The following is a 72,089-nucleotide window of genomic DNA, read 5'->3' as shown; positions in this document are numbered from 1 at the left end:
AGGACCCATGCGGCCTGGATGGGGCTTTGGAGTGCAGGGAGCGGGGGGGGGGCAACTGGCTTGGGAGCTCAGCAGGCTCCCCGGCCGTAGTGGGCCAGGTGATCGCCACCTGCTCCTCTCCCTCTCTTCCCAGAGTCCCTCCCGCCTGCCTCTCCTGATCTCCCCAGCCTCAGGGGCATAGATCCTGTCTGGTTTCCACTTCTCCTCCCCCCTCAGTCCCCCTACATCTTACCGGTTCACTCTGGGGTTCCTCCCATCTCCTTGGGTGTCAGAGTCCCCCACCAGCAGCCAGCAGGTGCCCTAGTTGTGGGGAGACTGTACCGTCTTCCCACACCACCATCTTGACTCCACCTCCCCTGTTTAATGTTTTTAAAGAAACTTTTTAAAGCTAGGAAATATATGCGAGACAGACAAAGCATATTTAAAACAAACATTACTTCTAGATGTGAAATTTTAAAACAAAGTGGAGAGGTTTAAAAACAAATAAATAAGGAGAGAATTTGTGAACTGGAAAATAGATACAGGAAAATGAAGAAATGATCCAGATTGTCGACAGCATAGACAAAGAGACGAAAAATAGGAAAGAAGGTTAAGAGATAGAAACAAAGTGAAAAAAATTACATAAGCAAAGAAATTAGACTGATTATTTAATATGTTGAGATAAAATTATCCAGTTATGTACCTAGCAAAAATATCTATCAAGAACAAATACAAAAGAGGACATTTTCAGAAAAACAGGATCTAAGAGTATTTATACTCAGCTGTTTTTCACTAAAAGAAAGTTGGTAGGATGCATTTCAGAAAGAAGGCAAGTGATCCCAGAAGGACAGCCTGAGCTCTAAGAAGAAATGAATAGCACATAAATTGATTAGCACAGTTAAATAAATATTAACTATTCAAACCTATAATAACAATGTATTATAGAACAAATAAGACAATTAAAATATACAACCACCAAAAATAAATTAACTGAAAGAAAGGGTGAATATAGTTAAGGAGTCTAAGACCATTTATGTCATCTGAGAGAGCAAAAGGTATTTATTAAATGTAGCCTTTGAAAGGTTAAACATGCATATTATCACTATAAAAAATAGAAATGGAGTATAATTTCTAAAAAGATAGATGAAAAAAATGAGAAAATTAATCTAAGAAAAAAAAAGAACAAGAAACATAAAAGGAGTAACAAGCTGAAAGCCCATAACAAGACAGTTCAGTACATATAGTTGTATCAAGAATTATATTAAATGTAAAAGGACTGAATGCTCCATTTAGAAGACAGATATTTTTAGAATGGATTTTTGAAAAAGAAAAGCTAAATGCTTTTCAGAAACACATTTAAGTGTGTTAAGAAAATTACACATTGGAGAAGGACACACTGGAGACTTCCTCTTCCAGGAATATGGAGGAAATTAACTTTTCCCTACTCCTCCCTCTAAGTACAACTAATAATTGGAACTTCATATATAAAACAAACATAAGACAACCCTGAAAAGTAGAGGGAAGAAGGCAGACCAGCTAGGAACGTTGAAACCTAAGAAACAACACAGTGGTGTATCTCCAGGTTTTCTTTTTGCTTTACAGACCTCAGAGTTGTTGCTGAAGAAGCCGGCAACCTAGAAACACCAACAGGGAAAAACAAAAAAGCCCCAGAAAAACCCTGCTCTTTCTAGCCAAAGGACCAAAAATAAGATCGAGCAAGAAAAAAAACTTTCAGACAAAAAAAAAAACTTTCAGACAAAAAAACTTTCAGACATGCCACGGAAAAAACTGGGGCCCGACCCATGGCAGCAAAATCAGAATGGGGAGCCTGGACTTGCACTCTTACCATTGTAAAATACCTAATAATACAGCCTCAAAACTTACAAACAAGCATCATTAGAACCACCAGAAGAAATGGAAAACGGGGGTTATTTGTTACCACAGCCTACTACTCTAACTGAAATCCCTGCACAGCAGATTTCATTCAGCAAGAAGCCTTGTTTAATTCTGGAGAAAATGAGGTATTGAGTATAGAAGAAGATTTTCCAGAAAGAAATATAGTATATTGTCACACCAGCCACATGTACCTCTCATCTACTCCGTTGGCCTTCCTAGGAGGTGTCAAACTGATGGCAACATTTCTCCTACGGATGCAGGTGTGGGTGGATTGTGACTGAGGAGAAGTAGCATGGAAGTCAGCTGTGCCCGATGCTTACTGCAGATTTCATTGCTACGAAGTATGAGGCTTTAGTGAAAGTCAAAAAAAGCATTAGACATTTCCACAAATATGAATAACATCTGTTAAGATAATGGCATTTTCTACAGCAAACACAACAGTAATGGTTATGGAATGTTCCCATTATAATACCCCATGAGTCCCTCACTCAGAAGCAAACACCCACGATTAATCTAAAGTAGATTACTTATTACTGCTTCTTGGCATTATGCTTTCCTAGGGTTACCTAGACTCTCCTGTGAGCACTAACAAAAGTATCCTAGTGGGCATCATAACTTTTTCTTTCCCTGGGCGAAGTTCAAATGACACAGTGTTAGAGAAAGGAAGGAAAGGTTCTCCTGACCAACCCCCAGTTACTAAACAAAGTGCAGGGCGAACAAACAGTCTCCCATCAGCTGTTCTTAAATAGTCTCAGGGGCAAAAGCTGAGTGGAACAGTCCTTTAACTAGCCAGTAGTGTAATAAGAGTATCTCTAGGCAGGAAATCAGAAAAATCCACAGATTTTTCTCTCTGCTCTCACGGCCCTCCTTGAGAATGTACCTTTCATAGGAAAGTATGAATGGACGCCACTGCATGCTGCAGCTCTCAAATGTACCACCAACAGGGGGCACCAAAGGAAAAGTCAGGACCCTAAATAAGACTCTCAGGGCTAAATTGATCTCTCAAGGGCAGTCTTCCACAATCTACCTTTTCCCAACCACCAAGACTGCAATTCATAAAGGAAACCCCAGATTATAAATGAAGAACAAAGGGGGTCTACCCTTGGCGGGCAAAGTTGAAAGCAAGCCTGCTAGATATGTTTCTCTCTCCCAGCATCAGTACCAGGAAACCACAGGAGAAACAGCTATATTGTTAAAGGATTTTAAGTCTAAATGTATCAATCGCATGAATTGTACATAGTCTTCCTTACCAGAAGACCTTTTATCCCAGCCTATAATCTAAAAGACCTGAAACTTCACTGCTGGCACTGCTGGAAGCTTTTCCATTGAACCACATGCTTTTAAAAAAAACCTCTGCATTTTGGTTTTCATCTCCTCAGCAGAGCAAATTATCCCATCAGCCTGTGGTGAAGTGGGAGGTTATTGTTCATGAAACTATGAAAGAACATAATACCACAATGCAAATGAGAAGCTTGAAGTCTCTTTTACCCATTAAAGTTATTCTGGAAAATACTCATTCTCAGAGAAAAGAGGAGAAAAAAAAATACACTGTAGCCTTTATACAGGAAGTTTTGAGAAGAATATTAGGACTGCATTTAAGGGAAGCAAGAAATAGCTATTCAACTCCACGCCTCCCTCCATCACTCCAAGGCCACCTTTTAAGGAGGTTTTGTTCTTATGAAACAGAATGAATGCTTTCTGCCTGTTTGACCTAGAGAAGCATGTTAATTCACAGTTCTGTAGCTTCTGCCTAAAATGCACTGACTGAACGCTATCAAAATGGCTGAAGGACATTAGCTGTCCACCGTGCAGGCAAACACATCTCCTCCCCCAGCGTGCTCCCACACAGCATTTACTTGAGGCAGCAGTGGCCTCCCTCCTCTTAAGAAGCTGGGAGCCAGCTAGAAGCAAAGTGCCAGGAAGAGAGTGGAGGAAAATCCATTCCAGTTTCCAGGGTAACCCTTGCGTAGTCTCCCTGTTTTTCAAAAACAATGAGCAATTTATTTGGTTTTAGACCATCCACATCCTGGGGCAGGTCTTACCTGTTCTATTTCATGCTTTCTGGAGAATAATCAGTGCAAGTCACAAGATATGAGTACATGAAGGGAGAGTCTTCACCTCTTAAGACAAACTGTACTTAGAAGAGCTTTGTGTGTTTTGGCTGATCAAGGAACAGCCAGAAACTAGAAGCCCACTTGGAATGCCTCTGTTGTTGCAGGACAGAAGAAAAAGTCATATAAGACACACAGAGTTACAGCAGAGCCAGAAATAATGGAGTCTTGGAATGCTTTCAAGGCCTACTTTAAATAAGCACCTGTTTGAGATCTTTCCCTACTTCCCAGATAGCTTCCTCCACTGCAGTGTTGTTCATCATATTTCTTAAATCCCAATAATATAATTCTGCTTTTAGATGCCTCCATTGGCAGTGTACTCACAAAAGGCAGACCTTGACTTATTCGTGCATATGCCCCAGCATTTAGCACAGGTTCTGGTGCTCAATAAATGTCTAATGAATGGATTGGGGGTGTTTCCTTGTGGATCCTTAACCTGAAGGAGCTCAAACATCTATTCTTGCTCCCAGGTCACTTGATAAGGCTGATGAACAATCATACACATATGCTAATTAGATCTATTCTAAACAAGGTTTTCAACCTCAGGGGCTTATGGTGATACCCAGCAATTCTATCACTTTTTCCACTCCCTGGCCTATCTCCATCTCTTATGCAGCTATTTCAAATTTTTAATCTTCTCCTAATCCCCCTAAAACCAATTCCAGAATCTGACTGCCATCACACGTCATAATACCCCACTGAAAAATAGAGACCATCATGTACAAATTTCTTCCATTTCTTTCTTCTTTACCTCCTTGCTACCTCTTTAACTCTATACTCATCCTTTTCTCTTTTCTTCTTTCCTTTCTCAGAGGAAAATGTCATATTCCATTTAATGTGAACCACCTATGAATGGATTTTCTCCTTTTCAATATGCTCCACGGTTTCTTTCCAACAGTTAAGCACCTCATTCTTCATTTTATGTCTCAACTGAGAGGTTTGAAGACAACAGATCTGTGTCATCAGTTTCAAGCTATGTAACCATGGACCAGCTCTCTAACCTCAGTTTTCTCATCTACAAAATGGAAGTAATAATCCATGTCTCAAAAGAGCTTGGAGGAGGATTAATGAGATACTGCACATAAAGCACTCAGCCCAATGCTTGACACATATGCTCACTCAGTAAATATACTTCCTTTCCTTTTTTTCTTCCCCATCCAAAACAGACTCAGTTCTAAGGACTCTGCTTCCCAGTCTTAATTACAACATCTTTTTTTTCCTTCCCTTCCTTCCAGACCCTGAATTCTGTGCCCACAGCTCCTCTCCTCTCATTTACTCCTCAGCCCACTGCAATCTGGCTTCTCCCCCATCACTTCACTGAAACATCTCTCACACATGAAACCAAGATTCCTAAATGCTCTGAGTTTCACAGATTTAAATATTTTCTGAAAAAGCCAAGGAATGAATCACGGAATAAAAGACAGGATGAATGCATGAATAGATAATATTCTCCCTAATTGATCTTATCTACTTTCATGGCTTTAACTTTTACCCATATTTCACAATTTCCAAAAGTATCTCCTGAACTCTCTCGCTCCTAAACCCAACCACTTATTTTCCCAAGTGCTTTCGAATACTTTCTACCTAGATACATCTTGAGACCACAATAAAGAATTAGGCAAGAATCCATCCAGCTACCCAAGCTGGGAATTCCAGCACAGTCAGGCCCCAGGGAAGCATCTCTTTTCCTACATGTCAGAGTTAGTCAGTCACAAAATCTAGTCAATTCTACATTCAAAATATCTCTCAATATTTTTCAAATTTCTGGAGAGTGGAAGGTTTTCTAAACGTTAACTATATATTCTAAGACTCAAGCAAGCACCTGTAGGTATAATCACACTTACTTAAATAATCCATGTTCCTTTTTTCCCTTTACAACCTGTAAATGTGGGCCTCTGATATCCCCAGTCTGCAAAGAGAGAGCCTTACATGTGCTCACAAACCACCTGCAGTTTTTGTTCTCTCTGCATTAGCTTCCCTTAATAAGTACAAGGCCTGCCCACAATGCCACCCTTAGGTGCTTCATAATTGCCACTAATGGTGCCCAAAGTTACAAAATAAATGAGGCCGCCTAGAAGGTTCTCCCACAAGTTTCCCTTTGGGACATCAGGGAGTGTCATATTTTATGTACAAATGAAAACATGGCCCTTCGCCCCACTCAGGCTGCATATTGTCTCCTTGTCTGGGAGCAGAATTACTGCTCTTACAGCATCTCTCAGAAATCCACCCCATCATTTTTCTCATGCTTCATTTCCTAGAACTACCACCCAGTTCAAAGAGTCAAGGAGGAAACCTGTGGTGTTCAGTTCTCTCTGCCAGACTAGTCAGTGAGCCAGCATCTCTGGCAAAAACGACCTTCTCATTTTCTGTCTAGCCATTTCCTTGAATTATAATAAATATCATCTCTAATAATTACATTCTCTGTAAATGAGGTGGCTCCACCCACAAGTTTCGCGAACAGGCAAACTCAGAATCTTAGCTTAGGTTACCTAGGAGACCCTACTGCATTTATTTAAGACATGGATACATTAAAAAGAAGAAATAGAAAAATGAAAAAAAATTCTGAAAATCATTAGCTCCTTTGCATTTAAAAAAAGAATTAAAGGAAATTATGTATGTGAGCACTAACATTTTAAATTTATAATAAATTCAAATTGATAAGAAAAACACTAAAAACCCAATGCATAAATAGGTAAAGAATGTGAACAAATTATTTAAAAAGATGAAATATGAATGTCTAAATAAGATACGGGGAAATATTCAGACTCACTATCAATGAAAGAATTGTAATTTAAAACAGCAATGATATAATGGGTTTTTTTCCTATCAAATTACTAAGACTTTTTAAATGAAAGCCTCCAAGTGATGTTAGATGAGATAACCTCCTTCATATACTGCTTGTAGGAGTACAAATTGGTGCAACTATCCCAGAAAGCAATAAGTAGCAATATGTATCAAGAGTCTTATAATTGCTCATTTCCTTTTTACCCAGTAATTGTTCTTCTGTGAAAATATCCCAAGGAGATAATCAGAAATGTAGAAACATTCTGAAAGCAAAAGAGTATTTATTTCAGTGTGTTTTTACTAATAACAACAAGAACAACAAAAACCAACACAAAGGTCCACCATTAAGGAACTGATTAAATATGTCATGGTACATCTGCTGATAGGATACTACAATGTATTATGGAATATCAAGTTTCTGAGGTTTCCAATGACATGAGAAAGTAAATATATTGTAATGTTTCCTTTCAATAGTAGAACTCAAAAATTTTTATATAATATGAACTCAACTGGAAAAAATTTGTAGGAAACTGAAAGGAAATCTTTTAAAATACTGAGAGTGACACAAAAGTGCGGGATTATGAGTGACTGGCATAGGAAAAGGGATCTTTATCTCCTGTAATACTTCAAAATCTTCTACACAAGGGGCTCAATGGGAAAAGGACACAAATTATTTTTACCTATAAAATTAGCAAAGTAATGATGATCGATGCTAGACAGAATGTGGTGAGTCAGGCCCTGTCATTTACTCCTGGGAGAAGCGTTAAAAAGATTTGAAGAAAATGTACCAAAATGCTAATAGCAATTACTTCAAGGAGTTGGTATTAAGTTTCTTCTTTCCCAAAGTCTTCATAGTATTCTAGGACTGCCATAACAAAGTACCAAAAACTGGGTGGCTTAAAACAACTGAAATTTGTCTCAGTTCAGGAAAATAGAAGTCTAAGATCAAGGTGTCTATCCTCCTTCTTTAATCATACCTGTCATGACCTCCTGTATATAACGCTCTGTTTTCCCCAACCCAAGCGGCCTATAAATTAGACTTGCTGCACTGCACAGTTTCATAAATGTGCCAATTTCACATATTGGATTTTAGACCCCCACTCCTTTGACCTCATTTATTAATTTATCCAAGAAATACATATTAGGTACTCACCACATGGCAGGCATTGTATTGATAGTAGGGATTTGCCATTTAAAATTAAATCACACCCCCCAACTTTCAGGAGCTCAATTTAGTAGAACTCATCAGACATATGTAAATAGTATGTTCTAAAATATGGTATAAGTACTGTTATAAAATCTTACAAAGGGTACAAATGGGGCAGAAAAGTAGAAGGAGTCAATTTTACTAAAAGTAGGGAAAGATTTTGTAGCAGAGGTATCCTGGAGCCTTAAAAACATAAGTGACTGTTCCACTGTGCTGCCCCTTCTTGCCTCCTTTAGCTGCCTGATAAAAATTCTATTTATTCTTCAAGGACCAATATTCCCAGACCTTAGCAAACCATTCACCTGTTATTCCATGATCAGTGAATCATTCAAAGCATGTTGCTGTTTGCGCCTCTTTGCCTTTGCTCTAACCCTAAAAGAGATGTCTGTTCTCCTATTGCCCCACCCCATCCTAGAGTGTCACGTGCAAGGTAACTTTCATGCTACTGTCTTACTCAAGGGTCCCTGTTGTTTATAAAAGGCTTTATAAACTTTTCAAAAGCTTTTCCTCATGTTATCTTATTTGTAATGCATACACAAGTTGAGTATATGTGATTATTCCCATTCTACAGATGCGTAAATCAACACAAATGGTGGAATGACCTGCCCCAAGTTCCACCATGGGAGAGTGAATTGCAGTGCATGGGCAAGAACAAAACCAGATACGTTCCTCTTGGAGGATACATTCTCCTGTGGCATTGCTCTTCCCAACAGCATGTGTGGTATGTCATCATTTTGCCATCTTTCTCAAGCTATGCTTCAGCTTCTAGATTCTCTTTTATTCACAGTACCTGCAGTGCAGATTCCTGTACAGGATGTAAATAAATGTCTTCACACCTCTGTGTGAAAACACTACATTTGTGTAAAAAAAAGTCATACAATAAGGAAGGTTCAACAGAAAAGATCAAGATGATCCCAAACCTCCACAGTGCCCCATCTGGGGTCACTCTTAGCTCTTCACATGATTGTTTTGTATGGGCTACTGTTGATGTTTGGGGATAATCACTAATTTATTATTATAGTACCCTTAAGCTATAATGACGTTTCCAATACTAGTTTTTTGTCCCCATCAATATTTATTGCATTTTACTGCAGCTATTTTCCATTAGGAAACACAAACAGAAATCAGTATTAAGATCATTCTCTAGGAATACTACGTCCTCTGCACTGTCACTCCTTATAAGTGATTTTTAGTAAATCCAATATAATCTGCTATTTCCTAAGACCTCAGTGATAAACTCAGTCCTTGAAAAATGCTTAAATTTTAAAAGTAAGCCAATGTACTTCTCAGGGCTGTGTTTATACTGTGAAACCTCACTTCATGCATCCCAACCATGCCTATCGAACTTGTTAAAAAAAGATAGTCACTTCTCCCTTTCCGAAAGAGGCAGACGCACTGAATTATTTTCCCATGAGTTGCTTCCCTAGTGCGACTGAGGCCAAAAAAGCTTTCTGGGACAAACACAAAGCACATCTTTTCCATAGCACCTGTAATTCAGGACATATTATACCTTAAAATCTACCAAACTGTGTCAAATCTGAATATCTCACCAGGATCCCCATTTGGAAGTGACAGAGTACACCTGTGCAGAAAGCTCTGCCCTCCCCCACCCCCAGACATCCACAGAAGGTTCAGGACAGCTCCTGCGAGGTGGACCTGCATACAGCACACAGCAGGGCTGAGTGCAGAGCATTTGATAACACACCAGGTGAGCCCGTGCAGCTGTAGCAGTAAGGTGGGGTCTGTAGTGTATTTCGTAAAGCCGTGAAAAAAATGAGATGGGGCCACCAGTTGTCAAAGCTTATTAATCTGCCCGGGATCTTTCAGACTCATGACTAAGCAGCCATCAGTAGGTTGTAAAGTCCCCACAGGGTTGCTGCTTCCAGGGATTTCTCCTGGTTTAGTGTGTAGCTTCTCTCCCTTGTTCTCTGTCTTTCCATTCTCTTTTCTACCCCCTCCCCACCACCATTTTATTTTTCTTCAGTTTCAAACTAGTGTGAAATCTCTGCACTGTGGAAAGGTTTCTCTGCAAACAAACAAGGAAAATCTGTGCTCCGAGTCTTAGCTCGCCTGCGAGGAGTAAGGCTCAGAACCTGGAGGGTTGGGAAGACGAGGGGAGCAGCCTGGGTGAGAAGAGTGGAGCGGGGTCACGAGCAGGGGAGTAGCACCCTGCAGGCACAAATATTGAGACAGGTTTTCCCTCTGCACTAATTTAGTGTCACCTGCCACCCACACATTCCCCATGGGATCCAGTTGGCCACATAGTGTTAGCAATGGGGCAGAATGGAGGCGTCACGGTCGTCCCTCTTCATGCTGGGCTGGAATCCACCCCATCCCTGAACATACAGTGCTAGGCTATTGGAACTGGGCTTTCAGGCTGGAGAAAGCTTCCAGCTGACCTCACCCTACTGGCCAATGAAGCCCAACGGGACACATTACACAAATGTACCGATCAGCTCCCCAAACAGCAGCTGAAATGGATGCTGACGAGATGTTCCCTGACTCCTTCCCCAGACAGGCCCCTCCTGCAACAATCACGTGCATGGCATCGACTTCCCAGCTGCTGCCCTCCACCAGCCTGTTACAGGATCAGAATCTAGTCATACTGCACGAAACCATCCTATTCCTCTGACAGGAAATGAGTACATTTTATTTTTTTTTCCTGTTTTTAAATCTGTGCAATAGAATCAGAGCAAGCCTGAGGAATAATGATTCATAACGTTCCCAAGTGCCTGTCCAGAATGCGAAGCCACTCCCAAAACCCCGAAAAGCAATTTGGGATAGGAAAAAGAAAAGGATAGCCTAGAGAAATGACTATGTTGTTATTATGCTGCCTGACTTCCTGACTAAAACAGAAGCCATGCCTAATGCAGTGCTGGCAGGTGAGGTAGACGCTTTATGTCCTTTGCATCTGAGAACCTGAATTTAAGCAGACTTTGGAGTCACAGTAAAAGCTATTTCCCAAACACAATTGATGCACATCGCAAGCTCCTCGCCCTCCTGAGGTCATTGTGGCTCCATGTTTATTGATTAGTGTGCTTTATCCTAATCAGTATTCAAATCAGAGTGTTTGGCTAATTTTAAACCCAATTTTACATATACTGTGGTTTTAGAAGTTGTTTCAAAAATGAAACTTTTACTAACAGCACAAAGATAACAAACATGAAGCAACAGAAGGTTTTGTAAAGACTATAGAAAAGGGGGGGGGAATGCCAGTGATTACTCAGGAAAAATCCTTGAAAAACATTCTGTGCGGAAGCAATTTCTGCTGATGTGTCACATCTTGCAGGTTTTCCATGAGGTATCAGTGTCTCTTTAAAGAAACATTTGTCAGGAAGGGTGAGCTCGAAATGTGTCATCTTAATTATTACATGAGTAACCTTCAGATTCAAAATGATTTTTTGATTCACCTACTGAGTAAAATACTTGAAAGCTAACCAAACTTTTTTTAACATTACCAACAAGTTCTTTTCCTGTGACTTCCAATCCAAATAGCCTAGCAACACTAGGACAGAGATAAGTCTAATAGTTAAACTCTATTCTCTGAACCATGATAAATATCAATAAAAAATTGTTGCTGGTATGATGAGAGTAAGGATAAGACTGTCACTTGTGTGGGTGTCACAGATGGCAGGTTAAGTCTCTTGCAGGTATCTGTAATCATGAACAAGTTCTAATGCCCTTCAAGTCCTCTGTAAGCTGAGCAATCTACAGAGAGGGAAACATCCAGAGAAATACTGCAGCTTCTTCTATTGGTTTCTCCTCTGCTGTGACCCTAACTTTCCAAGTTGATCTTTAGCATCCATGAAACAAGGATTAGGAAACAATGTGAATTGGGGGCCTGTGTTTACATTAGTTTATTTGAACTACAGAAATTAATAGGGCTGGAGGACACCAGCCATGCAGGAAATGTCTGCCCTTAGGACCTCGTAGAGCCAAAAGCGGTATGCGGACAAGCTTCAGGTGGGGAATCAGCACCACTGTGAACAGGTCTGACAGGTGAATTCTAAGGACGCTCTGTGGCTGCAGGAAGGTGTCAGGGATTAAGTCTATACATGCCTGAGTGTCATCTAGGGAGGGTAGACCAAGTATAAGAAAAAGGAACCCAACTGCAAACTACATTGCACCGTATCATCCTAGAAAGCAGAAATCAAGTCTCTGACCCAGTACTTTTCTAAAACTTCCATAAAACAAAACCCTAAGTGGCAGAAAAGAATGACAATGCGAACCGACCATAGTCTAGGTGGGGTTATGGAGACTGGGAGTTAAGAAAGAGCCCTAAATCTATCAGCAACAAGTTCAAAATATCTTTGAACTCTCCTGGTTTAACTTAAAAATCAATACAAATTAGTAACATACCCTGGAATGAATCTTTATTGGTTGTAATATGAAGTCATTCGAAAATCGTTTTCCACAAAATAAACTTTGCCTGTTTATTCTGTGTGCACTAAGGGTAACCCACTGCCAATCTGAGAAGCAGGGTTCTAACCTCTGGACTCGGTCTTTAAGAAAAAGTGTGAGGTAGGTGACATATCAGTGGTTTGATTTTCTCCTTAATAACATGTTTTGGGGGAAAAAAAATTGACATAATGTAGAAAAAGTCTGCTCAAGTGATCTAGAGAGCACTTTTCCTTGAGTGTCAGGCTGAGATGCATGGGAACTAAATAAAATATGATCAGTCTTAGAGAAATACAACACACAGTGTGACCTCAGTTTAGAATCTAAAATACTTAAAAGAAAAAGGTACTAGCCTAACTGAAGCCTGTAAAATATGATTAACTTTCAAGGAGTCCTGGCCTAACAAAGAAGGCAAAACATGGTAAACTTTATATTTGCAAAATTGGATCTAGAGAGTGTTGGATAAATTAGTCAATAACACTAATAATCTCCATAAGCTCTTCCTCCCCCAAACCACCCTAAATAAGCAAACAATCTACGAAAAACTGGAGTGTTCTCTCAAGTCCTTACCACTCAACTTCCAACTATTGCTGTTCTCACCTTCCCTATGCAAAAGTTCTACAACCAGCACTAGATTTTACCTGCAGCTGTTAATAACCAGAAGCAAGCTCTACTTCATTACAATAAAGGTATCTGTTATAATGTGAGTTATCTGTTGTAATGGCTCTTTGGTATCTATGTGCCCTATGAACTGGCATTTAAGTTTATCCCAATTTTTGTCCTATTAAAACACAACCCCATTGAGTTCACATTTGTATATAAATATCTCTTTAAAGTGAAAAAATTTTAATAAGATGGAATTGTTTAATCTAAAATCATGAACATTTTGCATTTTGAAACCCTCTGGAAGAGTTTTTCCAATTTACTCTCCCATTAATGGTCCATAAATCTGAAGTTTTTCACATACCTTTACTGACTTAAAGTTTTGATATTATTTTTATCTTCACTAATCTGACAGAAGAAATTTTATCTCTATTTTTTCATGCAATTCAACTTTTTTTCATAAATTCATTGGTTATTCATATTTCTACTTTTTTGAATTGCCTGTTCAGGTCTTCTATCCATTTTCTTTTGGGGTGATGGCACGTTCTGATTGATTTCAAAGAGCTCTTTCTAAATCAGCAATATCAACCCTTTGTCACATCAAATACAATATTTTCCCAGTTAATCATTTTTTAAATTGTAGGTACATTTAACATATTTATGCTATAAAATGCATTGTTCTTTTCTTGCTTAGAAAAGCTGGACGTTCTCCAACATTTGGAGTAGTCATGTTTTCTTTTAAAGATTTTACATTTAAATCTTCAATCTACTTAAATTTATTTTGGTGTTAGAAGGATACAACTTTATTTTCTTACAAATGGATAATAATTACCAACAGTCCTTTATTAAAGCCACAGTCCAAAATCAAGGTTTCTCAACATAATCATAGGAGTCAACTGAGGGATTAGTTAAAAATAATCATGTCCAGGTCCCAATCCAGACCTGCAGAATTAGAGTCTCCAGGAAAGCAGTCTGCATCTATATCTCTTAAGAAACATTGCAAATGATACTTACAATCAGGAAAGTTTGGGAAATCATCAGAAGAAACATGTGAAAGTTATTTGTATCTATAAGAGACCAAATGGAATTTTATTTTTAAATTATTATTTTTCTTCTTTTTTGCAAAACCCAGGTTATGGAAACTTCTAGACATAAATATTTGAGGTTACCGCAATGTAGCAACTAACAGGAACCTTAAATACTATCTGGAATTTAAGGTGAACTGTGATGAGCTAGAATTGACTCCTACTGGCTCAAGAAAGTTGACTGTTGAATACTTAGGAATTTTTGCAAGCTGAGTGTTAAGATAGCCATTATTAAAAATTATATTATATAAATTTACAAGTAAATAAATTATATTAGAACTAAGGTAATAATATTCAAAAGTCATCAATTCCCAGTGTTCCCAATTACAACACTTTACCATCATGTGTTTTTAAGGTTATAAATTACATCTATTGTGTCTGTGATGGAAATCTATTATTGCACATCTCTTCCCAGCTCTGTGTTCAGTGATGTCACATCGGCATCTTGAAATCAGCCATGGTGTGAACATTTACACCAAGGAAATCAGCAAATGTCACAAGTCTTGACTTATTGTTTGTAGGTTGGCTACACCAGGGTCGGCAAGTGTTCTCTGTAAAGCACCACATAAGAAATATTTTAGGCTTTGTATGTCATATAATCTCTGTCACAGCTACTCAGTTCTACCATTGTTGCCTGCAAGCAGCCATAGACAACATGTAAATGAATAGACACGGCCAGATTTCACCCACGGCCAACCAGGTTTGGCCTGAGGGTCATAATTTGCTGAACCCTGGAGTAGACTTAAAGTGTATAAGTCTGGCATAAAAAAGTACCATAGCATGGGTGACTTAAACAACAGAAATTTATTTTCTCACAATTCTGGAGGCTGGAAGGTCCAATATCAAGTCTGTCAGTGTTTAGTTTCCAGTGGGAGCTTTCCTCCTTTGCAGATAACAACCTTCTTTCCATGTCCTCACACAGTGGAAAGAGAGAGAGAACAAGCGCCCTAGTGTCTCTTATTATAAGACTCTAATCCTATAAGTGTTGGGGCCCCACCCTTATGAACTCATTTAACCTTAGTTACCTCCTTATAGATACTATTTCCAAATACAATCATACTGGGGACTAAGGCTCCAACATACCAACTTTCTGGGGACACAATTCAGTCCACAGCAAAAAATGATAGAGAAAACATTACTAAAGCAGATTAAACTTAAAAGTGTGTTATGTCTGTAGCCAGTATGTTGTGAGAAAATATTCTTCCACTATTCGTTTGTTTGTTTGTTTTGCGGTACGCGGGCCTCTCACTGCTGTGGCCTCTCCTGTTGCGGAGCACAGGCTCTGGACACGCAGGCTCAGCGACCATGGCTCATAGGCCCAGCCGCTCCGTGGCATGTGGGATCCTCCCGGACCGGGGCACGAACCCGTGTCCCTTGCTTCGGCAGGCGGACTCTCAACCACTGCGCCACCAGGGAAGCCCCTCTTCCACTATTTGAAAGCTATTACCTAGTTCAGCAAAGAACTCATTCATGTCACTTAAGGACAAGTGAAGTTCCAGCATATATTTTCATTGTTTCTCTTTCATCCTAGTTATTAACATAAACATTCCTGTTGGAACTATGCTTACCCAGCAATTGCAATCATAGGTTGGCTACAGATATAAAAGTATGACAAAAATCAATGAAAACATTTTATGATGATCAATTGGCTATATTAGATTCCCAACAAAGAGTATTGTAAGTTATACTATTAGAAAAGTTTGTGCTACATATTCTTTATATTATAAAATTATAGTTACTTGTGTGTGTGTATGTATGTATGTGTATTTAGGAGGGGGGGAAGGGGAGCCAGTTATTAAACAGTTGCCAGCACTCCACTTTCATAACTCTCTTATGTTATAAATAAGGAAAATGTATCGAAGAGATGCATACTGTCAACTCCTTGATGGACATCTCTTGGTTTTGTCTGCACAGTATCTTTCCACAATTCTACTGGTAAGACACCTTAATTTTCCTTTGGGAACTGTCCTCTCTTACATTTCAAATGGTGTTGGTGAACAAATGTGTACTGCATTACACACTTTTAACTTTAAGACCATCACCATGACTAAAAAGCAAAGATGCCAAAACCCTCTTTGGACAGACAAGGAAATTGTGGCTTATAACGCACAAGTGACTTACTAGATTCCACGTGGAAAGTGAATGGTGGAGCTGAGCCTTGGACTCAGGTCATCTGACCCTTTCCTTCTTACCTGACTTAGTTGCTATGTCCTCTTAGGTCTACTGTGACACATCTGATTGTCCTGACTGCCTTTGACCCACCTCTTTGTGCTTTCTGTGTCTACACAAAATTCTCACCTTGCTCCTGCCCAACTCCCAGCTGTAGTCTTGGCCCTCTTAGTCTGCACACTCATCTCTTTCTCCCCACCCTCCTGCTCCACATGGAGAACCAAGCTGCCGCATCCCTTTTCCCAGGCCCTAAGCTGAGACTGGACTTCTTTTCAATGCATACACAGCAGCAGAAGCAGCAGCCGCAGCAGCAAGCCTCTCTCTTCCTGGCTCCACAGCACAGTGAAGCACATGGCAGAGTGAAGCAAACGGTCAAATAAAAAATGACCAAGTTCTGATTGTACAGATCTTGCTCTAATTTTCATGACTCCTTACAACCAAAATATGAAAAAGCCTCAGTTCTAAATTAGAAGCTTTGTTTGCGAAAACTGTCTTTGAGTAAATAACTCATTAAGGACAAAGTAAAGGGGATCCTTGCTAGACGGTGACTAGACCTGTATTAATAGAGAGGGAAGGCCAGAAAGTCTTTCAGATACTCACACAATTACTTCTCTTGGGCTGGCAAACCCTCAACTTGCCCAGATTTCTCTACTGCTCTAATTCGTTGATTTACTCATTCATTCACTATGCATTCCCTCAACTAATATTTGTTGTTTAAGGGTTATACGTATTTGTTTCACACATACCTTTACTCAACAAGTTATTATTAAAATTTATTTATGATATTAATGATATTTCATATTTATGTGATTTATTTCCATGAGGAGAAATTGGTGAGTTGACAGATTCAAAGAAGAGAGGGAACAATGAATGAGGGCAGGTGGGCAGAGAGCAAGTGAAGAAATGAGAAAGAAAATCAATATTTATCTAGCTAACCATGTCCCAAGAATTGCAGGAAGCAGTGACATGGGTTCAAGCCCTCGCTTTGCAGTTTAATAGCCAGATGACTTGAGACTGGCTCCAATCCTCTCTAAAACTTAGTGTCTTTAGCTGTAAAACAGATATAATGAAAATGCCTACTTTTTAGAAATGTGGTGAAAATTAAATGAGATAATGCAGGTAAAAAGCATTTTGCAAACTGTGACACAGTAAACTAAAGTTAATTGTGGTTTTTATTATCTGTACTTCCTTTCTCTCCCATGAGCTGAAATTAAAAGACATGAGTCATTGCCATAATCTCCTTTGTATACACTGGACATTTGAATGTGGTTGACTGACTGATTGATCAAGGAAGAGAGAATCTCAGACTTAGCTCAATCTGAAAAAAGATAACATTAGCTAAAGAGACAGGACCAGCTTTGCATACAGACAAATACTGCTGTACCTTCTAGAGAGTTTACAAAGTTCCCAGGAGCTTAAATAACTACCTCTATTTCCTGGTTCCTGCCTAAAATTTTGTTATGTATTTATCTCCTCAGGTAAAATCTCTGATACCTCTAAAATGGAAATATCTATGGAAGGGTATCCATTTCAATCATTTGCAAGTCAGATCTAATGAAAGATCAGGAAGACAATCTTGGTGGATATGGGACCCTAGTACACTTGCTATCCTAGGACGAAAAGGAGAGATGATCATTGGGAAGGCTGGTAACCGAGAGCACAACCTGTCTTCTTTACAATTTTGCTTGCAGTCCATTTCTATCCCTAATTTCACTGCATTTTAGTGACGTTCTCCACTATATGAGTTTGTATATTTCTGGACATTTCTTGAATTAAGATATATTTCTCATTTGTAAAGCTGTAACTAAAGTTTTTGAATAAAAATGGGTATTTGCAAGTCCCCCAATCAGGAGATACCCACTTTTTAAAAAAAAAATTTATTCAATACCAACTGAAGTGAGAAAAATGCTTGAGGTTTTTAATAGAGCTGTGGTTATAAGTTGAAAACTTCAGACCTCTTACTGTTAAAAGGTTCTCTCTTAGTTGAATGCACATTTTAGAACTCTTTTCTGCCCAAACTCTATAAAAGTTAAAACTTGAATCTATGTTCTTAAGACAGACCCTACCTGTTTGTCATGTGTATACTCATTTGTTACTATTTTCAGCTACCAGAGGTTTTGCTTAAGCAAATCAATGATTCTTTAAAATTAGACACTTAGCAAGAAACACAAGAAACAAAGTCCAACATGAAATTCTCTAATTTCCAGTCTTGACAATGTTCCTTTTGAAGTTTTATAGATATATTACATATACATATATATTTAAGGAAGAATATAAAGGGTCTTCTGCTATAGTAAAGTGATTACCTCCGACAGACTGGTTTCAAATCCCAGTTCTGTTTGTTCAAGCTACTTAGCATTAAAGAAGTTTCCTAAACTTTCAATGCCTCAGTTCACTCATTTGCAAAATGGATATAATAACATTGATTCATAGACTTATTGTGAAGTATAAATGAGATAATTCATATAAAGCAATTTATATAGTGTCAGCACATACCTGTATTTCAACAATTGTTAGGTATTATAATTGTTAGCTATTATAATTGCTGTTATTATTATTATTATTTTACTACCATTATTACTAAAGGAATGGAAAAGAAATGAATGTCCTGGGTGGAATGCCTCACAAAATGGGAACAAAAATATCTTCCAAAATAGCTACTTAATTCCTTCAGTCATAAGAAAAGAAGAGTAAAAAAAAATCTCTACAATATCTTGAAATCTAAAAACCATATTTCAAATTGACAGGCTCAATCATGTACTCCTCCAACTATTCAGAATGGAACAAAAGGAGAATGTTAAACACAAGTTAAAAACAGGAGTCATGCCAACTACAACATTTTCTCCACAAAAAAAACTTTTAAAACTGCCAAAAATTTCATATGTTGATAATTATGGGAATCTAATAGCTCTAATTATGTCAGATCAGAATATCTAAAAATTAACCAATATATATCTCCAACCCTGTCAGAGGTAACATACATCTTTATAGTACACTGTAAAGACCATGGTGATTCCTGATAGTGATTGCTTTGATGAATCAGGCATTTTTATACACTTATGAATAAGACGACCTCAACCTAGCTTAAGAGCACTAGGTAGAAGCTACCCGCGTGAAGGTCAAAACTTGTTTTAAAAAAACAAGTCATCTCAGAGAAGTCTACTAGGAATATAGACCTACAAAGTATTCCAGAGAAATCTCTCATTCAAAAATTAAAATCTCAGACAGGCAGGAATTTAGTAGAGGTCTAACTCTATAATTTGATGGTAGGCCCCAAAATGGAGCTTTTTCAACTAATGCTGATAGACTTTTCTGACCAATAGATTACCGGAGAGCATATGAAATAGCAAAGTTCAATGTCTATCACAGACACAGAAAACAAACTTATGGTTACCAAAGGGGAAAGTGGTGGTGGGGGAGGGATAAATTGGGAATTTGGGATGAACAGATGCACACTACTATATACAAAACAGGTAAAAAAACAATATATACTATATAGCACAGGGAACTATGTTTAATATCTTGAAATAACCTATAATGAAAAAGAATTTGAAAAAGAATATATATATATGTATAATTTAATCGCTTTGATGTACAACTGAAACATTGTAAATCAACTATACTTCAATAAAAATAATAATAAAAGTTCAGTGTGTAAAATGTTACAATTCAAATGAGAAATATACAAGGAGTGCAGTAAGAGCTAGAAGACTATAGAGTCTCTCTTACTGTCTCCCTTATCCAATCACTAGGTTAATTTTATCTATGTAATTCTTTAATTTTCCCTTGCTTTCCAATGTCATTGCCACTACCCTTTTTCAGTTTCTCAGCATCGCTCACCTGGAGTGAGATAATAAAGACATGTAAGGACACAAGGAGGAAGGCCACCTTTCCTTTCTGGTTCCCTTCCTCCAGTCTTGCCTTGCATCCATCTAAAATGCAAGTTAGAGCTTGTCATTCTCTGCTCAAAATCCTCCAATGGCTCTTAGAGCCTTTGGGATAAAGGACAAACTGCCTGGTATGGCAGCCAAGATCATTGTCTCCCATCATCCTATCCCCAACTCTTCCTACACACTTGCCTTGTAGGCAATATCCAATGTCTCTAATGCTCTGAACATGTCCTGTTGAGTCACACCTCTCTTCTGTCTTAGCATATATAATTCCCTCTGCCTGAAATGTCTGTATAAAAACTCCTACTCACTCATCCTTCAAATTTTGACTCAAATGTTATCCCTTTTTCTTACCTGCTCTTTTCTTTCTACTCTCATTTTGCTTTGAATATATTAATGAGAGCTGCTGTTCTTGCTTTGTAAAATGGCTTCTTTGCCAATCTGTGGCACTACCATAGTGTAAAGTCCTCTAATCTTTGTTATCATGGGTTGTATGTATTTCCCTTATATACAATGCCTGGCCTAAAGTAGGATCTCAAGGAAGGAAAGATGGAATGAAAGAGGGAAGAGAGACAAGGAAAGAGGGAACATGGGAGAGAAGGAGGAAAAATATGCTTGTAAAATTAGAGGACTGTTTGTTTATCAAAGGCAGATTTGGACTAAGAAAGAGGGTAGATAAATGGGTGGATGGATAGATGAGAGATAAAATAAATGATAGTTAGATAGAGATTAAAAAAGAAAATAAATAGATAATAAGCAAGGGAAAAGCCCTGATACAATCTTGATTATCAGGATCTCTGGGCAAAATGTCACTTTACTGACCTTTCAGAATTTATCAGTGAAAATCTCTAAAACATCATACTTTGATCTTTATGGAGAGACAGAAAAAGGATATAATTCAAAAAGGCAAATAGTAGGAAAAATGGCTTTGTAGCTCCAAAGGGCTTTGGAATGGCAATATAACTGATCATCTTTAGTGAATCAAATAAATAACATTTAGAAGTTTAACAACAGATACAATCTGATAAAGCCATTATCTCTCTTTGATTGAAATGTATTATTTATCCTATATATCTTTATCCTCTTAGGGACATTTGGGACAGAAATGAAAACTGAATCTTTCACAAACCTACAACGGTCCTAGGAGCACTGTCCTCTGTTGAGAAACTAGCCTGGCTTTATGAAGAGAGATTGTCTGTCAATAGAAAAAGGATTATGCCTTTTCTTTCTATTTCACAGAATTTCTCCTACTGTTAAGATCTGACTTGGCCAAATGGTAAGGACATGTTGTATATCTTGATAATCCTCTTTACTAACATTTTCTTTTCTACAAAGAAATAATCCTAAGCATTCTAACCAACTTTGAATTCTGAATTCAAGTCATTATTGTGAACTTTAAATTTTAGATGTTTCACAGATATATGGTAGGAGAATATCAGAAAGATTTAAGCTATGTTTCTAAGCATTTAAATATTCAGTTTGAGTCTATAAATATGGTCTATGACCTTAAGAAGTTTACAGTCTAGGAGGAGAGATAAGGCACATACATAAATCACAGTAATGCAAGAAAAAAGTAGGATCCATATTATAATAGAGATATAAATAAATGTGGTCTAGGACCACAGAAGAGAGAACAATTAATTCTACCTGGAAAGCTCACAATTATGCCTTAAAATTTATGTGGAAGAAGACCGTGATGCATTCCCTAAAATTTTACAACCTGATTTATAGGTCAGGACAACAAGCTCCTATCGTTGCTCTTTCTGTCTAGGACTCAACTAAGATGTCTCCTCCATAAATCTGGTTTGGGTGTAAGATGGCATGTTGTCTGGCTGAAATGGATGCAGACAGCTCCATACATCATTCTCCATTCCCCATCTGGGTCTGTATACTTAGATAGGCATGGGGGGCTTAAGTTTGCTAACTAGAGAAAGAGGGAATGTGTTTGTCTTAGGGGAGAGGGACAGAGGAGAGGAAGATGACAATCATAGTGTATGTACAGCCTGCCTGGCCTGAGGATTGATTTTTAAATTATGTTTAACAAAAAGAGTCAGAACCCTCAGAACTGTTTTCTCTAAGAAACTTACTGAGATTCTGAGCAACTATTACATAAAACCCAACAGAACCTTTCAAGAGTAGCTATGGCACAAGCAGACATGCTTTAGGCCTGAAGTTTGAAAAAAGAAAAAAAAAAAGTAGCGTGGAGTCTGTAAGAATGCCATTCTGCACCTCTCAATATATTAGGTTGGTCAAAAAGTGCCTTCAGTTTTTAAGTAAAAATAAAAGACACATTTTTCATTTTCACCAAGAACTTTATTGAACAATGTATTCATCCTTTTGTTCCACTACCTCCTGCCATTTTTCAGGTAACTTCATAATTCCAACTTCCAAAACTTTTTTAATCTTTTTGAGAAAAGAGCTGTTCCAGATGCATTTTACAGTCTTCCAGGGAATTGAAATTTTTTCTATGAAGAGAATTTTGTAAAGACCTAAATAAATGGAAATCCAAAGGTACAATGTCTGGTGAATACGGCAGATGAATCGGATCTTCCCAGACAAGCTGTACCAGTTTTTGCCTGGTCATCAAAGAAACATGCCATCTTGTGTTATCCTCATGGAAGATTATGCGTTTTCTATTGACTAATTCTGGATACTTTTCGTTGAGTGCTACTTTCAGTTGGTCTAACTGGGAGCAGTACTTGGGATAAATCATTTGGTTTTCCAGAAGGAGCTCATAATAGAGGACTCTATTCCAATCCCACGATATACACAACATCACCTTCTCTGGATGAAGACCGGCCTTTGGTGTGGTTGGTGGTGGTTCATTTCGCTTGCCCCATGATCTCTTCCATTCCACATTATTGTACAGTATCCATTTTTCATCACCTATCACAATTTGTTTCAAAAATGGAACGTTTGCATTAGGCTTAAGTATGTCACATGCGGACACATGGTCAAGAAGGTTTTTTTTGCTTAATTTATGTGGAACCCAAACATCAAAGTGATTCACATAACCAAGCTGGTGCAAATGAGTTTCAACGCTTGATTTGGATATTTGGAGTATGCCGGCTATCTCCCACGTGGTATAACATTGATCGTTCTCAATTAATGTCTTGATTTGATCGCTATCAACTTCAATTGGTCTACCCAACCATGGAGCATCATCCAGTGAGAAATTTACAGCACGAAACTTCCAAAACCACTTTTGACACGTTCGATGAGTCACAGCACCTTCTCCATACATTGCACAAGTCTTTTTTTGAGTTTCAGTTGCATTTTTACCTTTCTTGAAATAATAAAGCATAATATGCTGCAAATGTTGCTTTTTTTCTTCCATTTTCAATATTAAAATGGCTACAAAAATTTCACCAGTTTTGATAAGTCTTTTTTTAAATGCACTCAGATAGGACAACTGTCACATACAATCTAACAAAATTGTTTCAAATGAAGTTAAAGACAACTAAGTGCTACTAGAGCCATCTTATGGAAAAAACAGAACGAACCTTTTGGCCAACCCAACAGGACCCATCCATTGGTTCCACCCTGCACAGAACAAGCTGTAGGTTCACCTTGAATATGGATAGTGGTATTTCTAGGGAGAGAAGAAAACAGCAGCAATTCTTCACCTAGTGAATGCTACAAAGCTAGTGAAAAAGATTAGCTGCGATGGCACACTGGGGTGCTAGCTGACTGGATGATGACAGCTCACTGTCAAGCCTTGCTCTGGGGATGCTGGAAATTGCTGTGATACCTTCTGGGAGTTGCTGGTTCTGATACTCAGGCCAGGGGGCTCAAGCCTTCTTTTGTAGACATACTTCCTGACACCATCCTGACCTCAGAGTCAGGTAGACCTGGGTTCAGAACTCATTTCTAGCATCAATTAGCTGCAAGCTTGAGGTCTCAGCTAATTTAAACTTTCTGAGTCTCAGTTTCCTCACCTATAAAATGGGGATAATAATACCCACCTTAAAGGATTATTGTCAAAATTAAATAAGACATAGTTAGATAATATACAGATAATTCCTGACATAGAGAAAAAGATTCATTAAGGGACAGCTAGTCTTATTGTTGGCATTATTGTTTATAAATGTATTAATAGTCATTAATAATAAAATAACTCCATTTGCTCATGCTGACATTTAACTAATAAAACACAGATTTTCAGAGGCAAAAGCTAACGTTTCAATTACATCACCTGGCCCTTTATTTTGCAAATTAAGAAAATGTGGCCCAGAACAGTTAAAAATTCCCCCAAATCCTCCAGGTAGTTGGTGGAAGAGCAGAGTAAGAACTCAAGGACTCTATTGTTCTTTCTATGCCTGGTCTTGTGCCTCTTATTATAAAAGATAAATCAGCTTTTAATGTACCTTTTCACACTTAGAAACCATGGAATTTTGTGAACAAAATAAATCTGGGACCCCATGTGGCTCAGGCTCAACTCAAAGTCACATTCAAAGCAGCACAACTGAGCAACTAAGAGGAATTTAAAAGGAATTACAGTCTTTACTTGCATATAATACAACTTTAGTGATTTAATTTATAAACAACAGCAATATTATAAAACTCATGTTTTTCTTCTCTTCCATTCTTTGGCATTACAACTATTCTCTATTGTCTCACCCGTCAATCCAGAAAAACTTTTAATGCTATTACTAGGCACTCTGCTTTTCTGTTTTACCTCTCTATTTCACTTTCTGAATTCCCCTGTCTCACTTAACATTACTTCCAGAACTGGAAGAGACCAAAAGGACTTCAGCTCCCACCCATACTTGCCCACTAGCAGCCTAGGGGTGGTCAGAATTGCCCCTTACGCTGGGCTCTCCTGGTACATCCTCACTACGCGCTTCCCTTCAATATGACTGTCTTTCTCATAAGATATTCCTTATAAGGACTTTCTGGTGAATGGTTCACCTCATCACAATTTCAAATTTTAACTGTTATATAAAACTAGAATTTTCACCTATGATCCTAAAACAATATGCTTCAAATTTAGTAACTAGAAAACTAAACATTTTGCGCTCGTTGAGCCTCTAGCAATAGAGTGCAATTACCACAAACCACTGATGAAAGAAAAGCTCTGAAAGGGTAGTCCTCTTCATTTGAATTTACTTCTTTGGAAGGAATCCAGGGGAACTAGTGAGGGAGGAAGGCAGCCACTTAGGTAAATCGATCAAATTGTCAGTGGGTTTACCACCGCTGCAGCTATATCATCCTTGTATCTTGGTCTTTATGTCACTTACAATAATTTAAAAATAATGCTTATAAATCATATGTATGTATGTATGTGTATATATATATATATATATATCAATAAAAACGAGTAATACAAACTAATAGAGAAATTGAAAGAAACAGAATATTATACTCATAAGAATAAAATGATCTGAGGAAACTCTCTCTTTCAATTAAAATCTAACTTAAGCTTGTCCATTGCCAGGCAACTAGAGAATAAGATACAGAGAGCCAGGTGGAGGATCTAGCTAGCCTCTTTGGTGGTGCTCTTCTTATTTGGTTGCATAGATGCTCATACCACTTATTAGGTCTATGATTTTAGTTTTTGATAAGACTTTTATCTTCTGCTTACACTCTCAAAACTCATAGCTTAAAGCTCTCAGCCAGGTCCATGTGACTAGTATGCACAATAACATCTAGCCTTCTTTTAGACCGACAAAGTTTTCAAAGTCCTATTTACATTTGTTGAAAATGGGAAATATTAGAACACTTAGTATGGAGACTGATAAAGGATTTGCTTTATAACATTTACAAACAATTAAATGCAATTAGGGACATTTCAATATTCTTCAGTTTTCAAGTGGATAAAAATACTACCCTTGAGTATTGAACTTCATAAGCTACAATGCACAGTCTTACATTCCTTAACTTTTCACAAGCCTAATGAAAATTACAGCAACCCTGATGGATGGGCAGTTGCTTGAAAATTTGCATTTCTTCCACCTAAAATATTTACATTTACATTATACTAGTAAATTACTTAGAAAATCCATATGTTAGTTATTAACAATGTTCCTTTTATTTTATAAACATCCATTCTGCTAAATAACCATGTCTTTACTAAGTATCATATGCACGTAATGACCAATGGAGAAAAAAAAATTTATTACTTACATATTTTTATAGCTTCTAAAAGGAGAAGGAAAAATAGAGTCTAAGCAGGGGGTGGGGGGAAGCCATGAGAGGAAAAAGAATAGAGGAGAATGAAACTGATGCTAAGCCCTCTGACCTACTAATGGATTCTTAAAGAAAGACTTTGAGGAGATTAATTCAAAAGGAAAATGAAGTGGAGCCCTGAGCTGTTATTTGCTGAACACTCTCATTGTAGAGCAATGGGAGTTATTTTCTCAGTAAATGTGTTGCCAAAAGTCAAGATCACTAATATATATTCAACCATTCCCCGTGAACAATTTATAATTATTCAAGTATAGACTTTCTCCTCCTCCATGGCCTCTTCATTTACCTCCTCATTCGTCCACCATTGTTCTGCTTCTTTATGAACACAGCTCACTGAAGCTTGAAGACAAAAATATTCTAACCAGGAGTAGTCATGGGATTATGAAGCCAAAGCAAGAAGGAAAACAAAGTGAAAACCCCATTTCAACTATCACGCTGACATCTTCAAGTCCAGTGCTGCTTAACCACAGCGCTCAAAGAATGCATAGTGATAATTGTAAGATGTTATGTAAGTACTGCTATTGATAATCATCAAGTTACTGATATGCATTCACAGACATAGGAATTAAATGCCTGTGAGTTCTGAGACTTTTGTTTTTGATGGTTTCTTTTTAAACTCACCTATGGATAAACTTTTGGTAATAAAAAAATGGATGGATAAACTATCCATAATAAATTTACACCCATTTTGTCCACAAGTAAGAATGATGCCAAAACACTTCTAGTAATAAAAGCACAATTACATTTACTAAATCAAAGCCAAAGTAATAATGAAGGAGAAACAGAGGTGAAATTGGTAATAATAAATGTTCATAATAAGATAAAAACATGCAAATTCTCTTAGTGTAATATTAACAATAAAAATGAGGTTTATTGTGTTCCAAGGGTAATGATGGAGTAACTTGTTATCAGTGTCATTCTCCTGCCCAAACGATTACAAACTGTAAATGAAGTATAAAATGCAACTGTGGAAAGGCACTGGAGAGCCACCGAAAGCAGATTGAAACTGGAGGGGATTCAACTCTTGAGAGAAAGGAACCAAACTAGGTGAGATCACATTTTTTGGCTTTTCCCTAAGGCTTTCCCCAACCCAAGTACGTAAATGGAGATCAAGGAGAAAGCTGCATTTTTATTTCCCTGAGAAGTCAGAGGACACATTTAGAACATATTTAGAGCCCCTGGAAATTGAGGGACCCACAGTGGAGAACACCAAAATCTGTGTAGAAACTCCCCTCAAATCCTTGGTTGACTGCAAAACAGCTCATGATGTAGCAAGACTCCAAAGACCCAAGGGGGGTTATCAACAGCCGAAAGTCTAAAAAAGCTGAGCAAAAATTTCCTCAGCTTCCCACAGCAAGAGGTATGGAGTTCAGGTCTTGCCAAGTTACAGTGACTTTCCATTGAAACAAAAATGAACCATGACTTGAGAGTCAAGAGCAAAATAAAAGTAAAGACCTACCTAACAAAGGCGAAAGCCAAGCCTTCACCATCCTAAAGTAATTTCCTGCCTGCTAGAACAAAACTCAACCTTGTTCAGAGAAAAATAATGGTGTCTAGGGTCTACAACATATCATTTGAAAAAAAATAGAATGAAGGTATCGGTAAAATGAGACAAAATCAATAAAATAGAAAAGGAAAACAGAAATTCAACAGGGCCATAATTAGTTCTTTGAAATATATAATAAAATTAAATTATTAATTAATTTAATTCATAAATTCCTAGCTAATCTTCTAAAGAAAAAGAAAACAAAACACAAAGATTATCAATTTCAGGAATGAAAGAGAAGACATCATTGAAGACCCTGGAGATATAAAAAGATCATAAGGAAAAATTATGAAAATTAAATTCAACAACCTAGTCAAACAGACAGATTTCTTGGAAAACTTAAATTACCAAAACTAAGAACAAGAAGAAATAGTAAACCTAAATAGTCTTATGCAAACTAAAGCAATTGTATTCATACTCCAAAATCTTCCCATAAAGAAATTCCACTCTAGATAACATTCTTGGTGAACTGTGTTGAACTTTTAAGAAAGAAACAATAACAACCTTACATATTTTCAGAAAAGAGAAGGGGAGGGAAGAAATTTTGCCATTTGTAACAACATGGATGGATCTGGAGGGTATTATGCTTAGTGAAATAAGTCAGAGGTAGAAAGACAAATATTGTGTGTTATCACTTATATGTGAAATCTAAAAAATAAAGCAAATGAATGAATATAACAAAACAGAAACAGACTCACAAACATAGAGAAGAAACTAGTGGTTACCAGTGGGGAGAGGGAAGGGGGAAGGCGCAAGATAAGGATAGGTGATTAAGAGGTACAAACTACTATGTATAAAATAAATAATCTACAAGGATATATTGTACAGCACAGGGAATATGGCCAATATTTTATAATAACTTTAAATGGAGTATAATCTATAAAAATACTGGATCACTATGTTGTGTACCTAAAACTAATATAATACTGTAAATCAACTCTACTCCAATTATAAATAAGTAAATAAATAAATGGGGAGGGAAGACTTACCAAATCATTTTACGAAACTAGCACAATCCTGATACCAAAAAAAATCTTTAATTACAAAAAAAAAAGCGTGAGATTTAGTTTAAGGGTTTTTTGTTTGTTTGTGACTATGGATGTCCAGTTACTGCAGCACCGTTTGCTGAAAAGTCTGTCCTTCCTCTATTGAATTCCTTTTGCACTTTCATCAAAAATCAGTTGGGCATATTTGTGTGGATCTATTTCTGGATTCTCATTCTGTTTCAATGATCTATGTGTCTATCCCCCGACCAAAACCAGATAGTCTTGATTGTGGTAGCTATATAATAGACCTTAGTATCAGTAGAATGACTTCTTCCACCTTGTTCTATTTCAAGATTGTTTTAGCTACACTGGAGACTGTGTCTCTCCATATAACTTTTAGAAAATCTTGTCTATGTGTACAAAAAACTTTCCTTGGATTTTGATAAGAATCTCATTAACCCAATGATCAATTTGGGGAAGAGTAATACCTTTACTATGTTGAGTCTTCCAATCCATGGACATAATACATCTCTCCATTTATTTAGGTTGTCTTCAATTTTTTTCATGAACATCTTGTAAGTTTTAGCATATAGATCCTACACGTTTATTAAGTTTATATCTAATATTACATTTTCTTTGTGGTGATTGTAAATGGTATTGTATTTTAAATTTTGGTTTCCACACAGCCATTATTATTATAGTATATAAAAATGTGATTGATTTATTGTATCCTGTGAAATTGATGAGCTAACTAATTAATTATAGAAGATTTTATGTTGATTCATTGGGATTTTCTACATAGGCAATCATGTCATCTACAAGTATCGACAAATTTATTTCCTTCTTTCTAATCTGTATGCCTTGGATTTCTTCTTGTCTTATCACATTGGCTAGAATTACTGATACTATGTTGAATAAAAGTGATAAAGGCAGACATCTTTGCCTTCCTCCTGATCTTAGAGGGAAAACATTCAGTGTTTCTTCACTAAATATGATGCTAGCTATAGGTTTTCTTGTAGATACCTCTATCAGTTTAAGGAAGTTCTCCTCTGTTCCTAGTTTGCTGAGAGTCTTTATCATAAATATTTGTTGGATATTGTCCAATATTTTTTATGTATCAATTGACATATTCATATGATTTGTCATTTTTAGCCTGTTGATAAGGGTAGATTAAATTGGTTGATTTTCAAAAGTTGAACTATCCTTGTATTCCTGGAATAAATCTCACTTGTTTATGGTATATAATTCTTTTGATGTATTGTTGGATTTCACTTGCTAATATTTTGTTAAGGATTCTTGTGTCTAAATTCATGGAAGATATTGTGTCTGTAGTTTTCTTTTTTGGTACCATCTTTATCTGATTTTGTTGTCAGGGTAATACTAGCCTCATGAAATGAGTGAAAAGATTCCTCTCCTCTTCTTTTTTCAGGGATAAATAGTGTAAAAATTGGTGTCAAATATTTAAAACTTTTGTAGAATTCTCCAGTGAAAACACTGGGCCTAATTTCGTTTTCAAGAGATTTTAGTAACGAATTTAATTTCTTTGATGGTGATAAGACCATTTAGGTTACTCATTTCATCTTAGTTGAAGCTTGGTAATTTATGGTTTTTGAGATTGTTTTGGTCTATTTCTTCTAAGTTTTTGAATTTATGAAAATAAAGCTATTAACAGTAATACCTTGCTATCCATTTAATGCCTGCATAATCTGACATAATATCACATATTTTATTCCTGATATGGATTTTTGTTAGTCTTGCTAGAAAATTACCAATTTTGCTGTTTTTAATGAAGCATCTTTTTAGTTCATTAATTTTTTCTATTGTTTTTCTGTTTTCAATTTCACTGATTTCTAATCTTTGTAATTTCATCTTTATGCTTGCTTTATGTTTATTTTTCTCTTCTTTTTCTGGTTTCCAGGGGTAGAGGTTTAGATTATTAATTTCAGATCTTTCTCTTTTCTAATGTGAGCATTTAGTACTAGGAATTTCCCCCTCAGCACTGCTTTAATTGTATCTCAAATCTTTTGATATGTTGTGTTTTAGTTTTATTCAGTTTTATGTCATTTTTATTTCCTTTAAGATTTCCTCTTTGACCTATGGATTATTTAGAGTTGTGTTGTTTAATTTCCTTATGTTTGGAGAGCTTCCTTTATCTTTCTGTTATTGATTCCTAGTTTGCTTTCATCATAATCAAAGGACAAACTCTATATGATTTCAATTATTTTTAAATCTATTAAGGTCTGTTTTATGGCAGAGGATACGGTGTATCTTGGTGAAGGTTTCAAGGACATTTGAAAAAAAATATTTATTGTGCTGTTGGGTGGGATGTTCTACATATGTCAAATAAACCCTCGTGGTTGATTCTATTGTACAGCTTTTCTATATCCTTGCTTACTTTCTGTGTAGTAGTTCTATCAATTGCTGAGAGTTGTCTTGAAGTTCCCAACTATAACTGTGTCTTCCTCCATTTCTCTTTAAAGCTCTGTAGTCTTTCCTTCATATTTTTCGGGGCTCTATTATTTAGTGTTAGGTGGAGTGATCCTTTTGTCACTATATATTTTCCCTCTTAATCTCTAGAAATTTTCTGTGCTCCAAAGTCTACTTTTTATGTGATATTTAAATAGCCACTACTGCTTTTTATTTTTTTGGTTAACATTTGCATGGTATATTTTCCATCCTTTACTTTCAACCTACCTATGTGGTTGTATTTAAAGTGAGCTTGTAGGAGACATATTGGATTATGTTTAGAGGGGTGGTGTTTGTTTTTAATCCATTATGCCAATTTCTGCTTTTAAACTGGTGCAGTTAGACTACCATTTAAGGTCATTGTCTTAGTTCAGGCTGCTATAACAAAAATACCATACAGTGAGTGGTGTAAACAACAAACATTTATTTCTCACAGTTCTGGAGGATGAGCAGTCCAAGATCAAGTTGGTGGCACATCCAGTGTCTGATGAGGATCTGCTTCCTGCTCTGCAGAAGGCTACCTTCTCATTGTATCCTCATATGGCAAAGAAAGAGAAAGAGAGGGTGTTCATCCTCTTTGTATAAGGATGCTAATTCCATCATGAGGCTTCCACCCGCCTTACCTTATTATCTCCCAAAGTCTCCTGATCCAAATACCATTACATAAGGGCTTCAACATATGAATTTTGGGAAGACACATTCAGTCCATAGCAGTAATTATTGACTTCTTAGGGCTTAAGTCTACCATTTTATTATTTGTTTTCTGTTTGTTTCAGTTGTTGTGTTTTCTTATCTTCTAGTAGGTTATTGGAACGTATTTTAGGATTCCATCTTGATTTATTTATAGTTTTCGAGTATATAATTTTGTGTAGTTTTCCTAGTGGTTGCTCTAGGTTCTACATATTGTACATACATACACAACTGATCACACTTTAGTGATATCAACAATTTACCACTTCAAGTGTAGAAACCTACTTCTATTTATGCCTCTTTATCCCAACTACTGTTTAAACATAATTGTCTTAAGTATTTCTCTCTACATATATTTAGCACCAGATCACTTGGCATTATACCTTTTGCTTCAACCATCAGATATGATTTACAAAACTCATGAGAAGTAAGTCTATTAAATTTATCTCTATTTTTATTTATTCTGATATTCTTTCATTTTGAAAGTTTCAGACCTTCTTTTACCATCTTTCTATTTAAAGAATTTCTTTTAGTCATTCTTGAATGTAGGTCTGCTAGCAACAAATTCTCTTAGGTTTCCTTCATCTGAAAATATCTTTATTTCCCTCCAGTTTTGAAGGATATTCTTCCAGGATATAGAATTCACTGATGACATTTATTTTCTTTCAGTACTTGAAAAAATGTTATGCCACTTCCTTTTGGCCTCCATAGTATCAGATGATATATCCACTGTTATCCAAATTGGTGTTTCCGTATAAGTAATATGTTGTTCTCTCAAGCTGCTTTCAAGACTTTTTAATGTCTTTAGTTTTTAGAAGTTCAAATATGGTGCATCTTGGCATGTATTTCTTTGGGTTTATCCAATCCTGGTTTCACTCAGCTTCTTATATCCATAAGCTTATGTCTTTTACTAAATTTGGAAAATTTCAGCCTTTATTTCTTTAACTAATTTTTCAGGTTCAATCTCTAATCTCTTTCTGCGAATCTTATGATAAAATGTTAGCTTTATTGTTATTTATTTCTTTTCCCTGACATTCTGTTGTTATTGTTCTTGTTGTCAGTCTATTTTCTCTCTATCATTCAGATTGGGTGATTTCTACTGATTTGCACTTAGGATCCCTGATTCTACTCTCTGTCATCTCCACTCTACTATCAAGGTGACCTAGTGAGTTTTTATTTTGGTTATTATATTTGTCAGTTCTATAATTTCCATTTGGTTCCTTCTAATAATTGCTATTTCTTATCTAGACTTTCTATTTTTTTTTCATTTTCTTTAAAAATTCATAACTGCTTCTTGAAGCATTTTTATTATGGCTGCTTAAAATCCTTGTTAAATAATTCCAACATCTGATCAATTTCAGTGTTGGTGTCCACAGATTTTCTTTTCTCATTCATGTTGTTATTTTCTTGGTTCTTGGTATGATGAGTAATTTTCTGTTATACCCTGAACATTTTGCATATTATATTATGAGAATCTGGGTCCTATTGAATCTTTTTTCAGTAGGCAGTCCCCCTTTTTAGGTATAGTGTGAGGGTCAGGTGGGTGTATATGATCAACTTCTCTCTGGGCTCTTCCAACGTCATGCCAGCAAAAGTGTAGCACTGCCTTGCACTGCTTTGTTGGCTCTGAAGGAGCTTTTAAGATCACCTCCCGGATAGACCTAGAGTCTGTCATATAGAGTGAAGTCAGTCAGAAAGAAAAAGACAAATACCGTATGCTAACACATATATACGGAATCTAAGAAGAAAAAAAAAATGTCATGAAGAACCTAGGGGTAAGACAGGAATAAAGACACAGACCTACTGGAGAATGGACTTGAGGATATGGGGAGGGGGAAGGGTGAGCTGTGAAAGGGCGAGAGAGAGGCATGGACATATACACACTAACAAACGTAAGGTAGATAGCTAGTGGGAAGCAGCTGCATGGCACAGGGATATCGGCTCAGTGCTTTGTGACCGCCTGGAGGGGTGGGATAAGGAGGGTGGGAGGGAGGGAGACACAACAGGGAAGAGATATGGGAACATATGTATATGTATAACTGATTCACTTTGTTATAAAGCAGAAACTAACACACCATTGTAAAGCAATTATACCCAAATAAAGATGTTAAAAGAAAAAAATCACCTCCCCTCTGGACTTCACTGCCACTAGAGACAGAGTAAACAGAGGGCTGACTCATACTTCTCTGTTGCTACACGGTGGGGTCAGAAACTCAGCTCCACACAGGGCCCCACTGACACTAAGGGAGAGGATGAGAACAGCGTGCCAACTAGCACTGCCTGCCACCACATTTACCTCATAATGCCTTGTGGGGGTGGAGGCTCAGCTCCCCACCAGGCTCTGCTGACATAAGATGACATCACACTACCTCATTAAATCTTGTTGCTGCTGAGTAGGGTTCAGCTCACTCACTAGACCCTGCCAACACCAGCCTGAGAGGGGGAATCAGAGTGTCATATACTTCTACCAGGTAAGGAATATAAGAGCCACTTCCTGCAGGCAGCCTCACTCATACTACCTGGGCAGGAGAATCAAAGGACTATCTACTTCTGCCTGACGGGGAATGGAAGATCAACTACCCCCTCCATCTTGCCAATAATACACCAGCAGGGGAATCAGATAAGTGCTGCCTGCTTCTGCCAGGCAGAGATGGAAGAACAGCTTCCAGCTAGGTCCCACCAACAGCTCACAGTGGGGGAATCAGAGCATGCTGCCTACTTCCTCAGGACAGAGGGTAGGAAGAGATAGTGGAAGCATGAAAGGCAGGAAGGTGATTTTTCTACTGGTGTTTGGCCAGAGTAAGGTGGGTATTGCCGAAACAATTTTCTATTGTTAAAACACACTTTTTCAGTACTTTGCCTAAAGGGAAAAATTTCCTTGGAGCCTTTTTATTTTATTATTATTATTTTTTTGTCTGTGTGTTTGACAGTTCTGTGTTGGAGGCCTCTGCAATACTCTATCTGAGATATATGGGAAGCAATGAGGAAATCCAGAGAAGTCACCACTGTGTCATTCCTAAAGTTCTGAGGTCCTTAGGTTGCCGACCTTATTTTCACCTTTCAATTTTCCTATGCTTGTTGTATTATATCCAGAGATTTTTAGTTGTAAGAAGGAAAATCTGGGAGGAATGATGGGGCTACTTCATTTCAGGTGAAACAGAAACACTGCCTCTTGGCAGAACCAGGAACATGCCCTTCAATTTATATGTATATTTTTATTGAGGATTAATTAATATACCATATAATTCACTCATTTAAAGCACATAATTAATGGTTTTTAGTATATTCACCGAGATGGGCAACTATCACCACAGTCAATTTTAGAACATTTTCATCACCCCAAAAAGAAATCCCATAGGCACTAGTAGTCACTCTTCATTTCTCCCCAACCTCCCCAGTCCCAGGGAACCACTAATCTACTTTCTCTCTAAATATTTGTCTTTTCTGGACAAATGTTTGTCTATTCCATTTTATATGAATGGAATAATATAAAGTCAGTCTTTAGTGACTGATTTCTTTCACTTCACATAATGTTTACAAGGTTCATCCATGGTGTAGCATGTATCAGTACTTCATTCCCCTTTATGTCTAAATAACATTCCATTGTTTGGATATATTATATTTTGTTTATCCATTCATCAGTTGAAAGATATTTGGGTTGTTTCCATTTGGGGGTTATTATTAATAATGCTGCTATGAATATATGTGTATAGGTTTTCATTTCTCTAGGGAGTACACCTCGAAGTAGATGTGCAGGGTCTTTATCATAACTCTATGTTTATTCTTTTGGGGAACTGCCAAATTGTTTTCCAGAGTAGCTGCACCATTTTACATTCCCACCAGTGTTATATGAAAGCTCCAGTTTCTCTACTTTCTCTCTAACATTCGTTATCTGTCTTTTTTAGTATAGCCATCCTAGTGTATATGGTTTTGATATTCATCTCCCTAATGACTATGCCAACTGAAAAAAATTGCACAACCTAAAACTTGAGAATTATGTTTTATTTGGTGAACAAAACGGAGGACTTAAGCCCGGGATTCAGCCTCTCAGATAGCTCTGAGAGATTGCTACAAAGAGGTAAGGGAGGAGCCAGGATATATAGAAGTTTTTGCAACAAAGACCAGGTAGTCGGAACTTCAAAACATTACTGTTAACTAAAGAAAACCAGATATCTCAAAGAATTTGGCACTCTTCTACGTATAGGAAGATGTAAGAGTTGAACTCATTCCTTTGATATGTACCATAGCTATCTAGGACCAGTATCTTGTTCTTTTCGCATCCTGAGTCCCCTCAGGGTGTACCACTGGGGGTGGCTGCAGTGGTCGAGGGCTTGGCAGCTGGCAGCTGGTTTGTCTCCATCCTGAGTTCCCTCAGGGCTCACCATCTGGGTGGCTATAATGTGATGGCTTGATGGCTGCAACATCCTTTGTTTACTGATATGGCAGGCAACATTTTTTATTCACAGCTAATAATACTGAGAATATTTTTATGTGCTTATTGGTAATCTGTATATCTTCTTTGGAGAGATGTCTGTTCAGGTCTTTTGTCCATTTTTTTAAATTGTGTTAAATTGTCTTTTTATAAATTGAATTGTAAGACTTTACATATTCTACAGGCAAGTTCTTTATCAGATATATGACTTGATATATATGAAACATGATTCTATGAGTTCTCTTTTTACTTTCTTAATAGTATCCTTTGAACCACAAAGGTTTTTAATTTTGATGAAGTCCAACCTTTCTTCAATTTTTAAAAATCAAGTAGAATTATAATTAAATCAAGTAGAATTTTTTCCTTCAGTAGTATATACACTATATATTCGCTTGTCTATCTTTATTTGTATTATTTATTGAGTAGGTACCTAGAAAACTTTAAGACATCCTTTAAAATTTTTCTGGGCCATCCTTTAAGCTCTTTAAAGAGCACCTATTGGGGATTAAGCTTGCATGACTATTATATCAATACATGGTCTGTGGGGGCTTTTTATTTTATTATTTTATTTGCTTTTGTCTTTTCCTCCTAACAGTTTTAGGAATATCCCCAAATATCTACAAAATTTTTGGTCTACATGTATAACTTTGTCATGAATGTAAAATTCAACTGTCATATGTGGCGGTGGAGAAATGTATTAATCAGGGTTCTTCAGAGAAACAAAGCCAACAGGATATATATTGGAATATAAGAGAGTGCCAGTGTCTGAAGGGAGGAGACGAGGATGTCTCAGATCAAGCAAAGACAGTGAATATACCCTTCCTCTGCCTTTTTGTTCTATTCGGGCTCTCAAGGGACTTACGTGATGCCCACCCAAATTGGTGAGAGCTATCTTCTTTACTCAGTCTACTGAGTGAGCTCTATCTTCTTTACTCAGTCTACTGATTCAAATGCTAATCTCTTCCGGAGACACCGTCACAGACACATGCACAGATAATTGTTTACCAGCCATCTGGGCATCCCCGTCAAGTTGACACAAAAAATTCACTATTACAAAAAACTTGTGTATAGTCATCATAGTTGTTTGTATTTAGGAAAGGACCAAAATCCTGACACGGAAGTCACACTCTGCCTGAGCTAGATCTGGAGTTCAGAGAGGTCTCCAAGGAATTCTCTGTAGGTGTCCTGGATGCCACCTTGTGCATGGCATGAGGCCTCTGCTACAATCTTCCCATGAATCATGGAGAGCTACCAAACCATGCAGTATTAACAGCTCTGTGTAACAACAGAGATAATAGATTCTGAAAACAGTAAAAGAAGGTGATCAATATTCTATTATGTTTCATGGTGTTTGATTTTCAAGAAAAATAAATGCCAACTAAACTGCTTTAAAATGAGATGCACTCAAGGGAAAAAAGCCTAAAGCTTGGACCCAAAAATCATTTCCTAAAACAATTTTATAGGGGCATAAAATTCCAACATTATAGCATAATGTGTAATACTATTTTATAGTGTAGAGTATTAGTTTAGACATACACTTTGTTCAGTAATAGCTTATTGAATATATAGGATGTGTGAAGACAATAATAAAATCATGAACATTGTAAAACATAGATTTGAAGGTGCATGCAGTCCCTCACCCTGAGATTTTACAAGCATAGTATTTTAGAATGGCTTGCCTAGAGTTTTGTAATTTATTGATCAGGGATTAAATAAACTACAAAATAAACTAATTAACTGAGTTCAAAGAATGTAAATCTTATTTGAAATGTAATGTACCTAGTATCCTGGGATTGCAATTACTACTATATATTATAGAACAAATTATGTATAAATATTCTCCCAGTATATTCCCTAGAAATATGTTTTTCAATTTCTTAAAACTCTCCCCACACATTGTTTGGCTGACCAATTAACTAGCACTTACTATCTACTTTAGAGATGTTAAAAGAATAAGAAGTAGGAAATGAGTAGTTTGAATATGGGCTTCTTAGAAAGGAACAGCTCATGAAATTCTAAAGGTATAAATGAGGCAGAGGATGTATATTCTTTAGCCAGTGACCTTTGGAGCAAAGGAACGGAGGGCAGTAGCAGTGGCCTAAAAATTGTACATAGGACCCTGGCATCATTCTTTTATAAAAATCATTTTTTTTACAATTTATAAAAAAAATCCATTATAGAAATTTTAAAATAACAGCAGATTATTACACTTATAGATATATATAGTTTATATATAAAAATAAAATCATAATCTTATGTCTGGGTATATATTACTATCAAGTGGATTTCCAAACTGTTTTCAGTGTATGTAATATTAATTATATAGAAAGTATATAATACATTTCACAGAATGGCCCCATGACATTGTCACCTTGGCCCCAAGTGGCATTCAGCTCATCTCTGAGCAGCAGCTATAGTCCCTCCCATCTTAGATACCAACACAACTTCAAGCTGTCATTCCCTGGCCTTGCAGGACTATTAGTAAAGACGTCACTGTGAAAAAAGGAAGAGTTATAAATGCCAAGAAGGGCTGAGCTATAGGTCTTGAAATACCAGCATTTTCAGTTTTAATAAGTGAGATTTACGAATCCCAAGTATACAAAGATATAACTTCCTTTATGTTGTGTTTTATTGAATTTAAGACACCATCATTTGTAAGATGCACTGTTATTTTACATACCATTAGGAAAGAAAAATCACTGCAAACTAAACTGTGATATGTCATGGTTTGTGAGCTGCATCTCAATTTCAGATATGTTAAAATGTGAAAAAAAATGTGTGTCTTGGAATCAGTGAACTAGGGTATTTCTATAATTGTACTTAACTCTCAACCCCCATTTTTATTGATAACAGAAACACTGATCTTTCCAGTTCAAAGTAAACTCTGTCTTTTCTGGATTTTACTCAATCTCATTTGGGCAAACATTCAGTCAATTCATAATTCTCCTGGAGATAGTTCAGAGGGGAGGTCCTGCTTATTTAATTTCAAGGGGTTATACCATCTTAGCCTCAGACCTCCTCAGGCCATAGTAGCCTCAGCTGGGATGTATCACAATCTGTTTTGGACATCAGTGGCCCCTCCATGACCTTTGTTCTCCTGGTCCATGCATTCTCTGCCCAGCATGACTGAACTGCAGGATGCCTCCAAGTCCTCCAGCCCTTTTGGTTATCACTCAAGAAGCTCAGGCACTGCCAGCTGACATCCCCACCCTACAGTGAGATGCAGGACGCAGCTGCGTATACATCTCTCTCAACTAGGGCCATGTTTCTGCTCTGGCTCCATCCTGGACTCACAGCTTCTTGGGAAGACTTGTAGTTTGTCCTGATTACAACCTGGGTGAAAATGTTTAGATCCCTCTTCTTAATAGAGGTCTCAAACTTTTCTTAGATTCTATTATTCCCTCCAACACAGAGAACTCCAACCTGGGAATAAGCCAGGGATATACCCCTTTCTCAGGGATTCACAACAACTACTTTTATTCTCCTCTTTTCTCAACTTCACTCCTTCCCTCAATCAACTGAGTGTATCTTTACTCCCAAGGGCAGAAAAATCTGACCAAGTATTCAGACTAAACAATTATTTGTGCCAGAGTCATGGCTTTTGATGACATGTGTCAGGTGTCTTCTTAGAAGTTCGAATGGCAAGGATTTGACTTTTTCTTATTCTGGTTAATCCCTCTCCCTTAAGGCAGCTCATATGGAAAGCTAGGGAGAAAGGAGCAAGGGAGCTGAGCAGTGGGAACAAGGAGAAGAAATCTTAGGGAACATGTCAAAATACAATGCCACCAACAGTGATTCTGTGATACCTGGCCATATTCTTCCTAAAACACCTGAAGGAATTAAGCCTCTGCTTTCTGAGTATGCAAAATTTAACCATATCTTGGGTTAAATTTGCTGGGCAGATACTTTTCGAAGGAAGTTGTAGGGCTAGCAAAGCATTATACATTACTTCAATGGTGTGTTCCAATTCCAACTTCAATGGTGTGCTCCAATTCCAAAGATCTGAGCTATTGGGTGTAACAATTGAGATAAACTCCAATGTATTTTAGGAGTTATTCCACTATTGCCCGTGACAGGCAATGGAACTATATGTAACAACTCTACAGTACATGCCTTAAGAACTACTGTGCTCCTTCTGAGAAAATCCAGGTTGCAGCATATAGCCCACAGAATTGACTCCACAGAACCCCTAAGCCATCTCTATTGCACTAGGAAAACCAACTTCGCAGAGTTTGAGATTGTAGTGAATTGATGACAAAAATGGCCTCAATTCTCTACTCTTTTCTTTATCCATAACTTTGCTACATGACTTTGAATTTTCTCACAAGAAATGAAATCTGTTTCCCCACTGCTGGTATCTAGACTGGCCTTATGATTTGATGTGGCCGATAGAAAGGGCAGAAGTGTCAGTGGGCCACTTCTGAGCCCAGACTTCCAAAGCTCTTACATATTTCTACTTTCTCTCTCTTAGAACTCTGTCCAGTACCATGAGAACAATCCTATGCTAGTCTGCCAGATAATGAGTTGCCCCCATCAACCAAAAGCAACCAAACATCCTATTTCAGGCAACCCCAGCCATTCTGAGCGACTCACACCCTTGAGCAAACCCAGCTAAGATCAAATCTGCCAAGCTGACCCATCGGCTCAGGAACAATAATGAAGTGCTTATAGCTTTTAGTGCTACCTTTAGGGGTGGTTTATTATTCAGCATCTCTATAGAAGTTAATACCTAGGAGGGGATGCTGCCTTAATAAAACGTAAGACATATACCATTGGCTTTGGGACTTGGTAAGAAGCAGAGCCTGAAAAACAAATAGCAAACTATTGGCAAATTTGGAAAAATGGTGATGAAATTATACTGGCGAATGAAACTATGGTGATCTATGTTACACAGTAGCAAGACAGTTGACAAAACAGTTGTCTGGCTTAATGGAAGATGTAAAACATATCCAATGAACATTTGGATTTCACTGAGGAAGTCTCCAGGCAAAATGTTTAAAGTGTTTTAGCTGCATGTGATATGACACTGGAAGGGAAAAAAAGATAAGATAAAGAAATAACTAACCAGTTTGAAAGCAGAATTTGGAGGAAATATCATGAACCATAACATAGTGAGTTGGAAAGTAAAACTGTTTCTCATCACCTGTTTCCTTAGCCTGAGGGAAAAAGTGAAATCAAGTGTTAAAGTCTGTGAAAGAATTAGGTGGTTCCTAATAGATCCTCTAACTTAAAAAAAAAGAACTGATCAGAATTTTCAGAGTTGGTTCTACAGAAGTCATCCCAAAGTAGCACCAAGTCTAGAGAAAGTGGAATGTTTGGGTTTTGTCCAATGTAGTGAAATTTTATTCAATTCGTAGACATATCAGAAAGTTGTGAAAACACCACTAGCCTGGATTAAAAGGAATAGACTGTTCAAACTGTAAAGAGGTCTTGGCCTTCAGCTTGCTGTAGAAGGAAGCAGGCTACAAAAGTGAATCTGCTAGCCAAAATGAGCTGTTTCTTCAGAGGTAGTCAGGGGGTGATGGGTAAGGAAGGATGAACAAGTAGAGCAAAAAGTGATGAAAAAGGGTGGACTGCAGTGCTACTCATAAGAAGCAGCAGAGACAAAGCAGCTGAGAGGACACTCCCAGGGAGAAGAACCCAGGTCTAATCAAGCAACATCCCCAGCCTCCAGGGGAGGAAGACCTGGCAGCATGTTTCCAGCTGGAATTCAGAACTTCTGCAAACCACTGACAGCTATGTACTTCCCGTTCTTCTCTTATTTAACAGGAGTGTTGTCTGCAGTTATCTTGTTGCTATCTCTGTGTTAGGTATGTAGGAGGTAGTTAACTTGTCATTTCAGTTCATAGGTTTCTGTATCAAAAGGAGCTACATCTAATGAACCGTATTTGAATCTGATTTAGATCTTTAAACTGTGGAATTCAAGTTTGATGGCATGATTGACTAAAGCTTTTGGGGACCTGGGGATGAGGAGGCAGAAGGGTGTTTTACTAGAATGGCCCCAATTCTCTCCCCAACCTCTTTTATCCACACCCTTTGCAATGTGACTTTGCAGCTCCTCCCATCAAGAAGTGGATTCTATTTTCCCTGTTGAGTTGATCCTGCCAAAGAATTGTGGCAGAAGTGATGGCATGCCAATCTTGAACCTAGACCTCAAGACATCATACAAATCTCTCTCTCTCTCTTTCCCTCTGTCCTTCCCTAGCTACTGTAACAACCTAGGCCAGTCCACTGGAGGGACAGGTGGCCTAGTTATCGTTCTCACTGTAGACAGCAGCCAACTAGCTCCCAAACATTTCAGGGAGGAACAGATGCACCAACTGACAGCAGATTCTTGAGTGAGCTTAGCTAATATCAGCCAAGTCTGGCCTAGCTCGGAAAAATCATCCAACCAACTTACAAACTTCATGACCAATAACAAAATGCCCATTGTTTAAATCATTAAGTTTCAGATGGATTGTTGCACAGCAACAGTTAACTGATACAGCATGATACTCCACCAGGAGGATCATAAGGAAAATGTTGTCAATATTTTTCTATCAATTCTGAGACATACCTTATATCTTTCTAAAAAAATTACTTTTCTATTATCCATAGTCAGTTTCTGTTGTTTGCATCTAAACCTCTAATTTTTAAATAATCATTCATAGATTATAGACAATGAATATTTTATAAAGTTGAAATACATACTTTAAAAATTATGACATTAATATTATATATACATAAAAAGAGAGAGAAAGAAATGTTTGGAAGGATCTTTGGGGAGGTGGTGTGTCTTCTAAAAAAAGATTTATGTGTAATTTAATAATTCCATCACTTAGTTTTTCTTCAGTAAACTTCAATTTTCAAAATTATATCTTCAACTTTTAATTTTAAAATCATATGCATAACCAGTTCTTTCTAAAATTATATCTATCATTCCATATATATTGATAGAGAGATCTGAGAGCTATGTGTGTGTGTATCAGGATTTGTGGTTATTGTGCTTACAATATGTTAAACAAACAAGTGACTCCAGTCAGTCTATTCAAAGATCAATCAGTTCGGGTAAGACAAAGATTCTCAAACTTTCTCTCTCACCAAATACACTGATCTATTGAATTAAATCAACATAATAAAACCTATAACTCTATGAAACTCAGGATTAATCATATCAAAAATATTCACTGATGGAAAAACTCTAATAAAACTAAAGGACATATGCCCTCATATTTTCCAAACCTTGGGGAGGAGAAACAAAGCACAGCATAATGTGATCCTTTTTTCACTTCCTGTAGGACCAACATTTTTTAATCCACTCATTCTTCATGAGCATCATCTTATGATGATCCCAAAGAAGATATAGAGCAACACTAATTGTGGGAGATCAGATTTTCATTGAACAATTCTCAGTAGGAATTTTGTAACTGATTCCAGGGAACAAAATCAGAAATTCAGAGAAAATCCCTAAAATATTAGTCTTTGTTTTTTTCTAAAACAATTTAGTTTAGGATAATCAATCATTTTCTTAGGATATGTAGGAAACATAGAACTCTGGATTACTATCAAATCAAAATCGTCTTCTGAGTTTTTTTTAAGTTACAATTTACATTTACTTATTTCCTCTTCAGGTAGGTCATGCTTCACAGTTTACAGGCAAAAATAAGGTCACCCTACCAATCTCAAAACTCTGTTTTATCTGTATTTACTTACAATAGTGTAGGAACTCTTCTTTTTCCCCAAATTTCATACTAATCTATCTAGGAGTCCCTTAGGTACTATCTCTGTACATCTGACCTAGTGTTCTCTGTTACTATGTGGCTGGCAATCAACATTTCCATCTTTTGTTGTGCTATCTCACTGCTATACTGGTACTTAGGCCACAGATGCCCATTAGCAACATACAAGCAGAAGCAGATATACTGACAGTGTAGCCAGGAAGAGTCAGGGAGATTGAAGATGTCTTCATTGTGGTTGCTAGTTTGGGCTATCCTGGCATCCTATGCCCTCCTGATGGTGCCATTTCTCCCTTGTCTCCATCACTGCTGCTGGAACCAATGACAGTGATGATATGTTTTCAAAGATCAAAAGAGATTTTCATTAAATGGTATTTTTAGTTTTTACTTTTAGCTTTTATTATTCGCTCACTCTTATTTTAGGTTTCCACCCTAGAGCCCAGCCTGGGAGCTGACTGCTCAACTGGAGGCACCACACCCAGAATAACACTTTTTATTTGACTTTAACTAAGGCAATGTGCCTCAAATCTCTTCTGTTATGATGGCCCTTCCAGGAAGCAACATAATTCCTCATATACATAACCCCCTGATAAGACCTTCAACTATCCAGGCACACACAGGCAGGCTATATAATTCAAGAATAAAATATAGCTTGGGCTCTAGTAGGGTCTCCTCCATTTTCATTACAAAGCAAGTGAAAACAACAAAAACCCAACAACTATGGCATTGAGTTGCTTTCTATTTAGTTGAAGTAGGTTTTTCTATGTGTCAATACAGGCAAATGTCCTGTAAACTTTACTATTCATAATAAAGCTCATCTATCATGAGTTTATCATGTTCCAAACACTACAAAGTGCTTTATAAAGAGCATCCCATTTATCACCTTTTCAAATGAGAAGATTCAGGTTTACAGAAATATTTAGTAACTTGACCAAAGTCAAGAGTTAATCCAGGCCTGCTTGATGCCAAAACTCTTTGTTCTTAATCACTGTGATCTAAAGCAGCAAGGGACATCTCCTGCAGAAAGAATGGGATTTTGAACATGAAAACCACTGATTTTCTTTCATTTAATGAGCAATTATTACATTCTTATTTATCCTTTAATCTATGCTAGACACTTGGAAGGCAACAAGCAAGATGGCCTACGCCTTCATGAAGCTTACATTCAATTTTTTTTTCTCCCATCCTTCTTGACAGATAATCCAAGACCAACAAATGCAACTTCAGTAGAAGGGAAGTACAAGAATTCAGACTATCCTCGAAAGGTAATGAAGCATTTGAGAAATATATACTTCTTAGACTTTCTTGGAAGCTACAGAATAAACCAAGGATCAGCATCAACATGCATGAGCTTTGTTTGGTGCAAGGTGCAACACGGAAATGCATCTGAGTTACAATTTAGCATAGTCCTGAAGAAACTCAGTCCTTTTGTTAGTAAAAATGTCTAACTTAGATCAATTAATATACAGAGCCATCTACAGAATGATGAGTTCACAGTGCAATTCCAAAATGAATCCATTTCTGCAATATTTTCTCTGCCAGCTAATGAATTTAGAATATACTATTTGCAAAAACAAAAATACTATCTTTAAAGTAAATCAGGCCTCGGGGAATCTCTGGTTTATCGTTGATATATTTCCCAAATACTAAAATTTCTTAAACTTGCATTTGAAAGAACTAAAAGAAAAAGTCAATGCTCTTTCTCCCCTCCAGAAATATTGGATATTCCCTTCAATTACTGACAAACTATATAATATCTTAAAGAGTAACTATATGTGCCAACTGGGACTTGGAGGGAGGGAGGGGAATTCATTTATGTGATCTGCAAAACAAAGTCAAAAACTTTAACCACATTGATTCAGTAAGATTTTCAAAAACAATAACAAAAAGGAGAGTTTCCTTGACTTGTTCTGTGCTTCAAGAGAACCATTCACTACATTAGAAATAGGAGGGAATTCCTTGCTGGCCCAAAAGACACAGAACCTGTATTTCATCTTCTTCCAGTTAGAAAAAACTGTTCTGTTATAATATTATGTCTAAAATTAGAATGAATGAAAGAGTAGAGAATTGAATTAATTTATATGGAGGAGTAAAGTCTGTCATGCAATCAAGTGAGATTGGCTAAGTGCCTTACCATAAGTAAAAAAGAGAGAAAGAAGCAATGCAGAAAAGACCCCATAGATTATTCTACATTTTTATAGCTTAAGTATGAGTCCCTTCTTCTGAAGAAAGGACTTTAGTTTCATGTAAGGAAAGAATGTCAAGATTTATTTTCTTCCTACTAGTTCAGTGTATAGCAGGCATTTAGCCTCCATGGTACACTCTGAAGGACTGATCAAATCTCACCATCACACCCATCCCCCATGTGTCTGAAATTCCACTATTAGCAGTTCAGTCCTTTGGATCTGGTAGGATTTTGATTTTGAATGCACCATGGTCTTCTGTGGCCTAACCTGTATAATTGCTTCTGGCATTTGTGAATTTCTCTTTAATTTCTCTTCTGTATAGAACTTTGCATGTGTTTGAATTAGCACTTAAATGATCAATTAAGGTAGAGTGCAAACATGATTTTAAAAATTAGTTATGAAAGTACAGGGAAAGGTCTTAGATTTTGAATAGAAAATAAGCTAACGTGCAAGGTCATGATATCTATCCCTCCCATTTCAAAGATATGAAACTATTCCATTTTTAATCACATAACCTTCAGGAAATAATCTAGACATCCTATTTTGATACCTAAACCAATGATCAACAGCCATCACAGACAGGCAATTTCTCATCTAAAGGATAAAAAGTTTTCATTTGGAAGCCTAAGTCTACATCTCTTCAGTACAATTTAAACACTGTGAGCATTCACTACGGACCAGCCACTATGCTAGGCACATCAGAGAATATAAGAGCAGACATGGTCCCTGCCCTCAAGGGAACCCGCATCTTCTGAAGGAGAGAGATACAAATTCAAGCAGTTCTAGAGCCGGGCAGACTGTGACAAACGCATCAGGAGAAGTATAAACAAAATATTAGTAATTAGTAGAGAAGGTCAGAGATACATATCACCTTAAAATTGGGGCAGTGGAAAGATCTTTTAGAAAAGGTGAAATCTGCTGAAAAATCTAGTTTGTGCCAAAACAAGACAGGAATAAATAAGACAATGCCTGCATTTATGAAAACTCTCAGGCTATCAGGAGAACAGGCCTTGAAAGTACTACAGCAGACCAACATGGGAGAGTGATGGTGTGAACAAATTACAGTACCATGGAAGAGAAGAATGTGGAAGATTTGTCCTTCTACAAGGGTTGGGGAGGGGTCTGCCTTGAAATGGAAGTAAGTTTTGTAAGGTCGGGTCGGATCTTAACAAACGGCACCGCGAAACAGAGGAAAGCTACAAGTGAGCTTTATTAGGGAGCGCTCCCGGGCGAGGTTCACTGGTCCGAGAGAAAGGGGCCAGAGAAGTCGCACCCAGGGCGAGGGTTGGGCAAGATTTTATAGGGGAAGAAGGGAAAGGGGTGTGGTGAATCTGGGAGGGCGCAGGGTATTCCTTATTTGGTGGTCTTTTCGGGTATCCTGGGGGACCGTTAGTCCCGCCCCTCGAAAGGCGGGAAGGCTGGGCTGGGTTCAAAGTCCCCAGGTCAGTTCCTGGAACTGGGTAGTCCAGAATGTCTCCAGGTCAGTTTCTGGAACTGGGTGGTCCGGAGAATTTCGGTCTGATGCAACCTGTGAATCTGATTGTGTTCCCCTGCCTCGGGCCAGTTGGCCTTACAAGTTTCAGGAGCTAATGAAGGGGAATGAAGGACATTCCAGGCAGCAGAGTATCACATATTTGAGGAACGGCTCTATAATAAGGGTGTAAGTTTCACAAGGGTAGATGAGAACGGGGATTTCAAAGACAAGGGGATAAACAGCAGTTCATTATTGTCTACAAAAGAAGGCTTTGTAATTGGAAGACAACTGTTGACTCAAATTTGAATTTTGTTCTTCCTGGATTTTATTTTCTAATTCTTTCATTGCTGCCCTGGCTGAGCTCTCTCATGTTCCATAAATTCATCTTGAGGTTGAAATTCACATTTCCCTCTATACTAAGAGCCTGGCCACTCATGGCCTCCCAAATTCAATACACAATATATATATCAGTATATTTCAAGTCTATTCTCTACTTGACAAAGGCAGAGGGACTTCTCTGTCTACAAAGGTCATATGGTTTTACCTTGCACAAGTAGGTAATTAGTCTATCTCTTCTATTTTTAATGCATTCTTACCATTGTTCTAAATAGCCCAGACTGGAGCATGTCCCCACAGGCCACCACCACAGTTTGTGTTATCAGGCCAAGTTATAAGATAATCACCATAGCACTTCTGTTGAAACTTTTCTCCTTCCTCCCCACAATTCCTCAGAATGGGTACTCATTGTTTCTTACTCATTGTTTCTTTCAGGTTTTGTTTTGTTATTTTAAGTGCTTGTGTTTTGCCCTTGCTCAAGAAAGCATCTGCTCCATAAGCTATTCATCAGAAACCTGTGGTTCAAGAAGTTGCAAAGACCTTCCCCGGATTACTGTTATCTCCCTTCTACATGAGGGTCAGTTTCCCCCAAGAGGCACCAAGTTACGGTTTCTGGCCTCTGGCCCACCAGGTAGTAACACCTCTGCTTGGAGGCCAGGAACAGCTGGCAGTACCTAGGATTAGGCAATAAGTAGTTTCCACAACCGGCACTCTGAAAGCAATGCAATTACTTGCTATTTATCCTTGCCTTTACCGTAATGCTGTTTTAACTGTACATGGTTCTAGCTTATGGCTACTTTCCAAGAAAGTCACTGTCTTGCTTGTCCATTTATTTATTCACTTAACAAATCCTGAGACCACAAAAAAGAAAGATATAAAGAAAACAGATATAACACCATTTAGTGGGGGAAACATGCAATATCAATACATATATAAATATATAATATGATATGTAATAACTATATATCATGTTAGGCGGCAAATGCACCAATGGAAAAATAAGCAGGATAAACAGACCGAGAGTAATGGGAAGTGTTATTTTAGATAGCGTGACCAAGGAAGGCCTCTCTAACGTGGTGATATGTGGGCAGAAACCTGAATGAAGTGAACAGGATGAATATCCAGGGAAAGAGCACCACAGGCAGAGAGAACTCCATGCGCAAGGGCCATGAGGTGGAGCATGAATGTGTGATCCAAGAACAGCAGGGAGTCAATGGAATTGGAGTATGAAGAGCAAGTGGAAGGACATGAGGTCAGAGACTGGCCAGGAGCCAAATCCTGAAGGGCCTGTAGGCTTTGGGAACAAATTTGCATTTTACGCTGTAAGTGTGATGAGAAGGCAGTGCCCACCCCACATCCTCCCGGGTCTGAGGGAGATACAGGAATCACAATGACTGCAAAGTCTAGACGTGCCATTTACTACGACAGGGAGAAGCAGGTAGGGCCTGAGGTGGGGAAGGAAATGAAGATCGGTGAGTGCCTATTCCACATTACGGGGTGATTATTGGCTCTTTATACACTTGAATCTTCGGAGTTTTCTTCCCAAATCTGCATGTACAATCAACTTCCAATTATTTTGGTCAAGGGAGGCAAGTAACAAGAAGGACAATGGAAAACTTATTTACATGTTATGCAGAGCTGATTTCTGACACCATTTTGAAGTAGGCAAAGTTTATGAAGTTTCCCAGCCTTTGAGTTCATCTCTTCCACACCCCACCCCAAACTTCCTGCTCCACATTGCCCCAGATTTCTTCTAAAGACATGTAGTATCCTCGTTTTCTGTTGTGTGTGTGTGTGTCTGTGTGTGTCTGTGTGTGTGTGTGTGTGTGTATGTTTCTGTCTCTTTCCACCTCTCTTTCTTTCTGCCCCCACTCATCACCACCCATGTGACTATGGAAAGGATCAGGTATCAGTCATTTACATCTTAGGATGAATTGAACCCCACATATATCTCCCTGCAGTATTTGCCCTTTATACCTTGTCTCTAATTATATGCTGAATATTCCCCTTAAGGGAATGTCTATTTAATTCTCCTCTTAAAAAGCACTGATATGTTTAGATACCTACAGATTTCACCTAGATGTAAGACAGGATATAAAAATAAGAGTGATCCAACACAGTATATACCAGGGATGCTTCTTAAATGCCCTCTACTTCCCCAAGAAAGAAGGCAAAAAGGTTTAAAAATAAAGCAGTCTACTGGGTAAAGAACAGTTATCTCTTAACTACTGCTATGATGAATGTAACGTGTAAATAACAAAATATTGTCTGAAGTGTTGGGATGAAGGTTAATTGTCCAAACTGATCATCAGAACAAATGCCCCTAAGGCAAGTACCTGGAACAGACCAGTAAAGCCAGGAGCTACCAGGGATCCAGGAACATGACTCCAGGGAGCAATAGATCTGGAAAGAGTGCAAAAATATCAGAAAGAATTTCTAAGAGGAGAAGCCACTAACACCACAGCTGTGGTTAGTTTTTCAGCTTCATGTTCATATATGTGGGCACAGTGTCTTAAATGCCCCAGGGCCAAGGGAAGATCAATACCCATTGCTAAATCATATTTACCTTAAGTTAAATGCTTCTAAAAGAGTAAGTTCTTTGAATTCTAACTTTATGGCTGATTTTTTCATCAAATTATTCATAAATATAATTAAAAAATGAAAGAACTATAGGTAGAATACTATTAATTTTTTGTTTCATTGAAGTATAGTCGATTTACAATGTTGTGTTAGTTTCAGGTGTACATCAGAGTGATTCAGATATATATATATATATATATATATTCTTTTTCAGTTTCTTTTCCCTTATAGGTTATTATAAAATATTGAGTATAGTACCCTGTGCTATACAGCAGGTCCTTGTTTTTCATCTATTTTATATATAGTAGTATGTTTATGTTAATCCCAACCTCCTAATTTATCCCTCCCCACAGAATACTATTAATTTTTATCTGTACCTATTAGTTGATACTCCTTTCAATATTACTATCCTGTTACCTTTTAGGTGAAAGTGAATAGGCCTGGGCCGAGCAGGCGGAGACAGGCGACCTGCTGGCTGGGGAGGTGCAAGCCAGGCTGCAGCGCTCCTGCCTGGCCATGGCAGCATCACCCCTGAAAGTGTGCATCGTGGGCTCGGGGAACTGGGGCTCAGCTGTTGCAAAAATAATTGGTAATAATGTCAAGAAACTTGAGAAGTTTGCCTCCGTGGTCAAGATGTGGGTCTTTGAAGAAACAGTTAATGGGAGAAAACTGACAGACATCATAAATAATGACCATGAAAATGTAAAATATCTCCCTGGACACAAGCTGCCAGAAAATGTGGTTGCTATCCCGAACCTCAGTGAGACTGTGTGGGATGCAGACCTGCTGGTGTTTGTCATCCCCCACCAGTTCATTCACAGGATCTGTGACGAGATCTCTGGGAAAGTGCCCAAGGGCGCGCTGGGCATCAGCCTCATCAAGGGCATAGAGGAGGGTCCCGAGGGGTTGAAGCTCATTTCCGACATCATCCGAGAGAAGATCGGCATTGACATCAGTGTGCTCATGGGAGCCAACACTGCCAATGAGGTGGCTGCTGGGAAGTTCTGTGAGACCACCATCGGCAGCAAGGTAACAGAGAATGGCCTTCTCTTCAAAGAACTTCTGCAGACTCCAAATTTTCGAATTATGGTGGTTGATGATGCAGACACTGTTGAACTTTGTGGTGCCCTGAAGAACATTGTGGCTGTGGGAGCTGGGTTCTGCGACGGCCTCCGCTGGGGCGACAACACCAAAGCTGCCGTCATCCGCCTGGGGCTCATGGAAATGATCGCCTTCACCAGGATCTTCTGCAAGGGCCAGGTGTCCATGGCCACCTTTCTGGAGAGCTGCGGCATAGCCGACCTGATCACCACCTGCTATGGGGGTCGGAACCGCAAGGTAGCAGAGGCCTTTGCCAGGGCCGGAAGGACCATTGAAGAATTGGAGAGGGAGATGCTGAATGGGCAGAAGCTGCAAGGACCTCAGACTTCCGCTGAGGTGTACCGCATCCTCAAACAGAAGGGGCTGCTGGACAAGTTTCCACTGTTCACTGCAGTGTACCAGATCTGCTACGAAGGTAGGCCCGTTCAGGAGATGTTGTCTTGTCTCCAGAGCCATCCGGAGCATATATAAAGTGAATTATGCAACATGTCAGGGAAAGGCCTGCCCTTCCGATCAATCATTTGGATTCAGTGGAAACTGGGACTTGCCAACAAGATGTTTGCAGCATCATAACCCCATCATGGATACTATGAATTTTTACACGTTCATTTTTGAATTGTGAGATGAAGTTCATTGGCTAAGATGTTACTGGGCAACAACTAGATGCACATATGTGAACGTGTGAGCCTGTGTTCCTTTCTCATTTTGTGGATGTTGCTATCAACCAAAATTAAAGGCCCTTTTTAAAACTTACTTTTGAAATTTTCCCACTGTGGTAGCTTATAAGATTGGAACTATCGCAGCTAAAAGTTTTGGATCTAATTCATATGTATCTCAGTGAAGGTATTTTTTTTCTCATTCTCTTGAGGTTAAAATTTAACCAGCATTAACATGGTAGAGTGGCAGAGTGAGTGGGTTCAAAGATCAATATACTGTAACTTCTAAATACTATCTCAGACCCAGCATAATTAACTACTTCGATCGTGGGTTGATTTATTATTTTAAACAATTACATATTTTTAATAGGTAATCCACTTATATATATTCCTCTTACTACAGTTTTCTGCATTTTTAGCCTCTTTTCTCTTCATTAGCTACCAGAATGTACTTTCATAAAGGCTCAGCAGTAGCAGAAGACAGAAAACTCATCTGGGATTTTCCTGCTGTGACTGAAACATTCTTCTGATTAATGACACTTGTATGATGCTTTTTGTCAGGTAGTACTTTTGTGCAAACATTTCCTTTGAGCCTCACAGATCCCCTGAAAGGGGGCCGCTATTATTCATCATTTAAGATGCAGTCACTATGCCTGGTTGCCTGGTGAGTAGGGGCAGAGCCAGAGTCAAGCCCAGTGGTCCTCCCCCTACCAAGGTGCCAGGACCTGCTCAGACATCACTGGGCTGGTTTGACCTCCTACTAATTGGCTGTAGGATACACAGCCTTTACTGAGGCCATAGTCGGGCTTCCTGCAGCTGAGGTTTGTGTGGGTCCTTATCTAGAAGGATACCATTCAAAGTGTGGACCTCTCTCCATCAGCTTCACCTGGAGTCTCTTAGAAATGCATGTTCCCAGGTCCCAATCCAGACCTCTGAAGTGGGATCTTGTATCTATGCTTTGACATGTCTTCTGTGTGTTCATTACAATTTGAGAACCACTACTTTAGAAAATTTACTTTAGATTGACATTGGCATTTCTCAAACCATGTTCCATAGGAAATGAGTGTCCTGGGACCCAGTGGTGGTTCCGGTGTTCCCTCCAAAGGTCCACTGAGTTTGGGAAAAGCTGCATCTGTACACCCCTCTTGAAGGGGTAGAATGTATGTTAGTTTGTTAGTGGAACCTGTTTATTTAACCCAGCAAGTCCCAGACATATAAGATTATGGAGATTTCTTTTGGCAAGAAAACCTACCAAAGTTTCCAAGGTACACTGTTCCTGGCTGAGGTGACCTTAGGACAGCTCAAGTATATGTACGAGTAAGTGAATGTCAACTTCACCGAAACACATGTTGTGTGGACTAAGTGCTTTTAAATCTAGAATTAGAATGGAAATTACTGTATCTCTTAAATGAGATTGGCTTCAGGATAACATTACAGTTACCTTACATAGCACTTGATAAATATTAAGGGAACCTATGAATATCACTTATATATTCATGGATTTTCAGTCACTTTGAGATTTTGATCCTTTTTTATTTTCCAGCTTGGGACTTTCTTCTTCTATACTTGAACTGATTTTTGAATAGAATTTGCATGAGTTTTTTTAAACTCCTGTATACAGAAGTATGTGAAAGCACACAAAATCATACAAGTTTCATTGATTTTACTGCCACTGTTAAGTCAATTTTTGCTTGTCTCATAATTAATCTTTTAAAAAGTTTGTACATAGGTAACAAAGTGTTACTTTTTAAGATACATAACAGGCTGTAAATTAATTGTGGTGTCTATTAAGTAGGATAATCAGATATGAGGAATTAGGATTTTGTCTTTTGTATATTCTCATCTGCATTCAGCTTCCTACTCTGGGTTTTGTACTTGAGCGTTTTTTCTTTATAAACGCCTTATTACCACTCTGAAGTCTCTGACTGTACCACTTGAACATACTTATAATATTCCGCTCATATGGAAAAAGGTAAATTTTATGTTTGTGCTTTGCTAACTGTAGATGTTTATTACTCTACAAGTTATCTATTTTTATAACTACCTGTGGTCCACCATTTATTTTATCTTTCTTACTAATTATGGTAATAGGGAAGAGAGAGACATCTAGAAAAGAAGCTTAATTTATACTTTTTCAGCCAATCTGTGAATGTAAAAACTACACTGTTGCCTTGCCATAATCCAACCTACTATAATGTGAAACAAATATCTGCCTTGAAATCCATCATAGCAGGTGGAATTGAGCTAAACTCCTTCTGGTTTTTCATTTAACTCACCTAGAACATGGCCCCATGGCATTGGCCCAAGGAGCAGTGAGGTACCACTGTACAAAGGAATCTTCAGTTTTTCCACTAGTGCTAATCTAAGAGACTTTTACCTACACATGTACTATATTTGTTTACAGATTATAGGTCGATATGATTTAAAAGTCTGATTTAATAAACATTTAATCCCCCAAACCTATGCTACTGATCCTATTTTTTAATCAGCTTATTTAACAATTTTATTTGTTTAGGTAAGCTTTTTTTTTTTCCTCCCTGAACTGGGTTTCATTGACAACAATAAAAAGGCAATTAAAAAAAAAAGTGAATGAGTCTTTCCCCCGTTTTCTTCATTTTCATGTACCCCTGGACTCTAGTAAATGAATTAGTAAATGGATATTTCTTTTCTTTTTCTAAGAGGAATATATGTGGGCACAGATTAAAATGTGTTCTAACAGAAAATCAATCCCACTAATGACATCTGACTTAGTATTGGAAGAATAAAAGAACTATAAACAAAGAAATCCCCAATGAGGTATTTACATCTTCTTAAAAAAACAAGCAGAAAATACTTTTAAAGTTGCTGAAATTAACTTGTTACCCTCAACCCAAAGAAAACCTGTTTGGTTAGGTCACCAAACCTGAGCAGAAAATATATCCACACAACTGCATTACAGCAGCCAATATGGCTGCCAGGGCCAGGCTGAAGTACAAAGCCAACACTGAATAAATAATATCAAAACCATGACAACTAACAATGCTCTATTCCTACCTAACTCTCAAAGCCAAGGTGACTTCACCAAAGGATAATCTTATGACCTGCATTTTTTGTACAGTTTCAGAAACAGGTATGTCCTAAAACGCCTAAAACCTCTGACTAGAGAATGACATCATGGGAATGTGCTATATATATATATACATATATATGCATATGTACACACACACTAAATACATATATATATTCTATAAATATATTCCACAAACATCTAGAAATATATATATAGTGTGTGTATAATATAATGTATGGATATATACAATGTGTGTGCATACATGTATTTACTTTTTAACATTTTATCTCTCATTTTAAAAGGGTATGTTTCTTTTGATCTGGGACAAAATAAGGTTATAAACCTGATCATGTTGTAGTTTTGCCTTGCATATCAGATAACTTAGAGAAAAAATTAATTCTTTTTTTTTTTGAAAAAATTAATTCTTAATTACATCTAGTGTTCTTAACCTACGTTTTTAATCAAATTTTCTCTCCCTCAAATTTCCCCATCCTCATTATTTAGATCTTGGTTTATTAACCTAATTCTACTGATTGTTTTGCTAATGTGCCTATTTTTAAAAACTTCATATCTTTTGTGTTTGTAAGTATAGTATATATAAAGAGAGAGAGATAATATGAGATATATGAGATAATATAAGTATACTTATATGTATATATCATAAAAATAGGATAATAACTATTATTGACTTACACTTTGTACTGAAAGTACTCTGCTCTTTCTCAAGTGAAATCTGAGAGTGGGCTTTGATATGGAAGAAGGGATTTGAGGTACAGGAAACAAAAAAGCCAGCACCTAGATGGAGGTAGCAGGTGCTGAAAGCACTCTTCTTTGTCATGTTAATCACCAGTCAGCTTTGTCCAGGGAAGAACTCTGGTTCTGAGGAGGCTCAGGTGGGTAGAGAAGAAGCTAAAGGAGAGTAGGTCCTTAGTAGTCAGGCGATTGCCAAATGGGAGCTGAAAATTCAATTGCCCCTAATTGTTCTAGAGCAGGTTCTGGAGCAAATTCTAACTCAAGAGCCACTGAAGAAAGAACAGAAGCCCTGCACTGGCTCTAGAACTTCTTTGTCTCTTGGAGCTACAACAGTGGAAAGGATAATGGATCAGCCTCTGTGGCTAAAAGAAAAGCAGTCACACTGAGTTTTACTCCACAGTGGGGTAGAGTTAGATAGAAAATTCCTCACCGAATGGAACTTTCCACTCTTTATTATCTCAAAAGAATTTTCTTGCCAATAGATAAAATATATTTCACATTGTTTAATAGAGGAGATCAACTCAATTATAACCACTCAACTCAGACCACATCCAAAACACCTTGCTAAGCCACTGCAATTAATGATTGATCTCAACCAATTTCCTGGTTCTAATTATAGTTGGCCAAGCCTTGGTGACACTCGGGATCTTCAAGACCGTGAGCTGAGAAAAACCTAACAGTAAGGCAAGGCCACTCTGGGAAGAGATCACTAGTCCCATTGGAGCACAGTAAACTTAAAAGTAGTCTAGGCATGTTGCCACATTCCCCAAATCTCATTTCAAGGAGCAGGGGAGGGCACACAGAACAATGTCTAATCAATGAAAGAGTTGTCCAGCCTAGTAGGAGGCAGAGTAAGATTATGAAGGTCTATTTAAGTCTCTTTAAAGGATGCTGGAAGCGGGATCCAGGCCCAGAGAGAAAAACCTGGCAGGAGCTTAGAAATAAGGTTCAGTCCCAGCCAATTCCATGATCCAGAATTCAGTCGCAGGAAAAAACTAGAATGAGAACCAAAAGCCAAGAGCCCATCGACAGAAGATCTGTACAACAGACTGGCCACACTTACAGTGGGATGGCAAGGTAAACAGAGGTGAAGATGCTGATCTCTGCTTTGCCAGACACTGAATCACTGTCACATATCAGACAATGTGACAATAATTACAGATCATTCTCCCTGGTAGGAAGAAGACCCTCAATGTATTGCCAGTCAGGCTTCTTCTGGTTCAGGAACCAAGCAAGGAACAAGCCCGTGGCTGGCAGGTCTGAATACCAAGAGTCGCAGTTCCTGCGAGCATCTGATATTGTGCCTTCCCTGTCCCTGACACAGAGGCATCTGCCCAGGGGGAGTGTGAGCCAGCCCTACAGAGAGACCAGCCAGAGCACAGGGAGCACCACAGTGGGAAGAAGAACACATAAAGGAGACTGATCAGTTCAGGAGCTCAGTCTTAAAAAAGGGAATGACCTTCTTCCCAGCATAATCATACTGAATTTCAGGCTATATTGATGCTACAAAGGATAATTTTATCATAATTTTTTTATGAATAAATCAGGAACCTTTATTTTCTCTTTAGAAATTTTTCCATCTAAATATTTTATATAAGCTCTTTTTTCTTAAAAAAATTCAACATTTTTATAATACATCAGCCTGATATATTTTATAATACATGCTGTTTGAGTTAATGAAAATCCTGAGATGAAACTTATTACTTAAATTATTTTAAGGTACATTATACAGCTTGTAGGAAACTGCCACTTTCCTCTCAAGATAAACCATTTCCCTCTGGTTTTGCATAATTAAGACTTGCAATTCATAAAGTCTGGCATTATAAATCACTGTATCCCCTTGAAACACAACCAGTCAATTGTCTTCCTCAACTAAACTGCATTGAGTTGCTACTTTGTAGGCTATTATAATCCAAGATACAAACTAAACCAAAATTAACTGTACATAAAATCTATTTCAAAGAAGTTTATAAATTTATCACCTGAAAGTTTTAAACAATAAAATGAATATGCAAGGGGAGGTTTAACATGAAAACCATTATAGGGAATACCTTTTTATAATTAACTAGTGACTACATATTATCCAACATTGTAACTAAAGTATGAGATACCATAATTAGAAGTAATGAGTTTTATTTTTTTAAAAAAATTGCACACTGTGAGCTTTTTCTTTTGGCAAAATAACAGTCTGAGGAAGGACCAGACCCATCTGATCTATCTCATGTATCTACTCTATGAGAAGACAATACAGTACCCTCCATTTCCCTCATGAAATTATGAGGGAGAAAGTGAAAAGTGAACTGCCCATACTCGCACAGCCAGGGCAGGCTTCACGGATACGCAAGTTGTTCAGTCACCCAGGGTACCAGACTTCAAGGGTTCTGTACTTGATCTAATGCTCTGCTGTCACCATCTTGAAATTCTTAATTTTTGAACAAGGGCTCCTGCAATTTCATTTTGCACTGGGCCCCACAAATATGTAGCCAATTCTGCCTACAAAGAGGCCAACTACAAATCAAGAAACATCATCCCAATTGCCACGTGATGTAACATGTACCTAGTGTATAGTATGCAAACAGGAAATGTTCACTGAATGAATTAAGTCAAATGTATTCATTAGTTTCCAAGATAGATTTTAATCCAAACAGCTGAGTTTCTTTAAATCGTTTTATAGTAAAAAAAATCAGAGAAAGGAAACTTCCCCACTGATAACCCTTTCCCATGTCAACTTATCCATATTATTGTTATTCTCTTCTCTTTTTTAGCAACAGATACGCAAAGCTTATTCATCTGTACTGTGTGTGGCCAGGTGTCCTAATTAGCAAAAGCACAGCAGAACCCTGAGATATTCAGGCAGCCCACCAGGACTTCTTTTACATGAGGATCCATTTCTGTAGACTTCTTTAAGGAAACACAAATGGTAACTCTGTAATTTGGTGGTTAGTTCTCTGAGGTCCTCGAGCTTGCACACCCTTGACTCCAGGAAAGCAGTGAGTCATTCTGTTTCAGCAAAAGCTAGGAAAGTGATTTGATTTTGGCAAGAAGGAGTGCTACATGGGTAAATGTCATTCAGATGCACTTCTGTAGGCAGCTTTGGGACTCCTCCCCAATCCATGTCATCTTACATGTTACAGCACAGCATCTACTTTAGGGGCAGGCCTAAGTGGCTATATTTTTATCATAACACCCTGCTCCTATGGCCGCAGGTGACTGAGCAACACATGGGCACTAGTCTCGAGGGCAACTTCTTCCCTGAGACTTTGATCTAAGACCTACAGAGCTAGAGTCAGATAGCGGGAGCTTACCCTGAAACGTCATGCAGAGGTGGGACCAGAGTGACCATTTCTGACCAAGTGTGCACTAATTTTTAAGTCATAGAAAGCTAAATTGCACAGATAAATAAGAGAATTTATAAGAAATAAGAGAAGCAAAAGCCAGAAACCCAGAGAGAAACAGAGAAAGTAGCTGTCTCTGTTCCTAACAGCTTTCCAGTTTCCAACTCCATTCTCACAAGCCCCCGCTTGTTTTCATGTTTCTTATATTAAATAAAAATCCTTTCACTAAGCTAGCTTGAGTGGGTTGTGTTCCTTGCGATCAAATGTGTAGTACAGCATCCCTGAAGAATGTATTCTAAGTTATTTGACAGCACTTACTGTGAAACTGAAATACCAAACAGCTGGAGTCACCAAAAATACACGACCATCTAGGGTTGGCCATAAGAGCTCTCATTAGATTGGAAAATTTTTCTTCTCTCAATCTCAAGAAAAACAGAGTCAATTATACAGTCCTGTACAAGCTGAAAATCTTTACCTCCTTCCTGTGTGCATTTCAACTGTTCTAAATGCACCCACCTCCTGCTTACAGACCGCTCTGTTCCTCTCCTATTACTGAAAAGAGGGTAGGAAGCCCAGCCTTTTCTAGCACTTCCCAGAGTCCCAGGACTTGGGTAGCCAGAGCCTGAGCACCAGCATAAGCCATGACAATGATACCAGTTCCCCAGAAGTGCCCTGGCACCCAAAAGAAAGAAAAGAATCTCAAGAACAGGAACAAAATCAAGCAGAGGTCTATATTCAAAAGCCAATCCAATGGTCATCCACATCCTTGCTTATTTATCCTCATGATTGGTACAATCTGAGAAAGCAAGGAATCAATGCTCTTGATGGATTTTTGTTCAATTCATTTAAGATATTTGCTGTAAGCCTTCTCATTATCTTTTCATACTGCTTCATTGTCATCTCCCCCAATATACTTTCAAAGGCAAGATAATGCCAAGAATAATCTTTTATCTTGCACAACATTTGGCACAATGCTGGACACATAGAAGGTATTTAAAAGTACCCATTCGACTTAATTAATTGAATGACTAGTTCCTCAAATGGAGTTAACTAATTTTTATTCATCACGTTGTAGAATCTAGCCCAGTATCTTGAAAGAGAAAAGAGAAAAGTGTAAAGCACAAGGGGAAAATGCTTCACCTACCCTAACCTCTAAAGCTTAATTGATCTTCAAGTGTTTGCTGAATTTTCCCCCAATATTATTTGACTTTTTCACAACATGGATTCCTGCCAGGCCAAGCTTGAAACAGATTACTTCAGCCCAGATGAAGTCACACACACACACACACACACACACACACACACACGCATGGGTCATATTGTTTTTGCCTAAAACAGATTCTTTGTTGAATTTCCCTTAGCACAGCACATAGCATATCACATAGCTGTCTGCATACACTAAGCACTTAATAATGCTCTGCAGTTTTAAGTAGCTGTGTGTCCCTAGAGAGTCTTCAAAATATAGCCCAAGACTAAGAGTAAAAATGAAATCTCAATGATAGTTTCTTTAAAAAAATACCAGAAAAGGGATGCCAATAGCTATTTCTCCTTGCTACTGGCCAATGTTTTTATACATTGTTTCTAGGTAATATGAAGAAAAAGACCTATAAATTTAGATTTATATTCTCTAAATTTCACTCAGGTAGATGTGGGTGACCTGGGAGGTAACTGTAGAAAAATATACCCGTGTAAATTTTAGAAGATTTTACTTATATTTAAGCCTTTATTATTCACAGTTCATTATATTTACCATTTTCCTTTCATTTAGTAAAAGTATTTAATGATATCTTAAAGGTCACAATGAAAGTAATAACAAAAAATAATCCTGGCTGTTCCTGAGAGATTTTTCTATTTTTTTATTGCTGAATACAAAAATTAGAGTAAAATGTCTAAACTATTACTAAAAAATACGTTTATTTTTATTGCTAATAAGATTTTTTAAATTATCACACAGGTCTTTCTTATAAAATGAATAATAAAATTATACATATAAGTAATTAAGCATGATTACTCTTATATTTAGGTAAAATTTTTCCTGCTGATTTGAGAATTCCTGTTTCTCTTCCTTATAAAATATCTCTATATGAAACTGATATCAAAGCTTAAAATTCTACTATTAGAGATGAGACTTTAGATTTAACATAAAGTCTCCTTCCAAAAAGACACTTATAAGGGGGTTGTGGAATACTGACTGGAGAGATAACCTTTACCAGACAATAGCACCTTAAAGAGAATTAGTTTATCAAGTGTGTTTCACCTGATAACTAAGTTCAAGTAAGTTACTGAGAAAATGGTAGTCTTAACATGGTTGGAAAAACACTAAGAAAGAGATGAGAACTGGCCTGGATAAGGTTTTAAACAGCAGGCACCAGAAAGCCAGGAGTAAACTTGAGAGTATTTTGTGTCTTAGGAAAGAAGGCCCAGTGTAAGGTTAAGAAAAGAAATCAGAAAAGAAATGCAAAGAACATATATTCACAACTTTTTCTATGGCTGAACCCAAAATTTCCTTCTTGGAACATGCCTTAAAATAATATTATCCTCATTAAAAAAATTAAGGGGCAGCAGTGGTTCTGGAATCAGCACTGGATAGAAACACTCCACAGCTCATTTCTCTAGTTCATTACAGCAAAAAAAATTGTTGTCAAATACCTGAGGGCTCTAGAGTCAACTCCTGAGGCTTCTGAAAAGTAAACCAAAGCAGGTAGATTGCAGAGAGGAGCCAAAATATAGAAAACAAAGTGAGAGATGTTTCCTTTTTTTTCCTCACAGACTTGCCCCCAAGGGTAAGGCCCAGTCATAGAGTCACTTACCAGTGGCAGCAGCCACAAAACTTTCAGGAGAACTCCCTTTTTTCTGGTCAGAGAAATAAGGAAGAGAAGATTCTACAGGCTGGAGGGTATAAGGAAATTTCAGCACACTGACGGCTAGACAGGGGGATTTATGACCTTACACAAGTCTCAGGCTTATCTATCATCTATGCATGCATGGGACAGGCCAGACCAACATAATAAAGGCATAGAGAAGTAAAGGGAGATTTGAACCACTGCCCATGTCTCATACTAACCTCTGAGATACTTGTGTGTGTAACAGACTCAAACTAGCTTATAATGTGCTTTGAAAACTGAATTGAGATATAAACCAGAGGCAAAGAAGACAAAACAGAACACATAGTCTTAATCTACTCAAGTTCTCCAACATTTCCCAGAGGATTATAACCAGACCCAGTGTCTACAAAACATAACAATCCGCTTGCCCAGGATGAAAATCCAAAATTACACAACTTGCTGAGAACCAGGAAAATTTCACCAATTCTAAAGTGAAGACACAATGTGCAGATGCCATTCTCAAGATGATCCAAGTCTTGGAATTACAAGGCAAATACTTTAAAGCAGCTACTTAAGCTATGCTCTGTGAATTAAAGAATAACACAGCTGAAATGACTAAAGGATAAGGGTTCTTAGAGGAATACATACTATCAATTAAAAAAAATAAGGTCAACATGTGAAATAAAAAATTCACTAGATGGGTCCAGATAGAAGATTGGAGATGACACAGGAAAAATAACAGTGAATTTGAAGATAATCAACAGAAATTATCCAATCTGAAGAAAAGAGAAAAGAGTATTTTTTAAAAATTAACAGATCTGCACAAGAGTCAAAAAACAATTTTTTTAATGGGAATGGTAAGTTCTTTCCTATCAATAATTTAATGTAAATGTAAATGGACTAAATTCTCCAGTCAGAAGACATACTGTAAAATGGCTTAATAGATAGAAAATAAAATAAAAACAAGATCCAATCATATGCTGCCAATAAGAGATTCACTTTAGCTTTATGGACATATATAGGCTGGGAGTAAAGGGATAGAAAAAGTATTTTAAGCAAGTGATAATCAAAAGAAAGCAAGCATAGTTGCACTTATACCAGAGTGAATAGACTTTAAGTTCAAAATGGTCACATGAGAAGGTCATCATATAATGATAAAAAGTCAATTCATCAATATATAACAATTGTAAATAAATACGCACTCAACATCAGAGCACCTAAAAAGATGAAACAAATACTAACTTAACTAAAAGGAGAAATAAGCTGCAATACAATAACAGTTGGGGACTTTAACACCCCACCCTCAACAATGGATAGATCATCTAGACAGAGCATCAATAAAGAAACAGCAGATTTGAACACTATAGTTGAAATAGACCCAACATATGTATACAAAACATTCCAGCCAACACCATCAGAATACATGTTCTTCTCAATAGGACTCAGAACATTTTCTAGGATAGATCACATTTTAGGTCACAAAACAAGTCTCAACAAATTCAAGAAGACAGAAATTATATCAAGTATCTTTTCCAACAATGATAGTATGAAATTAGAAACCAATAACAAGAGGAAAATTGGAAAATTCACAATTACATGGAAATCAAACAACATACTCCGGAACAACAGATGGATCAAAGAAGAAATCAAAAGGGAAAACAACTGAAACTAAAACAAGAAAACTAGGGAGAAAAGCAACCTGATATTGGTCTTAACAATGATTTTTTGGAAATGATACCAAATGACATAAGCAACAAAAGCAAAAATAAATGAGTGGGACAACAACAAACTAAAAATCTTCTGCATAGCAGAAGAAATTATCAACAAAATAAAAATCAACCTATGGAATAGGAGAAAATATTTTCAAACCATGTACCTGATAATAGGTTAATGTGCAAAAGATATAAGGAACTGATATTACTCACTAGCCAAAAAAAAAAAAGTCCAATTTAAAAATGGTTAAAGGACCTGAGTGGATATTTTTCCAAAGAAGATATACAAATGGCCAACAAGTATATGAAAAGGTGCTCAACATAAATAATCATCAGGGAAATGCAAATGAAAACCACAATGACAGATGGACAACAGGAGCATGAAAAGATGCTCAACATCGCTAATCATCAGGGAAATGCAAATTAAAACCACAATGAGCTATCACCTTACACCTGTCATCAAAAGAATACAAATAAAAAGTGTTGGCAAGGATGTGGAGAAAAGGGAACTCTCCTACACTGTTGGTGGAAGTGTAAATTGGTACAGCCACTGTGGAAAACAGTATGGATGTTTCTCAAAAAGCTAAAAATAGAAACACCATATGACCCAGCAATTCCACTCCTGGGTATACATCCAAAAAAACCAAAAACACCGATTGGAAAAGGTACATGCACCCCAGTGTTCATAGCAGCACTATTTACAATTGCCAAGATATGGAAGCAACCTAAATGTCCATCAACAGGTGAATGGATAAAGAAAAAGTGGAATATATACAATGGAATACTACTTAGCTATAAAAAAGAAAAAAATTTGCCACCTGCAGCAATGTGGACTTGGAAAGCATTATGCTAAGTGAAATAAGTCAGACAGAGGAAGACAAATACTGTATGATATCACTTACATGTGGAATCTAAAAAAGACAACAAGGGAAATTCCCTGGAAGCCCAGTGGTTAGGACGCAGCGCTTACACTGCCAGAGGCTAGGTTCAATCCCTGGTCAGGGAAGTAAGATCCTGCAAGCCATGCAGTGCAGCCAAATTTTTAAAAAGAAATAAATAAAATTTTTTTTAAATTAAAAATAGGTCTTCCCTGGTGGTGCAGTGGTTAAGAATCCACCTGTCAATGCAGGGGACACAGGTTCGAGCCCCAGTCTAGGAAGATCCCACATGCAGGGGAGCAACTAAGCTTGTGCGCCACAACTACTGAGCCTGTGCTCTAGAGTCCACGAGCCACAACTACTGAGCCTGCGTGCCACAACTACTGAAGCCCATGCACCTAGAGCCCACGGTCCACAAGAGAAGCCACTGCAATAAGAAGCCCGTGTACTGCAATGAAGAGTAGCTGTCGCTCACCACAACTAGAGAAAGCCCGCATGCAGCAATGAAGACCCAATGAAGCCAAAAATAAATGAATAAATAAATAAATGTATTTAAAAAAATAATAATAACTAATAATTTAAAAATGAAAAATAGTGAATATAACAAAAAGAAGCAGACTCACAAATATATAGAACAAACGAGTGGTTACCAGTGGGGATAGGGAAGCGGGGAGGGACAATATAGGGATAGAGGATTACGAGATACAAACAATTAGGCATAAAGTAAGCTACAAGGATATATTGTACAATATGGGTAATATAGCCAATATTTTATAATAACTATACATGCAGTATAACCTTTAAAAATTGTGACTCACTGGGCTTCCCTGGTGGCGCAGTGGTTGAGAATCTGCCTGCTAATGCAGGGAACACGGGTTCAAGCCCTGGTCTGGGAGGATCCCACATGCTGCAGAGCAACTAGGCCCGTGAGCCACAACTACTGAGCCTGCGCGTCTGGAGCATGTGCTCCGCAACAAGAGAGGCCGTGATAGTGAGAGGCCCGCGCACCGCGATGAAAAGTGGCCCCCGCTTGCCACAACTAGAGAAAGCCCTTGCACAGAAACGAAGACCCAACACAGCAAAAATAAATATAAATTAATAAACTCCTAGCCCCAACATCTTAAAAAAAAAATTGTGAATCACTATTGTATACCTGTAACATATAATATTGTACATCAACTATACTTCAATAAAAAATTTTTTTTAAAAACCCACAGTGAGATACCACTTCACAGCTGTTATCAAAGAGACAAGAAATAAGAAGTGCTAAAACAGCTGTTATCAAAGAGACAAGAAATAAGAAGTGCTGGTGAGGACATGGAGAAAAGGGAATCCTGGTACATTGTTGATGGTAATGTAAATTGGTGAAGACACTATGGAAAACAGTATGGAGGTTCCTCAAAAAATTAAAAATAGAACTACCACATGATCCAACAATCCCACTTATGAGTACATATCTAAAGGAAATGAAATCACTGGCTCAAAGAGAAATCTGCACTCCCATGTTCACTGCAGCATTATTTACAATAGCCAAGACATGGAAACAATCTAAGTGTCTGTCAACAGATGAATGGATAAGGAAACTGTGAGATATATATGTATATATATATGTACATATATATACACACACACACATACACACAACGGAATATTATTCAGTCATAAAAAGGAAGGAAATTCTATCATTTATAACAACATGGATGAATCTTGAGGACATTTTGCTAAGTTAAGTAAGTCAGATAGAGAAAGACAAACACTGTATGATCTTACTTATATGTTGAATCTAAAAAAATCAAACTCACAGAAACAGGAAGTAGATTGGTGGTTGCTGGTAGGTTGGTGGTGAAATGGGTAAAGCTGGTCAAACTTCCATTTCTAAGGTATCGTCTAGAAGAAAAAAAAATTAACAGAACATCAGAGACCTGTGGGACATTATCAAAAGGTCTAACATACATGACACTGGAGTCCTAAAAGGAGAGGAGGAAAAGATTAGGACTGAATATTGGAAGAAGTTATAGCCAAAAACATGGTGAAGTTTGATTTAAAACATATATTAACAGATCCAAGAACTTCAGCATGCTCCTGTTGGAAAAGTTTGATTTAAAACATATACTAACAGATCCAAGAATTTCAGTATGCTCCTGTTGGAAGACAACTCTCCATGGCAGTTCTGCACATTTTGTATCAACTTTTGTTTCAGACTATCTTTTTCAAGCATGCTTGTATAGCAAATAATCTTGGAAGACAGAGATAGTGTCTCCCTCTGAGACAGAGGGAAAACTTGTTTCATGACCATTATAATAATGATAATGTCACTTGTCAGGCAAAAGGTTGGCTGGTTTCTTTTCAGTGTCCTTTGAAAGATTGGAGTTTCCTCAGCTATGATTCAAACCCACTGCATGCACAGCATCCTCCTTGGCTGCTCTGTATCATACCATAGGACCTGGGAGGCAAGGAACATCATCATGAACATGAAGTTCATGCTATCTGCAGTGCCACATGTAATAAAATCTTCTGTCTCTTACCCAGCAGTACCATGTCTTCTACCAGCATCCACAAAACTACTAACTTGTTAGCTTACAAGTAGGGTAAAATCTCAGGCCCTTCACAGTTCTTGACTATCCAAACAAGACAACTTCAAAAAGAAAATCATAACCTAACTTCTGAACACCAAACATAAAGAAAAATCGTGAAAGTGGCTAGAGAAAAAACTCTGACATACAGTGGAACAGTGATTTGAATAATAATGGATATCTCACCAGAAGTAATAGAAGACAGTGGAGCAACATGTTTAAACTATTGAAAGAACTGTCAACTCAGAATTCTATATCCAACAGAAATGTACCATTTTCCTCCAAAAATAAAGAAAAAATGAAGATATTCCCAGACGAACGAAAACTAATAAAATTCATCAGCAGCAGACATGTTCTACAAGCTGTGGTAAAGTAGATTCTTCAAATTGAAAAGAAATACCACCACAGGAAAATGTAAATCTCCAGAAATAAAGGAAGAACAGAAATGATAAATATCTGGATAAAGATTATTTTTTTCTGGTAAGTTCTGCTGAAAGTAAAAATTATAACACTCTGTGTTGGGATTTTCTATGTAAGTACAAGTTATTCATATGATATGTATAACATAAAGGACCATAATAGAGTTTTATGGATGCAAGTTTTCTACATTTGATATGAAGTGGTACAAAATTAATCGCAGCAGATGATGAAAGGTTAGGTATGTATACTGTAATCACTAAAACAACCATTGAAAAATAATACAAAGATATATAGTCAAAAATTTAATAGACAAATGTAAACTGAATACTAAAATAATGTTCAAGTAAACTAAAAGAAGGCAGGAAAGGAGGTGGGGGAGAGGTGGCTGAGTTAGAAAACAGAGAGGATAGAGGAAAAAAATAATAAAATAGTAGACTTAAATCTAACCATTTCAATACTTATATTAAAAGTTAATGGTCTAGAGGGGCTTCCGGGAAGATGGCAGAAGAGTAAGACGCGGAGATCGCCTTCCTCCCCACAGATACACCAGAAATACATCTACACGTGGAACAACTCCTACAGAACACCTACTGAACGCTGGCAGAAGACCTCAGACCTCCCAAAAGTCAAGAAACTCCCCACGTACCTGGGTAGGGCAAAAGAAAAAAGGATAAACAGAAACAAAAGAATAGGGATGGGACCTGCACCAGTGGGAGGGAGCTGTGAAGGAGGAAAGGTTTCCACACACTAGAAGGCCCTTCGCGGGCGGAGACAGCGGGTGGCAGAGAGGGGAAGCTTTGGGGCCGCGGAGGAGAGCACAGCAACAGGGGCACGGAGGGCAAAGCGGAGAGATTCCCGCACAGAGGAACAGGGCCGACTGGCACTCACCAGCCCGAGAGGCTTATCTACTCACCCACCGGGGCGGGTGGAACTGGGAGCTGAGGCTCAGGCTTCACCGGGAGAGGATTCGGGTTGGCGGCGTGAACACAGCCTGCAGGGGGTTAGTGCGCCACGGCTACCTGGGAGGGAGTCCGGGGAAAAGTCTGGACCTGCCGAAGAGGCAAGAGACTTTTTCTTCCCTCTTTGTTTCCTGGTGCGCGAGGAGAGGTGATTAAGAGCGCTGCTTAAAGGAGCTCCAGAGATGGGCGTGAGCTGTGCTTAACAGCGCGGACCCCAGAGATGGGCATGAGACGCTAAGGCTACTGCTGCCGCCACCAAGAAGCCTGTGTGCGAGCACAGGTCACTATCCACACCCCGCTTCCGGGAAGCCTGTGCAGCCCGCCACTGCCAGGGTCCCAGGATCCAGGGACAACTCCCCCGGGAGAACACACAGCACACCTCAGGGTGGTGCAACGTCACGCCGGCCTCTGCCGCTGCAGGCTCGCCCCGCACTCCATGCCCCTCCCTCCGCCCGGCCTGAGTGAGCCAGAGCTCCCGAATCAGCGGCTCCTTTAACCCCATCCTGTCTGAGGGAAGAACAGATGCCCTCTGGCGACCTACACCCAGAGGCGGGGCCAAATCCAAAGCTGAGCCCCGGGAGCTCTGAGAACAAAGAAGAAAAAGGGATCTCTCTCCTAGCAGCCTCAGACGCAGCGCATTAAAGCTCCACAATCAACTTGATGTACCCTTCATCTGTGGAATACATGAATAGACAACTAATCACCCCAATTTAAGGAGGTGGACTTTGAGAGCAAGATTTATGATTTTTTCCCCTTTTCCTCTTTTTGTGAGTGTGTATGTGTATGCTTCTGTGTGAGATTTTGCCTGTATAACTTTGCTCACCATTTATCCTAGGGTTCTATTTGTCTGGGTTTTTTTTTTGGTTTTTGGTTCTTTTTTTCTGTTAATAATTATTTCTTTATTTTAATAACTTTATTATACTTTATCTTACTTTATTTTATTTTACTTTATCTTCTTTCTCTCTTTTTTCCTTCCTTCCCTCCTTCCTTCCTTCCTTTCTCCCTCCCTCCCTCCTTTCTTTCTTTCGTTCTTTCTACTTCTACTAATTTTTTCTTTCTACTTTTTCTCCCTTTTATTCTGAGCTGTGTGGATGAAAGGCTCTTGGTGCTGCAGCCAGGAGTCAGTGCTGTGCCTCTGAGGAGGGAGAGCCAACTTCAGGACACTGGTCCACAAGAGACCTCCCAGCTCCACATAATATCGAACGCCGAAAATCTCCCAGAGATCTTCATCTCAACACCAGCACCCAGCTTCACTCAACGACCAGCAAGCTACAGTGCTGGACACCCTATGCCAAACAACTAGCAAGATAAGAACACAACCCCACGCATTAGCAGAGAGGCTGCCTAAAATCATAATAAGTCCACAGACACCCCAAAACACACCACCAGACGTGGACCTGCCCAATAGAAAGTCAAGATCCAGCCACATCCACCAGAACACAGGCATTAGTCCCCTCCACCAGGAAGACTACACAACGCACTGAACCAATCTCAGCCACTGGGGGCAGACACGAAAAACAAAGGAACTACGAACCTGCAGCCTGTGAAAAGGAGACCCCAAACACAGTAAGTTAAGCAAAATGAGAAGACAGAAAAACACACAACAGATGAAGGAACAAGATAAAAACCCACCAGACCTAACAAATGAAGAGGAAATAGGCAGTCCACCTGAAAAAGAATTCAGAATAATGGTAGTAAAGATGATCCAAAATCTTGGAAATAGAATAGACAAAATGCAAGAAACATTTAACAAGGAGCTAGAAGAACTAAAGATGAAACAAACAATGATGAACAATACAATAAATGAAATGAAAAATACTCTAGATGGGATCAATAGCAGAATAACTGAGGCAGAAGAACGGATAAGTGACCTGAAGGATAAAATAGTGGAAATAACTACTGCAGAGCAGAATAAAGAAAAAAGAATGAAAAGAACTGAGGACAGTCTCAGAGACCTCTGGGACAACATTAAACGCACCAACATTCGAATTATAGGGGTTCCAGAAGAAGAAGAGAAAAATAAAGGGACTGAGAAAATATTTGAAGAGTTTATAGTTGAAAACATCCCCAATATAGGAAAGGAAATAGTTAATCAAGTCCAGGAAGCACAGAGAGTCCCATACAGGATAAATCCAAGGAGAAACACGCCGAGACACATAGTAATCAAACTGGCAAAAATTAAATACAAACAAAACATATTAAAAGCAGCAAGGGAAAAACAACAAATAACACACAAGGGAATCCCCATAAGGTTAACAGCTGATCTTTCAGCAGAAACTCTGCAAGCCAGAAGGCACTGGCAGGACATATTTAAAGTGATTAAGGAGAAAAACCCACAACCAAGATTACTCTACCCAGCAAGAATCTCATTCAGATTTGATGGAGAAATTAAAACCTTTACAGACAAGCAAAAGCTGAGAGAGGTCAGCACCACCAAACCAGCTTTATAACAACTGCTAAATGAACTTCTCTAGGCAAGAAACACAAGAGAAGGAAAAGACCTACAATAACGAACCCAAAACAATTAAGAAAATGGGAATAGGAATATACATATCGATCATTACCTTACATGTAAATAGACTAAATGCTCCCACCAAAAGACACAGATTGGCTGAATGGATTCAAAAACAAGACCCATATATTTGCTGTCTACAAGAGACCCACTTCAGACCTAGAGACATATACAGACTGAAAGTGAGGGGATGGAAAAAGATATTTCATGCAAATGGAAACCAAAAGAAAGCTGGAGTAGCAATTCTCATTTCAGACAAAATAGACTTTAAAATAAAGACTATTAGAAGAGACAAAGAAGGACACTACATAATGATCAAGGGATCAATCCAAGAAGAAGATATAACAATTGTAAATATTTATGCACCCAACATAGGAGCATCTCAATACATAAGGCAAATACTAACAGCCATAAAAGGGGAAATCGACAGTAACACATTCATAGTAGGACACTTTAACAACCCACTTTCACCAATGGACAGATCATCCAAAATGAAAATAAAGAAGGAAACACAAGTTTTAAATGATACATTAAACAAGATGGACTTAATTGATATTTATAGGACATTCCATCCAGAAACAACAGAATACACAT

General features: G+C 37.9%; 1 protein-coding gene across 4 annotated transcripts; it reads left to right on the top strand.

Annotated features, from left to right (window-relative positions):
- Positions 1 to 32,396: 32,396 nt before the first annotated feature.
- LOC101328950 (glycerol-3-phosphate dehydrogenase 1-like protein) lies at positions 32,397 to 52,558 on the top strand. 4 transcript variants are annotated; one of them, XM_073789878.1, is made up of 5 exons: positions 34,417 to 34,470; positions 45,344 to 45,411; positions 48,578 to 48,719; positions 49,187 to 49,394; positions 51,147 to 52,558. In XM_073789878.1, exon 5 carries the CDS (start codon positions 51,239 to 51,241, stop codon positions 52,292 to 52,294), a length of 1,056 nt encoding a protein of 351 aa, XP_073645979.1. In that variant the 5' UTR covers positions 34,417 to 34,470; positions 45,344 to 45,411; positions 48,578 to 48,719; positions 49,187 to 49,394; positions 51,147 to 51,238; the 3' UTR covers positions 52,295 to 52,558. The 4 variants fall into 4 exon arrangements, with proteins under 4 accessions (XP_073645980.1, XP_073645979.1, XP_073645978.1 ...); XM_073789879.1 differs by lacking the exons at positions 34,417 to 34,470; positions 49,187 to 49,394 and adding an exon at positions 32,397 to 32,426 and having other exon boundaries at positions 48,578 to 48,773; XM_073789877.1 differs by lacking the exon at positions 49,187 to 49,394.
- Positions 52,559 to 72,089: the final 19,531 nt, after the last annotated feature.

This window comes from Tursiops truncatus, chromosome 12 (genome assembly GCF_011762595.2).
Source record: "Tursiops truncatus isolate mTurTru1 chromosome 12, mTurTru1.mat.Y, whole genome shotgun sequence".
Taxonomy (NCBI): domain Eukaryota; kingdom Metazoa; phylum Chordata; class Mammalia; order Artiodactyla; family Delphinidae; genus Tursiops; species Tursiops truncatus.
The sequence above is the reverse complement of the archived record's forward strand: the minus strand, read 5'-3'. Positions and strand labels throughout refer to the sequence as shown.

What these genes read in the sequence shown, in the direction of transcription:
- LOC101328950 (XM_073789879.1), top strand. Translation starts at nt 51,239, where the DNA reads ATGGCAGCATCACCCCTGAAAGTGTGCATCGTGGGCTCGGGGAACTGG.